Source organism: Nestor notabilis, unplaced genomic scaffold, assembly GCF_000696875.1.
Source record: "Nestor notabilis isolate BGI_N333 unplaced genomic scaffold, ASM69687v1 scaffold11383, whole genome shotgun sequence".
NCBI classification, from domain to species: domain Eukaryota; kingdom Metazoa; phylum Chordata; class Aves; order Psittaciformes; family Psittacidae; genus Nestor; species Nestor notabilis.
This window is the reverse complement of record NW_009921505.1, coordinates 1-52,188: the sequence shown is the minus strand read 5'-3', so window position 1 is coordinate 52,188 and position 52,188 is coordinate 1. Positions and strand designations below refer to the sequence as shown.

Genomic DNA, 52,188 nt, shown 5'->3' with positions numbered 1-52,188 from the left:
ATGGTATCAGTCTTTCCCAGGTGCTGCTGCAGTGCGTGGTGAGACAACGGAATGCTGGATTTGGTCCCAGCTTCCCTCAGCATTCAGTGCTCCTGTGGTAGGATGTGGTCAGGAGCTTCAACAGTCATTTTCTCTATGCAGGAAATGCTGAGCAGTTGAAACCAAAATTTTGTTTGAAAAAAATAGTGCTTTTTGTGAAAAACTGTGCATTAGAGGTCAAAATGAGTAGACAATAAATCCAATGTCAGCCTTTCCACAAATTAAGTGTTCTGACCAGTGGACTATTTGCTAGCTCTTTTAGTGTCATTTTTACTGTCAGCATATGAAGGATTTCTTTTCCTCTGTGGAAAAGAGAATAAAATTCGTAATCTCAAAAAGTGTGGCAGACTGTGAAAACCCTTTTCAGTGCAGTTTCATTTGAGTTTAAGAAATCTAGTTTCTCTCCACTACCCACAACTGTCAGATAATTTCATCCTAGTCCGTGACACACTGAAGAGATGAACAGAATGAAAAAGGAAAGAAGAATGTTTTTTGTCTGATTTTTTGATTAAATAACTACTTATATCGTGTGTGCTAAGTACAGATGTTGCAAAACCAGAAGAAAAATAAAATTAATTCAACAGGGGCATAAAACCAGTGAGTTGCTATCTGCTGCCGTCTGCCCCTCATGCTTCAGCCACCAAATAGAGGCAGCTGGGCATGCAGAAGGAGCTGGCCGAATTGGTTTCTACTTCTCATCCCAGAGCAGAACCAGTGTTACACCTGCTGTGGCTTTCCCACGGTGACCCCTCCATCCCTCCTGAGCAGGGCACGTGGTGCTCAGCTTCCCTGGCTCACACGCTCTTTTCTTCTCCTGACAAAGGCTGTCTGGGAGCTGGGGCATCGCGGTGGGGTTTAATCCTCTTTGCCACAGCCGTGGTGGCTCCCGGACTGTGTTTCTCTGAAACATGTGATGGGGCGTCCAGCTGTGTGCCCCATGAAAATGCCCCGATCTTCAGTGGTTTTAATGAGGAATCCCTTGAGCCTGTGAAGAACTGGTATTTCCTGGCTCATAATGTGGCTCCATCAACCTCCATCCTTGGCAAATCGCACCCAGCGCATGCCACTTACCTTCCCCCTGCCTGCTGTGGAGCTGTGAAATACCCTCTCACAGGCGCTGGGCCGGGGGGAGAAGGCTTTCAAAGTAAAGGGATGGTAAGGGCAGGCAGGCAGCTTTGCTGCAAGGAAGAAAGCAAGTTCTCCACCACTCAAAGTCATTTCCCAAACTGCACAAACCACAAATGCCTGCTTTACATCCACAGCAAACAGGGGTGCTGCTTCGGCACGGTGCCTGCTGAGGAGGGAGCACGTAGGGATACTTCGCATTGTGTTACCTCTGGAATGCAACACTGAACTATTAAACTTTAATAGCACTAAAGAGGCTGGGGCACGAAACCCTTGATGCGCATTCGTAATGGGCAAAGGGAGAAGCCTTTCAAGCCAGATTTATTTCTGCACCCTCGGATAGCTGCTGAGAAGAGGCAGGTCCGGGTTGCGAGGCTCCACCGCCCTTCCTTCTGCCCTCTAGTGCCAGATAGGAAAATTAAATGTAAAGAAAGAAGAACGCAATTTTCTTCTTGCAGTGCACTAGATAAATAGAAGAGGAGGGAGAAAACATTACTTGTAGCTGCATGCTTTGATACCAGTTAAGGTAAAACATGCCAGAAACAGTAGAGTCACAGGGCCACTGTCAGACAGGGTTTATGGTGCCGTTGGGGAGCTGCTGCGCTGCTGCAGGACAGGACACAGTGGGATTGCTCCTGCTTTTGGGCTGGACCCAAGCTGCCAAAAAGCAATGGAGACTCCAAACAAGGCAGGCACTCACCGCTTCGTGCCACAGGTTGGGACAAGTGTATCTCCATAACTGCCCGAGGATGGGTCCAGTCCCGCCACTTCCTTTAGATTAAAACCCTGACAAAGCTTCGTGCCAAAATATTTACAGCAGGGAAGCGCCTGCTGTTTAACGCTTTGAACCTCATTTAATTCACACTTGTTCTTAATCTCTGTCTCCGAACACCACCTCGTCAGGCTGAGTCAGACCTGTTACCCTGACTGCTCTCTTCCAAAAACGTGGTGGGAAAGGCAGCTGAGCTGGGGGAGCACTCCCAGTGCTGGCATTTGCTTCTGTGTGCTTCCGTACTTGACATCTTTTTGCTCACCAAGGGTGTAAGGGAAAAGCCACACTGCTATAATTCCAGCAGCTTGCGTAAAATAGGAAAGCTGCCACCTGCATATTCAGATGCCAAAAGTATATGAGAACTCCAGGACATTCCAGGTACAAACACCAACAGGAGAAGATGTGAAGGGCACATAAAGGACTGGCTCAGTCTGAGCAACAGGATCCACTGATGCAGCCCAAAGATGATGCTGAGGACCTGGTAAGAGTGCATAGGGCTGGAAATGTGTTGCCCCAAGGTGACCGAAGCCAAGCAAGCCTAATGAGGACTAACATGGCTGAGCAAGCTTGGCCATCAAATGGACAAGGGGCCCTCAGGAGGACAGGCAGCACTCCCCGAGCCACAGAGCAGTGCCATCCTGGCTTTGACTCCCATCAGGCTGTGGTTTTGAAGCTCTAATCTCATTCCGATGCGCGAGGCAACACACCAGATGGGAGTTCTTGATCAACTGCTCATCCCTCCAGAAGGGCACTGCCCTGGGATGTGTGAACTGTTCCTCCTTGCCTCTCTTCCATATCCCAGTAGTTCTCTTCTCCTGCTTTGCTTTTCATCTGGGCCAGATAGGTGAGACCCTGACCCATCCCATCTGGGCCAAGGGCCTGGCTGTCACCGCTGGCTCCTTTGGAGCTGCCATGGACACCAACAACATCCCAAAAATGTTGTATCCCCTCAGTCTTTTCCTATCCTCTCCCTTTTCCTCCTCAGTGCACATCTTGCAGTCACAGAGGAAGCAATTAAGAGTGACCAGAACCAAGGCTTCCCTTGTCTTTGTCGCTCGACAAAACAAGAGCTTTAAGCAACAGCCTCCCCTTGAAAAAACCAAGTTGTCATCATGTACGCTTGGCTTAATTACTCAATTTCAATTTCAAAATGCTTATTCTTGGTTTTGATCTATTTCTCTTGTGTATCCTAATCAGGATGTTTTGAAACCTTGACATGAATTTTTCAGTATGTTACCCTCTCAACTCCAAGCCCTGCAAGGTGACAAGCTGTTCAGTGTCACACAGTGAGAAGGTCATGTTTAATTCTCCTTCTCTTGGCCTGTTCATTTGTTCAGTTAGTTCATCACATCCTCCTACAGACAGGAACTCCTGTCGGCACAGGGCACAGGCAGTGCAAGGTGCCAGGGGAGCTCTGCAGGGAAGTCACTGCCATTTAGGGGTGCCCATGACCCCGCTGAAACCACAATCCACAGGGCTCTGCAGAAGAGGACACTGCAGTGCAGCTACAGCTATGATGTAAGCAGTTGGGTATGATGTTGCTACCAGAGAAAAGATTTCAGGACAAACCCTCAGTTTAGCCAGAGGTCTGCTGAGGTCTTGCTTCCAACATCAAAATAGAGGTTTCAGGAGAACACTCATTTTCTGTCCCTTTTTCTTCTGCTCTCCAGGATTTACAATCTCACCTGCACTCTGTGGGAAGAGACTATGAAATATGGGGTCTTCCTATGGCAGCTGGTTCTGCAGGCTGGTACAGGAGGACGTTTTAGGGAAGTTAGTGATGCCTTTGAATGCTGGCTGCCACAAGCTGTGCTCTAAGCACAGTTCATGTTCATTGTACCTTTTTTCCAGCCACTTGGGAAGCCCCAACCTTCTGTATAGTATCAGGCTGTGGAAATAGTCACAGCAGAATGCCAGGACCTGAACTCACCCAAAACCATGGCACAAGCAAGGTATGGGCAGTGTTTTTCTGAATGTTGTGAAACATAGGGGGAAAAATGGAATAGGCACAGAAAAGGCATCTTGTACAAGCAAGCTTGGGTTGAAAAGCTGAGGAAGAGCATTTCTGACATTCATCTTTGCCTGTCAAAAGAGGTGTCTGAGGTCAAAGCTTACCTTCACTTCAGTTGCTCCTGAATGTAGGAAAGCATTACATGCTTTCTGTGAATAAACAGGGTAGCATCATACAAACTGAGCTTTCTGACATAATTTTATCTTCTTTATAGAAATAGTTCTCAGATGGTTGGACAACTCTCAGGTCACATAAAGAGCAATACACATGGTCACATGTGTGTGCTCCTTACTTGCACCCACCCTTGAGATGTGGTTCGGGTGATGTGCTGCTGCCTTTGCCAGGAATGGCAATGGGCACAAGAGCGCCCTGGATGATACTGAGGGTTGATGATACTGAGGGTTAAGTCATCATCCTGGTCCCAACTCCACCAGTGCTGTGCCAGCTCCATAGGCACGACAACCTGCCCACACTGACCCCAATCCAGCACTGCCTGTTCCCATCCACCATTAACCTGCCCAGCCAAACAAGTGCTGTAGCAGCCGAGAGTAGGTTTCTACTTGAGGCTAATGTCTTTCTCCTCAGCAAGTTGGTATATTTTAATGCCATCTTAGCCTGAAAAGGTGCTAAACTCTCTGACCCATTATAAGTTAAATCCTCAAGACTGGAGAAAAGATGCAGGAGGAACCATACAGGTTATAGATCAAGAGCTAGCAACAACTCCATAGGCAGGGTGATGAGGATCTCAGTAGCAGGTCCCAGTGAGCAGCTGATGGTCTCACTGACAGCACAAACACCACAGCCCAAATCCAGCCTCTTCCCAGCCCAGCCTGCCCCACTCATCACCCATAGACACTAGGGCTGATGCACTGGATCCATCACCGAAGTGCAAGGAAAACAAGGGAGAAAGGGAGACAATGGTGCACATGCTTTTCTTACAGAGATGGCATGTACCTTTTTCTTACAGCAACATTGTTCTCCTGGGTTTTATTTTCTGTTTTGTTCTCTTTCATGTCTTGTGTTTGTGTTTGCAGAAACCATCCTACAGTTGCTATGTGTAAATAAATCACCTATCCAAGTGTTGCCTCCTGCCAGATGTCTCCAAGCCCTGTGTCATGCTCTCTGCTGCTGCACCCCATGATGAGGTGCTTCACTGTGCTGCCAGTTAGAGATACACAGCAGAGACTGCACTGCCAGAGACCATGCTGAAAGCATTGAGTGGCAAGTACAGCCACTCAGTGGCAAGTACAGGGTCCCAGCACGGCCTATGGAGGTAGCCACCTTCCACTGGTACCATCCTTGGTCAGGCCCTGCTTGGGACCTCCTCCTACCTGAACTATCCTGCAGAGCTGGGGCAGGCACACAGCCAAGATGCTCCCTTTATCCAGCACAGTTTTGCAGACCTGTGCCAGGTGCACTGAATTAAACCCACTCTGCAGTTCACGGTGCAGATCTGGGATGAGGCCAAATCTCTGCTTCCCAGCTTGGCACCCAGAGTTGCTGCTTGCCAGGGGTGCCCCAGGCCCTGAAACTGCAGCAGCAGGTGACAGTGCCATGGTTCTTCTATGTCCCCTGCCATGCAGAAACATCCGGTCCCCATAGCCTGGTCCCCGGTGACTCAGATGCTTCGAGGCATCAGAGCGCACCAGCTGCGCAGCGCAGCGCTGACAGACACGCTGGGGAGAGCCGAGGCACAGCCAGAGGCTCCCACCATGAGACACTGTTTATTTTTAGAGTGCCGAAGCAGTGAGGATATGGCAGGAGCCGCTTCCCCTCGTCACTCTGACGCCATCACCCACCACCCACATGCCCACTAAGTGGGTTATCACAACCCATCAGGCTGCCGGGGAGAGGGGAGGAAGACATGAAGGTCACTTCTCTCCCCGTGCCAATAGACAGCAGCATGCATTCAGTGCTGAGGTATCTATTAATGGACTTTGATTTAAAGTGCTGAAGGTGGCTTGTGCAAAATGTCCTCTTCCTGCCCCTCAGAGCTCCAGGACCAACTGTAAGTCACTGTCCTCCCAAATCCGTGAGAAATCCCAGAGCTACAGCAGTTACAGAGGGCTTTCTTCTGTCTCAGCTGATAAACCACTCTCTGCATCCTTGATCTTCCCCTGGCCTGTCATTACCCTTTCCTCTCTACTAGACATTGCTAAAATCACTGTGATCCCAGCTACCATCCCTCTTCTCAGCTGCCTTCTCTGTCATTTTAATTTTCCCACCTGACATAAAATTCACACTTGCCCGAGATGTTTACATGTTCTTTGTGCCACAGTATTTAAAGGGACTCAAGCAATGTTGTTATCCTCATCTAACACAGGCAATCAGCGCAAACTCCCCAACCCCACGGCAGCGAGAGGCAAGCAACATGCTCAACACTGCAGAGACCATCCCAGCCCTTCATGCCTCAGGGTCACATTTTTCCCCCTTCCCTATTTTTCCTTCAGTTAGGGTTCAGTCCCTGATCCACAGACCTGCTCCTCACAGTCCCCATCCTGCATGTCTTTCCAGCAGAGAGTTCCAGGCCATTCTGTTGCACTTTTCTCACACAATTTCCTTCCTCCAGCTTGCTTTTTAAAATCTCTGGCACAAGCCAGGCTCTTGGTGAAGCAGCACATCTCTGCTCTTCATCTGCCTGACCATCTGCTTGAGAGCGTGCGGGGCAGGGGCTGTTTCTGCAGAGATTTGTAGACTGAAGGCCAGAAGGAACCAGCATGATCTAGGTCAGCTGCATAATAAATGCCATAGACAACCAGGCAGCAGCTCCCACAGCAAGTCCCTCGTCTTTGTGCTACGAAAATGTGTAACTTTACAGGGAGAGGACAGCTAAGGTTTACAAATCTTAATGACCAGATTTGTGAAGACTGTGAAGTCTTAGGAGAGCAGCAGTTACTCAGCACATGTGCACAGACAGCTACCATTTTAAGCTATATATATTAATCCCATAAACCATGTTGAAATTCCTAAATGTCTCATTCCAGCAAATAATGACACCCATCTCCTCAGGGAGAGGTACAACATCCAGGGGCTGGTGCTGTGCATAAACCCAAAGCAGTGTAACCAAAACCACCTAATCATGCTAGCCCAAACGCTGTTGGGAGAAGCCCTAACATCACCTGTGGAAGCAGGAGCAAAAGCCACCATGCCCTCCAGCCCATGGCTCACAAGCCCTGCAAGCTCCATGATTAAGGTTACCCCAAAGAGTACTCTGCATCCACTGATCCTGGGCAGCTGTACACCCACAAGCACAGATCTAGCTTTGCTCCCAGCCACCAAAACCTGTCACTTCAGCTCACTTAACCTGGAAACATATCACCATTCCTTAGCCTCAGGTGATGGAAGAACCTGAAAAACCTTAACCTAGATGGAAGTCTGCTGTGCTCTCTTCCCAGCCAAGGAGTACATGACAACACAGGGGTATTTGCCCAGCCCTAGCTCTACTAGTGTCCTGCATATCTCCATTTTAATCCTGCCTTCCAGTGCCACTGCTGGACAGACACAGGGAAGACTAATGCCTCCACAGCCCAGAGCCGTACAGAACCAGTAGACTTGTATTTGGCCCCAGCAATAAGCTAGCTCTTACCAGCTCAAGTCAGAGCTCCCCGCAAGTCTTCTTGAAAGCCCAATTATAGCCTAAATCACTGAAAGTAACATGAGCCTGAAGAGACCTGGAAACTCCCTCTTTGGCATCAGAAACACCTAAACTGAAAGCCAGCAGCACAGGTCTAACCTCTACTCCAGAGCCTGAGGTGGGGTTGGAGAGGGTGATTTAAGCAGCCAGTTGTCTCCCTAAAGGGCAAGAGAAGGTAATAGATGCAAGCTCATTTAAAAAGTGCATGAAAGTGTTAATTATCCTTGCAGTTGTAAATACAGCCTTTTGGTCAAAGAATTGGTGCTTTCTTCTTAAAATATCACTAAAGCTACCCCAGCACAAGCTGAATCTCTTTAACAAATACAGTGTGATACATGGTGTTCAGTTGCATATCTATACACATAAGAACATACTGCACATGAGAACGTACTTCGTCTCTGTGAAGTGCTTTTTATATCACTAAAGACAAATGGCTTCAGCATCTCTCTGGGTAGACACTGACATCTTGCAGATAGTTCACTTGGGCCTCCCACAGAGAAGAACATTGAGAAGCAACACGTAGAGCTCTCCACTGTAAGCCGGTGGGAGAAGGCTGCTGTGCCAGGCTGCTATGCAATTTATGTCCAAGAATGTTCATGTAATTAGACAATCTCTTAAATACTGTAGAATACAAAAAAGGATCCTACAGATCTTTATCTGCAGGTTTCTTGCTTAGTAGAAGACACATTGCCCGTGGTCAAAGAGAATTGACTTCGATAATTTAGTATTTAATACCATATTTTAGTAATTTTAAGAATCAATATACTCTGAAGAGCGTGACAATTTACTAGCTCTGGCAAGTCCGTTTCTCTAAGGACAGACTTAAGTAAAGTAGTGATTGATTGCTGACATAATTGATTAGCAACACTGATGACTATTTCTCTTGAAAGACACTCTCCTAAAAGAATACTGCTTTGCCTCTCCAGACCTCTAGGCTTAGACACACAGTTACCAGACCAGGCAACGTGCACTAACTGACCCTGTGTGTGCTCTATCTCTATCAAACATGAGCTATTTGAGTTAGCTCAGCCCTCTTTCCTCCAGTCCTAGACCAGTGCTGAGAGCAAGAAAAAGCAGAATCATCCAGATTATTTCCTTTGAACAGAGCAGCTGAGCCACATCCAAGTGACTAAGTTCAGATAAATTGAGTCATCAGATGCCCACTTAAAACAAATTAGTTTAGAATGGCTATGCTGCATTTGTCAATGGTTTAATGCACTAGAAGTGTATTTAGAAGACAGGGCTAATTTCCTACTCCTTGAAGAACAACACTGAGAAAGCAACTGCTCCATCTAGCAAAATATTCTCAGAAAGGCATTCGAAGCATTAGTTTACTACAGTATGTCTTCAGCCAACAGTCACTCTTAAGGTTAAAGGGATATGGTCTTTAGTTTTTATAACACATACAGCTGGAATAAGTGCCAAAACACTGGAGACATCATAAATCATGTTGTACAAGTTCTGCGCTGCTTCTCTTTGACTAAATTAGATGAAATAGCGGCTGAAATACAAACTAGCACTACTACCCCATTATTTTCTACAGGCCGGATTTTAAAACTCTAACAGGCAATGATCTTCAATCTCAGCAAAGCATCTCACGTGAGTCAGCTCTGCCATTTATGCCAATGGCAGGGATGGGCTGGTGGGGCAGCAGGTCAGCATGACCAGCCTGTGCAACCTCCCTCCATCACTGGCCACGGAAACTCCTTGCAGCAAAAGGAGCAAAAGCTTTATTCTTCAGGACTGTAATTTTCTTCAGCTTTTCCCTGTCTATCCTTTCCTGTCCCCCTGCTCACGCCTGGCTCAGGCTCCTTCCCTGTGTCCCAAAGGAACAGAGAGAAGAGCCAGGGTGGCTGGCTGAAGGAGGTTTGGGGATGAGGCTGGGAGCAGGATAAGAACAGGACAACACTGGACTAGACTGCTTAGGAAGGTAGTTTCCATTGCAGAAACACAATAAAAGTACCAAATAATCTGTCTGGCATGCAGAGAACAAGTGAGGCAATAGCAGTTTCCTGAAGGTCCTTCTAGAATTTTTTCCCCCTCTTACACTGAGACAGCAATCCATACTTCCAGAAATTTACAGTCTCATATAGCAGACATAGACTACACAGAAAAACCCAAACAAGAAGTACTCTTCAGCTTCAAGAGGTGGTGATTTGGGCTATAAGCAGCCACTGTGACTCACTTCAGACTTTGTCAAGTGCTACATAACCTCTTAAAAGAAGTGGACTTCAGATATTTTCTAAGTCTGTGGTTATGCAAAGGCAAAAGACAACTGGAATTATTCTCCCTTGAGTGGAGAAGTGCTGGCAGGTAGACTGCATCTAAAGTATTGGATCCAGTTTTAGGCCCCTGATAAAAGAAAAGCACTAGCAAACTGGCAACAGCTTGGAGATCTCCAAGGTGGCTGGGGCTGGAGCACACACCCTGGGCAGATGCGCTGTGCCTGGTCACCCTAGAGATGGGATGGCTTTGGGGAAACTTACCTGCAGCCCCCATACCTATGGGGAGCCACCAAGGAAACACAACTGGGCACTGTGCAGAGGGAGGATGAGAGTGAACAGGCAGAAGGGTTCAAGGAAAAGCTCCTTCCCTGTAAGGCCAGTCAAATGTTGGAGCAGATTGCCCAGAGAGGTTGTCTCCAGCCTTGGAGGTTTTCAAGACCCAACTGATCCTCTTATGAGAAAGATGTTCATCAAAAACCTCATGGGATCCCTTCAGACCAGAATTACTGTTTCAACAGTTTTTACCAAGTCTGCATCTAGAAAAAGATTTAACAGCAAATCCAAAACCATGTTATGATTGCAGCCACTTGCAAGAAAAGACTATCAGTTCATGCCACAGAAAGTGTGCTATCTATTTTTACATTAATAAAGAACTGTATCACTTGTCCATTTCATGAATGAAATGGAGTTCACAGATCAGAATGTCCAGCTATAGGTGTCTACCCAAGGTGTGTATATGCATGTCCTCGTATTTCAGTGGAGCCTGAAGAGCTACTCAAGCTGATCAAGATGCAGGGTCAGAATTCAGCAGATCAGGATGCAGATGACCAGCTCTCCAGGCTCCATTGCCTACTGATCCCACCTCCACAGGCCAAGCAGACAATTCAATTTACGTACGTCTGCAAGCTGAGTCTCAACCACCACCTAGTAGTTTATAACTTAATTTCTGTGTATTATATACACACTCCTTGTTCTTTTATGCTGTATTAGCACACAGCAGCCTAGCACAATATGCCATTTACCTGCTTACAAGGCAATTCTAGAGTCATTTCCTTGGGGCTTTTTACCATGCTGAGCTCAGTCTTACTTGGCAGCTGTGGGTAAGGGATGGGAAGACAGTGTGACAAGGAGACCAACAAAACTTCTTATACATCTCAGCGGAGAAGGGTCTTGCACTCATGGCACTCGTCTCCATAGAGCTTGAAAAGCTCCTACGGTCCCCTGGCTAAGCCTGCCATTCTCTTCCTGGTGGAAAGCACATTGTTTCCACTGTGCTCTGCTTGGCTTCTGTTTACTAGACATGACCTTTTATTTATTTTTAAGCCACCAGATCTTACAGAAACTGAATCAAGCCAGAGAACATTTAGATGTGTCTGGAAATGCTGCCAAACACCTGAAGGTGCTCGTGGAGCGCACCACCAGTGCCGCTGAATCACCAGGATTGCCCATATCCTGAAGGCCGACAGACAGATGTGCCCTGACCCAGGACATGTTTGGAGAACCTGGAAGGCACAGGGAGATCCCCAACTGCATGCAAGCATCACATTGCGCTAGCAAGACCCTCTGACTGCTTTATTCAATAGTGATAGTGGCAGGTCCCATCTGCTAGAATACAGGTCCCATAAATCACTAGAATCTTGTGTCAGTCCTTGGCCCTACCTCTCTGGGGTACTACTTTATGTTACCTTTGTTCCTAAAAGGGCAATAATAGCAAATATTGTAAAATGGTCAACAGACGGAATTTGGACTAGTTACATAACTTATCTTCCATTTAAACTTGCAAGTGGAACAGCTACATGGAATTTAGGGAAATGTTAGAAAGTGTTAACATTTTCTGCAGAAATTTAAGGTTTTGTTCAAATTTGGTCATTCAATTTCAATGTTTTTAAACAAGATATCTGATATGTTCTTTGCAAGATTTCACCATCATACACTTGTTGATGGCTTTGAAACAGTTAATGAAATGCATCAAATATGGATTGTTAATTTGCAACATGTAGGATAAAAAAGACAAACCATACTGAAAACTATCTGCTGATAAGCCAGAACAAAGGAACCAAACTTTGTCTCTGGAGAACTAATACGAAGAACTAACACGAAGAACTAACAGTGGCTCTCACTGGGGATTACTCAATGAACAGTATGATCTGAATTTATCTATCAATAACTAAACCAAACCAAGACTATCTCCCTTTCCAGAGAGCAGCTGGGTCACAGAATCCTGGTTGAATTTGGCAGGGACCTCTGGAGGGCTTGCAGTCCAAACCCCTGCTTGGAGCATGTGGGTCAAGGCTGTGTCTGGTGAGAACTGGGAGTATCTCCATGGGTGGAGCCCCTGCAACTTCTCTGGGCAACCAGCACCAGTGTTCAACCACCCTTAGAGGTGAAGGATCACCTCCCTCAACCTGCTGGCAATGCTCCTCCTACTGCTGCCCAGGATGCTGCTGGAGCAAGCAGTGCACTGCTTGCATGACCGGTTAAGTCCTGCTCCACTGTACTTTCCTATCTTCCCATTCTGGAACCACTTGGGGTACCTAGATCCCCTTTTCCATGTCAGAACTAAAACACAGTTTCAATGAGGTTTTTTTATTTTTAAGCCCAATGCTTAAAAATAATGTACCCAATCCAGTGTGGCTGCCTTCAGATTTTCTAGGCTAGAATGAAAGCACACATCATTCTCCAAGATGGTAGCCAGCATGGTCTGCACGGAACAGATAATTCAATCAAAAACCAAAATGCAAAGGTTTATCTGAAGCAGGATTTGCTACCAATGAAGTATTTGATGGCTAGTCCAAGCAGTCAAATCCCCTGAGAGAATCTGTCCAGCTAATTGGTCACTTCAGTGTCTACTGCCTGAATCTACAGGTCTCTCCAGACCTTAACTTCTATATGTTCAAGACAGGCATCTTTCCTCAGTACCACCACCAGTCATACTAGAGAAGATGGAGCTAGCATTTGCCAGTATGTAGGAAGGACACAGATTCCAGCAAACACAGGACTTAAGCACTGGGTATCAAAAAAAAAACCATAAGCCTGGCAACAGCTATAACTATTCAAAGACAGAACACTCTTTGAATTTATTGTATATAGTTTGTGAACCTCGAGCCTAAGAACCAACACGTATCAAGATAAACCTCCTTCGAGTACCAAGATTGCTCTAGTAAATGGGACAAAAAAAGAACCAAAACCCCAGCAAACTGGAATGTTTCAAAATGCTGAGCCTGTTGTATTTCTGAAACCAGGTGTTATTCTGAGGAGCAGAGATCAGCAGCTGCCATCTTCTGCAAGTGACACAGCTCTCAAGAATGAGAGCACTGAATCACTAGGAAGGAGAATATACCAGGTGAGGGAAAATGACTTAAAATCTCACATACCTATTTCTGAAGGGAAACAAGACAGAAATCATACTCCTTGCAGAGGAGTAAGACTGTGTAGGCAAGGCACCACCAAGCCACAGACACCACAGAGCCTATTTAACTGCCCATCTCCAAACCTCTGTTTCCACCACAGAGCACACGTCCTGCCACCCTCCCGCACCAGCCGGAGCCACTGCAACGCACTGAGCTCTTTGCTGCACATTGTAAGCTCAAGCTTAAGCTGAAATCAAAGACGAAAAAGCAGGAGCGATGTAGCATGTGTGCTACAGCCTATGAACTGTACATCCTGGAGGACACCCCCTGCCTTGGAGATGGGACGTGCTGAACCTCACTCACTCACTCACCCTGTGGCTGAGCTGACATCTCAAGCTGCATGCACAGCATACATACGGCTTTGGCTCCAGTTTCAGAAGACATCAGACACATTTCATTAGGTATCAATGATTCCGTCCATGTAGATTTCATAGATCTGTCCAGCTTCGGTATGTTTTACAACTCCAAATTCATCCACTTATCCCTCCTCCCTCAGAGCACCCTTAGTTATGGTAGATTTACTACTCTTGCAGACACCATCAGCATACAGTAAATGGGATGTAAAGCTATCAGACTGCAGGATGCTTTCTGTACCATATGTGCGTAACACAAGCACACAGTAATTTTGCTCTTTAAACTGCAAGAGAGATTAGGGTGCGACTTTATCTTAAGACTCCCTTCCCCCAGCGCATACGTATTTTGCCCTCCATTTTGTGAAACAGTGAACTGCTCCCAAAGCATTTGTGACAAGATATGCACAGGCTTCTCATCACCTATTACCATGCAACGGATTTAAGATTCAGCATTTACAGCTCATACATAAGAATACCCAAGACTAAAGCAAAAACCAGACCCCTTCTCCTCCCTTCTTCTCCCCATTGTGAAAATAAGGCTCGAAATGACCAAGTGCGATGAGCTGAGTGAGCTGTATTCACCTGAGCAAGCAAAGCTACATTTAAGCCAAGTCTTTTTACCTTCCATTCATCATAAGGTAAGTTGTACAGCTACTCAGTTAGCTTCAGCCCATGTAAGACACCATCCCTACCACAGCAGTCTCCTCAGGGCACCGACTGTGCATTCCTGCCCCTTTCGCCATCTTGCCGGCGGTACAGCAGCTCTGACCTATGCCAAAACCCCTCTTTCTCAGTTACTTTCAGGCAGGCCAGGGAGGGTGTCACCCTGAGGGCGCTGACAGGAAGGACATGGCACACCTCAACAGGAGCAAACTTCTACTTGACCAGCTTCAGTTGAACACTGAATTCTATGAAAGACACATCCATGCTGAGAGTGGATGTAACTGAGCTACTGTAACTGGATGGCACATGGGCTCTCCACTGCTACACAGCTTACTCTCTCAGAAGCAGAGATGAAGGGGGCAATGCTACTCACACCTATAAACCAGCAAAATTTGAAATTCAATCACTTCCCTAAGTGGTTGCACTCATAAAAGCCTGGTCATGAAAATCAACATGTTTTAATTTCTAGAGTGTGTTAAAAAAAACCCTTAAAACTGTGTAAAATCTAAGAAGCCTTGAGATCAAAAAGCAATGAGTTACAGCTTCTGTGACAATAAGTAATCTCTGGATACTCAATTGCAATGTAATCTGACCACAAGCTTACAGAAGAAGAAACCTGAAGAATAATACTGCAAAACTTCCCAAGATGGTTATAAAGATCAGCGATTATTAGTACTTTGTGCTTACATCCATGGTTAAACTTGCTCAGATGTAGCTGAATGAGAAACAAACCTAAAAAAGGAAAAAGGTTTTAAAGTATTTCCACAATAAATCTTTTACTTGGAGGGAGGATATCCCAGCAGCTCTTCTTTCCTAGAGGCATGACCAGGATAATCTCCAAAACCAGCCAAAGCCAAAAATAATCCCAGAACATCTCTGGATTCAAGAGCCATGCAACCAAAGCACTAACCCAAACATTAAAACTCATGTTTAAACCCAAGCCAACACCCTCTCTAATAATTTGAGGAATCCACTAATGAAGATTATAACCTCTAGTAAACAGTACATCACACCAGCTTTTTTTGTTTTAAAAAAGTTAACCATAGTTACCTATTAGACATTGGTGCCTTCAGAGTTACAGTGCAGGTGTTCTTGTTGCTGCTACATAGCCTTAGGTGATGGTTACAACAGCTGTGCTGAACAGTAAAGCAAGCAAAGATTTTTGTTTTCCCAAAATTAGAAATATACAATTTCCAAAAATGGGAGCAAAAGACAAAAGGAAGTGAAAAATACTGCTGAAGAAAGGTTTAATTAAAAAAATCAGGAATTCAACAGTGCCTAAATCTTTATTTTTCATAACCTACATATTTTTTCAAATTAGACAGTTTTACATTTTATGACACAAAAGGAAACTTAAATTACTGATAGTTTACATGTAAGCTTGATTCCAGTCTTAATGGAAGAAGAACAAAAACAAAAACCCTCAAGAAGGCTCCCATATTACACTTCTATTTCATGAATTGGCAGCTGTTAGGTCTCCTTAGAAGTCTTCGATTGTCTGCTGCTATTAGTGTAATAGGTTACAAAGCACAGAAAAATCCCTAACTGTAGCTAGCTGGAGGAGATACAGAGATAGGTATGCACCATTACAGTCAGCTGTTGCTCCTGATACGCTGCACCACACTCAGACGAGCGCCTCTCTATGCCAACTGCTCATATCTGTGAAGGATAATGCAGCAACGTTAGGAATATGCCACTGTTCAGAGATTTCTAAGTGGCGAACGACAGCATCATGGTGGGGGATTGATCTGAAACATTAAGTTTTAAAAGCAACCTTTGTTTTTTTGGCTTTTTAATTCCTGGAAGAGGAGTCTCAGATCCCATTTTGACTTGTTTTCAAAACTAAAAGCGTCACCACACAGTCCTACAAGGTAAAATGCCAATTTAATTCCTGTATCCCTGTACCTTGAACTCAGCTACTGCTTCTGGGAGGTTTGTTTTTCATTTTAAAAGCCGCATTTTAATCTCTGTGTATCGTAGCAACAGTCTGCATGCAACTTCACAACTCTACTCCAGAAACTCCATTTTGTCACTGAGTGGAAAAACCCCAAAATCTCAAAGTAAAATGCAGTACGGATAAGTTGTATATTACACAGCTATTTGGTGTGTCACTTTTTTTTTTCCTTTAAAAAAAAAAGCTATAAAAACCACATCAGAAAAAGGTTTAAACTTTCGATGCAACAGACTGTTGCTGGGTAAGCAGTAATTACAGTGTATTGACCTAGCACAAATGGCAGCAGAATACATTATAACAGCACAACACATCCCCCTGGTCTCCATATATCACCGTAGGTACCAGTTGAGTATCATAACTAGCTGTACACAAGTCTCTGTAAGGAACCACTTGTGATTGTTTGCAGCTGGTAAGCCTTTCACTTGCAGCAGACAAACAAAATGAATCATACAGCTGGCCTAAACCATACACAAATCTAGCCACCACTTTCACTGCCACTGGGGAAAGGAGAAGCACGTTAAAAATCCAATGACAGAACTAGCTGAGCAGTTTTGGTGATGTTGTCAGAGTCCTATCCCCTCCCATAGCATTGACGCTTTTTGAACAAGAACAATCAACAGATTCCAGCATGCCCTATTTTGACCAATTCTGGATTCAATTCTGGATACAACAGGCTGGATTTAAAAGGTCAACTAGTTATCAATTGATACTTGTAATAGGAAATTTATCAGGAGTCAACTTCTATAGTTACTTTACAGTTCTATGAATCATACATTACGGAAAGCACTGATACTCTTGAAAGCAGACAAGTAGGCTTCAGTGTACATTTTTGTAGCAGTCTATAGTTTTTTCCCAATTAAATCTGATTTTATTAATGACAAAAAAAATTACATTTTGACTGCTGAAATTCTCTATTTACATTGCAGAACACTTCTGAATTGATTAAATCGCTTGTTTCTAGAGGGACTTAGGAAAACATTTGAGGGCTTTCAGATAAGACTTTCGTTCCATTTCCCTTTTGCAGTGAAGAGGCAGAGTCAGTTCAGCACACCAGAATAAAATAAGAAAAAGAAAAAACAACAAATTAAAGTAATATTCAAACCACAACATTTAGTTTATCTACATCCAGCTCAACAGCAACATTTATAATATCAATAATTTTTATCAGATTTTTTCTTTAGGGTACCTTTTTATATGTTCTGATTATTTACAACTGTACAAGCAAAGCACACACTTCCAAGTGCACATATTTAATACAGTATTGACTATTTGCATTTACAGGTTTTTCAACAATCTGAAAAAGATCAACTGTTTAAGATCTTTAAGGTATATTACAAAAACTGCTGCTAGTTCCTGTACTACAGTATGTTTACCCAGTAAGACCAGTGACAATAGATACATACTGTAACTGAGTAATTCTGTATTCCACTCACGCTAACCCTCCACGGGGTCAGACCTCATTAACTCTAAGCTGTCTTGTACAAAAGTTAAGGCAAAGTCATTTTCAAGTTTAAATAAAATTCAAGTCTTTAAATATTGGATGGAAATAATTCTTTAAAAAAATCAGTTGTTTAAATAAACACTTTTGTGGAATAAACTGTACTGTCATAGTCAGCAGGAATGAGTTTTGTCTGAACTTCCTGCAGTTTAAACACTCAAAGAAAAACTTTAGGCATTTTAAAACAAAAATAATTTATATTCAACTTTATTAGAAACTTGCTAATTTAGTGCATCCTTGTCCTTCAGAAAGCGCATCACTTCTAAAGTAAATAAGTGTGAGAAACCTCATCCCAGAGGTAAATATCAGGGATCTCTTCCTCCACCACACAAAACAAACACCATTATCTCACTTCTTGAAAAATTTACATCCGTATGCCAATGCTTGTAGTTACAGGAAGATGCCAACACAAGGCTGACTAAGATATGAACTCTTTCAAAGAGCACTTGGGGCAGAGTTTAAAAAAAAAAAAGCCTACGCAGAGCACAGGGGTAACCAGAATATACAGCGCTGACTCAGTTAACTCCCTTACAAGCACAGGGAAGCTAAGGTTATCACAAGAAGGCTACAGGGCTTTCTCCTGATAACATCCACTAACAGGCTTCACCCACCGTAGAAGCTCACAGACTTAATTCTTTCTATTCACAATGTGCTTTGTATTTGCAAATTATAACATCAGTTTTTCTCTGGAGTGAGAAGATGGTTACTTGCTTGCAGTAAGTCACAAAAGGAAATATTTTAGAAAGACTGCTATGGTGCTCTGTAGGATTCATTTTGTGTGTGCAAAACATCCAAAAAAAGAGTCAATTCTTAAAAATGCTAGAAACAACTACTCATTGAACCTCAAAGTGCAAGTTCATTTGCTGACACTTAGTACAGCAGCCTAATAAAAAAAATCTTCAAGGTCACATACTAGTTTGTAAAATGTGTCTACTTCCTTGCACTCTACACACACTAGCTGCCGTTATCAGTCGTTTGGACACTTTAGATATGTACTTGCAGACCAGTTTATTAAAAATATTGCAGCAGCACATTTCTGCTTAACAGTTTAGAAAAAACTCACTATACAGAGCTTGCACTCACACAGCCACAGAGAGGCTTAATAAAAAGTTGATTTTCGTAAAGACAAATATTTTACATCTTGAAAGAAAATAATCACACTAAGCTTCACCTCCAATTAAGCACCAACCTAAATGTAAGGTTCAGAACAACTATCCAGAACTATCCAGAAAAATAGAATGTTTGTTCAAGAGGGGAAAAAGTATTTCACAGAAAAATAACCTGCAGGCATTGTTATATGCCTAGTATCACTGCAAGCTCCTAACCAGCAACTCATTCTCAGGTATCTTAGTGGGAACATGGGTTTAATTTGTGGGAAGCAGACCTCTTTTCAAATCCCCCCCAGGTGTTAGTTTCACTGAGGAGATTTTGGAGGGGTGCTCTGTTCTTTGTTTAAACGTTTGCCAACGGCTGGAGGGGACGATCTGCGTCCTGACTGTCTCCTCTGGTCTTTGGGTTGTCCAGGATGTGACTTTGCAGGAGGAGGTTCTCTGTTTTTCTCTATTGTTTCTGTGGGCTTTCTTTCTTCTTTCCCACATGCTACAGTGTTTGGCTTCTGTTCTTTCTGGGGTTGCAATGTAGGAGGATCCTTGGTTGTTCTCTGGCAAATTTCTGCATAACTAGGTTTTCGAAGTTCCTGTGAAATCAACAGCAAACAGGATAACAGAGTTAAACAAAGTATCCTGAGACAATGTAGTTTACTTTCACGAACAAAAAATATAGTCTTTGTCCCCAAAGACTGCTGCACTAAAATATGCAGACGAAGGCTGAAGTATAATGTTTACAGAAGCTGTACAGACAATAAGGTTCAAGGTAAAATGCAAAACAGTATGCCAGAAAAATGGGATACGGTGATAAGGCAAAGTATTTCTGATTCAAGCAAACTCTGAAACAGCTAAAAGATGATGAATACTCTGGTTGAAATATTAACATATGTATTCATACTTCTACCTCATACCAACAAGAAGAGAATTCTGGTAAAGACCTATGATTCACCAAGTTATCTTGAACACTTTTGCACTGTTAATTACATAACTGTACCATGCAAATAATCATGAGGCCACCAACACTCAAATTTAAGAATGCTGGGGTCACATGATTAAGCAACACTGGGTAGCAATGGAAGCAATTTTCAGTTAAATGCATCAAACTGGATCATTAAGAGAAAGTGAAGTAATAAGATCACTTACTATGGCAGCCCCATTGACTTGTACCGATTTACATGCAGTACTGAGTGTGGAAGAAGAAAGCCTTTCTGTACTCTGTGTCTCTTTCTGCGGTTTATCCACAACCTTGGAGTCCCTGTAAGCATCCAGTGGGAAGCAAGGCTCATGAAAAGTGAAGCTTCAGGATAGATGAATTATCTAATAATGGGTCTAAAACTTAGTATCCAAGTACGACTATAAGAAGTTACAGCTATAATTTGCCTAGCCCATTATGACTAGCTTACATTTAAAAACGCTACCAAATATTAAGAGATATTCCTGTGGAACTAGACACTACCTGTAATTTGTGACATTCTGATACCATTTGGTTATTCAATTATCTTGCTTTCATTACTCAAACACCTCAATTTTATTTGCAGGTTCCAGATAAAGTCTTACTGAAAACTTTAGTATATGGACAACGGTACTGCCCACAGGATTGTGGGTTTGCTCTTCGTACTTCACAGCTGTCTAAATACAAGGCAGTAAGGTATTCATTAAATACTTGCAGAGACTAAAACACAACTCTAAACTTTTGTCTGCTGAATTACTATTATGACTGAATCACTGTTCAGAAACTAAGTTTTATTGCCTTTACTACAAAATACAATAAAATATTATTTCATTCATTAAGATTTTAATAACTATGTACAGTGTTCTACCTAGCCTTCTGATGAAAGAAAATGCAAATGTGATTCAGAATAATTATAGCTGTCTAATTAAGTGCTTACTCAGAAGACTGGGGTGGCGAAGGAGACCTTTCAAACGTCCTGGGCAATGTAGAAGAAACTGGCAACACTGGCTCTCGAGGAATTCCCGACGGAATAGTGTTTGTACTTGCATCAACGTTAATGTTCTGAAGGAGTTAAAAAATAAAGGCAGAAAAGGGCAATCATAGTTTCCAATTAATATGGTTTGCCTGAAAATTAACACTATCAGGGAACAGTTTACAAGTTGATTTATAAAGGTAAATTAACTATAGGGAGATACATACAGAAGGATCCAACATATGTATTGCAACAAGTAAGTTTTCTCCTTTACAGTTATTTAGAAACACAGACAAATGAATCACACACTGTGGCTCCTTCCCAAGTTCAAAGCTTGGTTCCCTTTGGGACATACCTGGGTGACAAAATCACTTCTTTCACCCTGGGAATTTTGCACCTGCTGGTGACAAAGCAGGCTTTGTGCCTGGTCACATAACCACAGTTAGCCTATTAAGACAAGTCTCCTAGATTTATGCACTGTCTTCTTCAAAGCTCTAATTCTGCATCATCCCCATAGCTGGTGCTAAAACCCCTAAACTTAAAAAAGTTTTACAAACTGGGATATGACCATCATTTTAAAGTCCCTTTCTTATGCTATAATATGATTTGCTACCAAGCAAAAGAGGCTTTTTCCACAGCCCTGAAAAGATTCTGCTAGTGCCAAGTGATACCGCACTTCCAGATAAAGGCCAAATAGGTTCAAAAAACGCACACATGAATTTAAACGGCTGCAAAATGAGAAAGAAGATTTTTGCCTCTTGAAAAACATATTTCTGATATTTATAACCATTTTGTTTGTTTTAAAAATGTATTACTTCTGACCTGTCTGACTCCAGAACCAGAACAGATTCTGGTAAGCAGAAGGGAGAGCAACGGAAGACAACACAAGCACAGGAGGAAGATAGCCACCAGCCACCCCTTTCCACCAGCCCAGCCACCATTCAAAGGTCATAAAACATGATACTCCCGAGGTCACTGTTACAAGGGAAAATGGTATTTGATGACATTGTTTAAAATCAGGCGTCACAGATTACTGCAGTACATCTAAGACTAGTTTTACTCAAAGTAAAAGTAAAGCCATAAAAAATGGATTTTAGAAACAAAAGAACAGCTTCTGTGGTTTCACTCTAATAGTGCGTAGAAAGGCTTGTAATTGCAAATTGCTGAGTACTCTAGCCCAAGCCCATAAAAACTTGTAGGTACATGGTTAAGTATGAATAGCTTCAAGTCAAGCAGATATACAAGTGCTGTTCCTAGGCACAAAACACTCAGCCCCTGATCTGACAGTGCTGCAGTTTCCCAGTTGGAAAATGTGGCATGATACCTGCCATTCCCCAGAGCTACATCTAGAAGAGCACCACAAAGCAAAGCTGCTCAGGGAACAGTGTTGGAAATTAGACAACTTAAATTCACTTAAGTTTCTGTACACTGGACTTGCCCATCTCTAACTCAAGAGCAGCACTGTGTAACTACTTCAGCGCTTTGCAACCCTACACTGAGTGACATGAAAAAATTTTGATTTCAAGGTGAGAAGCAGCCTGTGTCCATGAGCAAGATTCTAGTATTAACTCAAACACCTTTGTAAAAGAACACAATCGCTCTTTGGAGCCAGTTTGCTGTTATCTTATTCCTTATTAACACAAACAAGGAAAGACGGTGCAACCCCCTTCTTCCAAACAATGGTACAGACTAACTCATACAAGCCAGAAAAAGATACTGGGAAATCAAAGGAAGCTTTTTAATGTGACAGTGGATTGCTATACCACAAAAACCTCAGTGCCTGACTGACTGCTTCTACAGAGGAGAAGTGCAAGTTCTTTACAATCACAGTGCAAAGCAAGTGCTAGATTTGTAATGGGAGGAGCAATGGGTTTTCAGCTGCGGTATCACTACCAAGAACTGGAATTATACTTAAAACCTGAAATAGGATAGTCAGAAAACACTTCAGAAATAACAGAGGTAAAATACTTAAAAATAGACCTCAGCCAAGAACAGGCTATAACCTGGAGTATTGGCTGACAGTACTCCAGATTAAACACTGCTCTTACCATGGCACTGTCCTGCACATTACCCCCCCCCTAAATGCAACTCTGGAATGTAGCTGTCCCTACTATCACTTACAAGAGACAGAATATATGGCTTGTCTGTGCAATCACTGCTTTGGGTGCAGGCTGCTCTGCTGCTTCCTCTTTCCTTTACCAACAAATACTCTCCCTACCCAGCTCTGATACACGGGCACCAAAGAAAACACTTCTGCAACAGACTAGTTGTAGAGATGAGACCCGAGAGAGATTTTGGTGTTTCAACAGGTGGCTTAGCACTGCTATATCCAGGGGTTATGTTCTTCAGTTGTGGTACACTTAGAAAAACACAAGTTAAACTAGAGCTAGCAAAAAAAGCCAATACTGACTTCCATAGCCTAAACTGTTCCATAGCACACAGGGTTATACAAGTCTTGCTGTAGGAGAACACACCATCACTCACAGATGGCATGGTAGAGACAGTTCTAAGAATGAAATCCATGAACAGCTACTGAACATTAATTTTCAACTGTATCTCTACTACATCTAGAAAGCAGTGGTTGCCAACTCATTCTGGTATATTTTTATATTTCCAAGCAGTAAGACAACGCTGGGATCCAGCTGGTTTTGGGAACAGTTCTTGTTCCAGCTATCATACCTAGTGTACTTAAGATTTTGTAGGCAGCTTCTTTATATTTCAGTGCTTAAAAGTTTGTCGCTTTCAAGTGTTTTATATAGAACTCAGAGACTGAATTTCAAACAGGAGGAAAATTTATCACATACTTTTCACCTGAGTCTATCAAAAAGCCTAAGGTAATTACGAACAGCAAAGAGCGTATTTTCTAATCTCTGCTATTAATATCTACTTACACTGGTGCTCATATTCCACACCATTTCAAAGAGAATACCCACCAACTTTTCAGATATAAGTGAAGACGGCAGTGGCACATCATTTGACAGCTGTTTTTAAAAGCACTTATGACCCATGTAAACCCACAAGTTTTTCTACGTATAAGCCACCAAATCAAAAAACAAGAAGTACGCAACGTTGTTTTTTCCCCAACAAAAGTGAACACTGGCTACTCACTCTTTCTTTTGTCGTTCCTATTACCACATTGGACAGTCTGTTTTCAAAAAGGTCTTCGGTCTTTAAATTGCCAGCAGCCCCAGGCAATGGAGGAAAGCTAGATAAACCCAATTCAAAGCTAGGAGATGGAGGTTTTGGGGGTGGTGGAGACTGTGTTTGGCCTCTCTGGAATAGAAATAACGTGTTGAGGTTACTGCACTGGATGACAGGAAAGACAGACGTGGGACTCTGAACTGTGTTTTGCATTTGATTTATTTCTGTGAAGCTCTAGAGAGGCCTCCCTCATCCCACCTCCCAAGAAAACCACACAGTACCAAGGAACAGAAGCTTTCATTTTCCACTGCTGCCCTTAAAATATTGAACTCTGAATACATAAGCATACTTAATTTCATATGCATAAGCTTTAATGATACTGGTATAGTAAGAAAAAGTCTTCTTGCTAACCCTTCCTTCAGGATAGATCTTAACACTGACACAGAAAGGGAAACGGACTGGTTTAGATACAATGATATAGCAGAAATACAAAGCCCATTTACGTGCAGTTGGTAACATCCTGAATGAAGGACAAGAGTCAAGAATCTTGACCACGTTCAGGTATATTAAGAAATGGGGGACAGCATGCCATGCATGTAATGTAGACAACAGCATTTTTCCTCTTTTTAATTTATATGGTCAACTTTGTAAAAATGCAAAGATAAGTGTCAGAACTACTTCTGAAACACGGAGATTTTTTCTTAATTAAATCTAAGAAGAAAAACAATGTCCCAGGTAGAAAACAAAAACATCAATAGGCTAAATGCAATTATTTTGCACTACAGACAGCAGTTCTGGAGTTAACAGTACCACAGTTAAAGATCACTTGTGAGGAGCACTTTTAAGGATTTGTAAAGCTGAATTCTATTTACACTGAAAAGTAAAATTCCTTTTGTAATATGCTATAAGTGAATTTACCAATTAACTTCATCTGTATCATGTAAACAAAGTAACTCATGACTATGCTCAGGCCTGTGCTGAAGTGATCTCTGCTGCAGAATACCAAATGCAAAGCAGTCTGAGACAATTCCTAATTTGAAAAGGGAAATACAGGCATACAGCAAGATGGTCTGAATATGAAAAGAATGCTTCTGGACAGAAAGCTGTTTATTACTTAACTTTTTTCCCCTCTTCCTCATGAAGAGCAATACCTACAAGACTACCCTTGAGGTCTCTTCACAAACTCTAGTTTATGTTGTAAGAAGTATGTGTCAAGAAGGAAGTAAGGAAAGAATAGAGACAAGAACAACTGCAACTCCTAGGACTGCTACTCACCCGGCGTTACGCCCCTGAAGAGTGCTAAAGCAATGGAGGCTGCAAACCTCCAAAACCAGAAGTCAGGTGACCTGTCAAAGGGTCTGAGAGAGACTACACTTATGCAGCTCAAACTGCAAGAGGAACAACCTTTTTGGTTTTGTGGGGCTTTGTTTTGACTTTTTTTAGTTAGTTTTTTTCTTTTTTCTGTCCCTGAATCATTCTTCAAATCGCAGCATTTAGTTTTCTTAAAGAGGACTAAAGTCCTTCAACAGATAATGCTTTTGTATGTTTTAAGTTATATGGATGAGTCCTGAAAAACCCAACATAAAGAGACAAGTACCATTAACCCCTTAAATTAGTGAGACGTGGGAGGACTTCAGTCAGTTTTGAGCTGCCAACTGCATAAAATTTCTCAAGTCAACTTGCATGACAAGTTGAGTAATTGGCTTATGTCTATAGCCAAAAAAGAAAAAAATTAAAGTCATCACTCCATTTGAATACAACTGGTCGTAGTTCAGGCCTAGGTACACTATCTAATCACACAAGAAATAGGATTGTGGATTCAATTATTTCCACATTCTAGAGAGGTCAAATGTTAATCTTTCAGATTACACTTCTTCCCAACAGCTCTCACCTCTGTTCAAGTTGCACTACTGGATAGTACAGGCTAAAGATTCATGGGTCAGAAGAGACTAAAAGGAACCTCGCTGCACAGGCTGCAATTAAAGCCTGGTGCTGAGAGAGGGGAACTGTGGGTCTGCAAAGAACTCAGGTCTAGCAGTTCTATATTCAAAATTAAAATAATCTGTATAGTCAGCTGAGTCAGAAGAGCCTCTCTAGTCAGTAAGAGGGTCCAAGGTAATTCTTTCACTCCAGCCACTGACATGCCTAACCTGTATACTTCCTTGTTCTTTCAAAGACAGAAAAAAATGTTGATAGGAAAACATCAAGCTAAAAGTTCAAGTAGCTTTGAAAGAGCAAAAGAAAGAAGTATTGAGAATCCTACATGTAATCTGTGAAACCTACTGGTAAGTCTGACAAGAACTAAAAGCAACTAAAGGGAAGGAACCACTTGTCATCTTATGCTTTCCAAACCTTAAAGCTCCTTTATCCAAGACCTGTCAGCCTACTCAACAGCAGGAGCCACAGATTCACAATGCAGCGATTCCAGACCTTTTTGAAAGTGTTATGGCTTTTGCAGTGGGGTCATTTTAATTTGAATTAGCAATTTTAATATGAATAAAAGAAATAATATGGTTCAACTTCATAAACATGCCATGCGTGGGAAAAAAATAATTGCAGAGAAGTGTCTGGTTTTCTCAAACCAAACTTTAAGTCCTACCGGAAAATTACATTTTGCTTTTCTTCTACACAACATCTAGTCCAGCCTTTTCAAGTATTACAGAATCAAGTACCAAGGCTATTTAGGTATTCACCTTGAATTCAAAACTGTAATCTTAGTATAACCTGGTACTCGGAAAGGCATTTAAGAAACAGAACTGACCGCTAAACTAACATTCTAGCTACATGACACATGGATCTATAACATGTTCAACATCTACACGAATGATAAGTATCAAGTGTTTTGAACTTCAGCTTAGCGGTATAGCTCGCCCTAAACGTGAACAGTGGCATGCTGACAAAGTAACACCTAAATGGAAATTTTTTGCTACTTTTTTTTTTTTTTTAAAGAGTAACTTTAACTTTTCCTCTGACTTCTGCATTAATGGACAATCTTCTCTAATACCCAAATGCAGTAAACTGATGTGACTTTAATGAGCTGCTGTCTTCAATCAACTGTGACATACAATTGCTTGTGCAGTGACTTACCTCACCTGCTACCCCACATAATATCCATACTATTGACTTGTTAACCTATTTTTAAGATAGATGAAAACGATCATGAACACTCACTGTAAACTTGTCCTCCCTTTTCTTTCGGTAGCCATATGAGTTTTTCCTGGGGAAAGAAAGCGGTTATTAGAACCTTGCCTATAAATGAATCTAAAGCGGCTGGTGAAAATGGGAGAAGTTAATTCAAATTGCTATTTCATCCGTCTTCACTCTAGACAGGTTATTAAAAAAATGTTTTGGGGAAAATTTTCCAGCAAGCTGTCATTAAAATGAACGTGTGGATCTTAATACAAGTCAGCGTAAGAATACAATGGTTACAAATAATGCCTTTGTTAAAAACATCTCAGTGCCGATTACATATAAGCTTTAGACAAAACCCTTCAATAGGCAAAGTAAAGGGTTTTCTTGTGGTTGGGTTGGGGTTTTCGTGAGGTTTTTTTTTATACCTATGTAACTTTTGAAATACAGATAATCACTTTCAATTGAGATAAAGCCCGTCCAGCAGCATTTTTAAATCTGCAATGCATTCTAACTCTGTTGCAATATATCTTCTAAGTTTGATTTTCACTGTTATTAATATATTCAATAACATAACTTCAGAATATAAATGTAAATTCTGGCTATTCCTGTACATTTTTGTAGTCTGTAGTTTGAAGAAACTTGTTTCCTAGGTTCTTAATCATACTTTCATCCATCAGTTATAACACAATTTGGTAAATTAGATTATAGAAAAGTATTGTAATCCTTGCACAAAATCCCCACTTAATTTTGTAATGATGCAATACAAGTTTAATATAGATCATCTGCAAAAGACTCAAGTTACCTTCCAATTTAGTAAGTCACTGAATATAATTTACTTGGAGACACAAACGCAGCCATCGTTCAAAGCTGCACAGTACTTTTATAAAGCACTTACTAGAACTGTACTGTATTGAAAAAATCCAAGATAAGCCTGCTAAATTCTAGCATTAATATAGGTGCTGCCAATATTCAGCTCCCTCAGTATGGGTTTTTATGTTTCTTTGTTTGCGTTTTTTTTTTTAGGTTGGGTTTTTGTTGGGGGGTGGGAGGGAGGTGTTGTATTGTGAGGGTTTTTTTAGGTGTTTGTGGTTTTGTTTTAAACTGCGTAACAATAGCCTTCTTAATGGCATATAATCTTTTTTCCTTCCTCTATACCAATCCATCATCTCTGTTGTAAATGTCTAATTTGGGCAAAATGCTGATCTTGAAACTGAAAAAATTAACACTGAGCACTGCTAGCACAATCTACACTGCTGAACAACGGAAAGGGCAGAACAGCTTCATTAAAGTTAAATAATATGCAAGATCTTTCTTACAACATATGAAGAAAGGACAGAGAATTGGATCTTACAGCTGTAAACTGTTCATTGGTTGCCCTTAATGATTTTCATTTGGTATGAAAGTCCACTCTGCATTTGTTCTATATTTAGCACTTTCTCTGAAGTAGTTTCCAAGATTTTAGTTTTGAGGTGAGACAGTCTCCGTTTAAAATACTAATGAGAACAGTACTAGTACCATACCTCTTCACTAGAAGCAGCAGTTTAGAAGCAGCAGCACCAGTTGTTCAGAGGACAACAAGAGAGTACGCTCACCTTCCTCTACCTAATCCAGGAGACGAGTCAACACTGGTCTGTTCCATCCGTCCAGTTCCCACTTCCCTCTTGGTATAACTCGTAGTAGCATTCTGCATCCGTGTCCTGTTTTGTCCCGGCTGCCGCGTCTGTGGACTCCTGACGCCATTGATTAAACGATCAGCAGAAAAGTCGAATATTGTAGGACTGCCTAGAAGCCCAGGTCCCCTCTCTGCACTGGGTATTGTATGTCGTATATGAGACTTGCTAGGATTCCTACAAATTCAAAAGTCATTTCAACATACGTACTATGAGATCTTCTGAGGACTAAGTCCATACACAGAATTCAGAAGAAGTAAGATCTTTAGTCCTTCATTGCATATTTCATTTATAAGAATGATAAATATTCATTTTAACAGGTCATGTGAATTACCCAAATTAACCTTTTCACTGTCTGTTTTCAACTATGGCTTTACTAAAAACTACTGGAAATCGAAAACACTGTACAAATAATCCTGCTGATCACATGCCATTATTCAGAATATTTCATCTGAATACCCTAAATCATGGAACAGACAAGTTCTCAGCTTTCAGACAGTCCACTTATATTTAGAAACAATACATCCACTAACAAGAGCAGCAGCATCTGTCCTATGGCCTCACTTTTGCACTAAGTCCAATTTCACAGGTATTTTCAGGTGTTACTAAAATAAGCAGATTAAATCCCCACATGCCAGATAATATAATCATGTGTGTATTATTAAAAAAAATAGTTGAACTTGCCTGTTCCTGGGAGGATATTGTCTGAGTGTAGTCAATGGAGAAGCAGCAGGCTTGAAGGTTGGAGATGTGAACCCATTGATGAATCCAGCATTTGGAAATGGTGTTACCTAAAGAATATATTGCATGCTTATATTTATAAACAAACTAAGTACTGTTTTTTGTTATCCACATATTTTATGACATTCTCTGCAGGGCAGTGCTTAAAAGACTGGCTCAAACAGCCAGAGAATGTGTCCAGTGCCTTGTAACCAACTATCAAAATGCCGATTTTTGAAAAAACAGCCACTGCATATATTGAAGTTCTGAAAATTTGTTAAAAGGATTGAAAAACATTGAGCCAAAATTCATGGCTGTAAGTAGTACAATGCTCCTCCTATTTCACACCATACTATGCATGACTTCAGAGTACAGAGATCCTGCTTTGTCAGAGAGTCTCTAACCTACAAAGCCTGTAATTACAATTTATATGTGAATCCCTCCCTAAATCCAAAAATCATTGGTTTAGTTCCTCATTCTACTTATCTTCCACGTGACACCTAATAAAGCCTAGAGAGTAAGTGGATGTTAAGTGGACATCTGATTCTTTTCACATCTTGCCAACTTATTTGAAGTGTGAATTACTGCCTTGTTGCACAAAGAAGCAACATTAACAAAAGATTCCGAGAGGTAGGTGCATATGAATGTCTTGTATTAACAAAGTATCTCAAAGTTTGAAACATGTTCATAGTACATGATTCTCCAACCTCACTAACACACTTTTCTCCAGTTTAATGTACAAACGAGTTTCATTTAGAAAACGTTCTTATGAGCAAGAGCAAATGCTTGCTTGGCCTCTCCCTGAAAATAACTAAAATGCAGAACAGTAAGACTTTTGTGTAGCACTCTTTTTATACTTATAAAATCATGAGAAACAGCTGGGATTAAGACTGTTTCCTATAAAGGTATCTTTAAGCTTGTCCAACCTTTCTTTCAAAAGGTAAAGTAAATCACTAACCAATGGAAAATAAAATTTAACACCAAAGCTGTCAGGCTAAGCTACTGACAGCCTAACCTAGCAAAAACGCTACCTCAGGCTCAAAAAAAATGGCCATTAGGAGTTTAATAAAGCTATTTTAGGAACAAAGTTTCATCAAAATACTGCTTTGAAGTGCTTTCTGCTTTAACAGTTAAGAACTTGAACACTAAAATTCAAAGCTAGTGAGCAACTACTGAACCTAATGAGAAGACATTGAACATACTAAAGGAAAACAAATAGGACAAACTAGATCTTTCCTCAAATACTATTAAAGACTTGATGAAGAAGTAGGTAGTTATAGAATTTTGATGACATGTGTTGCTACATTCTAGTTTCAGAACTAAAACTGTATGACCACGTTACTGGGTGTTATTTAATCTCAAATTAGAGATGAAACACAGAACAGTTAGCGTTTAAGTCAAAGCAGAACACGAAAGTAACTTCTATCTTTGCACACAAGTATACATACAAAGTGCAACTCTGTCTCATAAGAATTATTCCTGTGTCATTGTTCATCATGGTCCCTGTTCTCTCAAGTAGTTTCTATTCAAACATAGCTCTTCCTATAAAAGGTTCAAGCAGCATCCTATTACATTAATGTACACAAAATGCAGCTAACCAATGACAATAAGCTGCAAAACAGTGTGAGACAAAGCTTTGCTAGTTAGTTTTCTGGTTTTACTAAGAAAGGCATGAGACCTTTAATGCTGGCAAACTTGTAATGTCTTCCCCTAAGGGCCAGGACTAGTAAGCTTTCTGGAATACAAAAAGTTCAACGATGATGTAAGGCAGATACATGCTAAGCTGTGCTTGAACCTGTAGCCAATTAATCTACATCAGTGCCACCCAAATACTTTACTAACCCATAGCAAGATTGTGCAATAGTCAGTCTTGTTTATCCTAAGGAAGAATCACATTCATCGCTGCTTAATAAGGTTGCTTTCTCCTGGAATAACATTGCTCACTACACAACCTTGTCTCCCCCACATTCTTCATTCCCTTTAAAAGCCTTCCTCTGCAAAGGCTCTGGCTACCTTCTGTGTGTGTGTGTGAAGTGTTTAACACACCAACTTTTTAATTAGCTTGCTGTTCAGTACACAGGAAGTTTGTTCAAGGACACTTTAATCCTCTGCCAAAAAAAAACCTCTAAAAAGCTTCTAATTTTGAGTGTTGCTACCCTAGTTCTTTAGCCCTGAGGAAAGAGGCATTTTCAGAGGGGAAAAAGAGGTTCCACACAGGACAACTTTAGACTCCCAGTCATTACAGAAAACTATATTCATGAGAGTTTTGTAGGGTAACAAAGGCTGACTAAAAAAGGGGCCAAGGCAATTCCAACGGGACTATCACAGAGGAGAACACAGAAGCAGCACTGCAGGATGCAGCTGACGTCCCATTAGAGTGTATAAGGACCTACTGCTAGTAAGGCTCTAAACTTACCTGATCTCTAAGGCGTACCAATAGTCCCTTTAAAAAATGTTTCTAAAATTAAGCAAAAATGATTTTTTTTTTAATTGCCAAAAAAAGATATTACTTTTGCACAGAAAATGTTTTGCTTAAAGGACATGCCAAATAGGGTAACTCAACATGTTAACCTAGAACCTATTTTCCTCCTGGAAGATCAAAATACTAAGTTATGCTTATTCATCAGATACTGTTAAGTTTATACAGCACATACAGGAATTGCTTTTCCTGGTATTCATGTACATATTCTGAAGATCTAATTTCTGAAGAGGCTTTTAACCTTTACTAAAAGTAGTCTGTAGTGAAGATTTCTTTTGCTAATGGTTAATTAATAAGCTTTACTAAAGAACTGCCTCAAAACCTAAAAGGTTAAATAAAAAATTAAAAAAAAAAATAAATCAAATGCAGTCCAAGACCAGATATGATTTTCAAATCCTTCAATCTTGTACACCATAAGAACTTTGAAGAACTGTTTTTCAAGAAGAATCAGTATCTTCAACTCCTCTATTCCGGATGCATTCATTTCCTACACCTCAAGACTTCAGAACTAAATAAGAAAATAGAAAACTTTAAAAAGAATGCAACTGTTTCATAATCAAGAGACTTACCAATGAAGGGTCAAGGTAGCTGTGGGTGGCTGACCAGGCCTGTGGACCAATTAAGCTGTACAATGGAAACTGCTGATGGGGACTGTATACTGGAGGTAAGTAAAAGGATGTTGTGTAACGCTGCTGCGTGTAGAGGTTCATATCCAGAGGTCTATATCCATTCTTTGGCAAAAAAGTGTTTATAGCTATTGCCTTTGCTTTTATCCTTGCCTGCAAAGGAGATTGGATTAATTATTACAGCAGCCTTTCAAATTAAATCAGGATAGTTCAAACTAGCATCTCTCAAGCTTTTACTGGACACTTTGTCAGTCACTGCTTTCTCCTTCAAGAAAGGCAGGAACAGCTGAATGCTTCCCTGCTGGCCTAATGCGGGGACAGATACACTGCTGCCAGAGAGGAGAAAAAGTAGTAAAATGGTACGTGCTACATTTTAAAACCCATCGTCTGGTCAAATGGCTGCTGAGATCAGACCACAAATTTGTATTAGAAAACACAGGGAGCCTCCCACCTCCAAACCAGAACATATACACACATGCACCTCAAAAAAATCATAAAGCTCTATTTACCTTAATCGGTTTTCCTTGGAAAGTTTTCACTTCTTCTCTAAGATATCTGTAAGCCTTTAAAAAAATTATAAAGTTTGTCAAGTATAATTTAAACAAAGGAAACTTAAGTTTTGACAGGCTAATCCTGACAATAATTCTTGAAGTGCTTGCCAATGTTAAAACTATAGAAACCTGTAATATGTAATCTGTATTCAGCAAGATTTAAGTTACCGCTGCAGAAGTGCTTCAGTAGCAGCAAAACAAGGTCTTAATTCTTATCTTTGAAACATTTCAATCTGTCATCCAAAATACCAATGTCCTTAGTACAAAAAATTATAGCTTTGGCCAGGAAGCCAGGATACGCAAACAAGATAAAACTCTTACAGGGTATTTAATAGTACTGATAAGTGGATATTAGCTAAGGGGAAGCATTACTGGATTTAGAGGTTTAGGTATTTTTTTCTTTAAATTGTTACATGGTTATAATACACTTCACATCTTGTCAATCCACCCTCATCCCACCCTTGCCTACTCTTGTATTTTAAACTGCTTCAAAAAAAATAGCGTTACCTGCTGTGCATCGGCTTCTGATTCAAATGTAATAAACCAATTGTCATTGTAGGCAAACTCACAGTTAATAAACCTAGGCAAATTATCTCCTTTGAAAAGTGCTTCAACCTCCTAAGAAAAGTGGTTTTGATAAGAAGGGAGAGAAAGGGATGGGAGGGAAAAAAAAAAAATTAATAGACAGAAGAAAACATCAACTTAAAAGTACAGAACTCCGGAACTCCAGTAAGAAAAATAAAAAGCTTTCAGGCTTACAAAACAGAACTGAGAACACTTCAGAACACCTGCAGTAAGTAGTGTTAGTTCTCTCCAATCTCCCCACTAACTAGAAGAAATTCAAACAAGTGTTGTCTAAGGCTATGCTGCAAGTAGAAGTAGCCTGCTCCTTTAAATCAGAGGAGAGAATCTATTTTGGCCACAGAAAAACACTTGAATTGGGCATCAACTGCCAATAAATGTCTATTTCTCCCTTGTCCCCAAAACCACTGAGCCACATGAAAACCTGTGCACGCTGCATGGGGTAGAAGAACCACCCTCTTCCCCAGAAACATGGAAATACATTTTAACTCAAGTGTCTACAGATTAATATATATGAAACAGTGCTTACATTATCTCAAAAACAATCAGCTAGGTTCCACAGAAAAAAACCCAACACATCTTGGACTTATTTGTTTTAATCCATTTGCATACTATTTTTGTCACAGAGTTGAGGTGAGTAGCATCAAAAAGCAATGCAATTAGAGAAGCCTTAGAGTAAACACTTCCAGTGTAGCATGGTCAGGCTTTATTTAAGCAGAAACTTATCCCATTAAATCTGGTCAGTTAAGCCTAGATTTTCCAGTCTGGCAAAGTTATACTCATAACATATAAAATACTTCACTTCAGACCACCTCTTCTGAAAATAAAGACTGCTCCGAATTTTGCTGTTGTTAAGCATTTAAGAGCACCCAGTGCTAACATGTCCAACCTGACAAAGTGACGACAAAAGAAAACCATTGTTTTCTAGTCTTTCCATTAGACGTCGTCCCGGCTACATCAGAGTTGCACTGAGTACCTTTCAAAGAATCAATTTGCCTACTCTCATACTCTCATTCCACAAGCCAGTGGAGATCCTTAGTGACTTCCTGACAACTCTCTCCTCAGTGTTACAGAAATATTTGCAAAGCTTTAAGTACTCTACCCTAACAAGCTCCAAGGTGCAACAGTGGCATTTTCCATTCTAAGACTTATCCTCCCTTCATCTTCATTTGCCATTTATCCAAGGAGCTGTGCACTAAGAGCATATGGATAAGTCAGAGTCCAAGAAAATTAAGTTATCTCTACCTAGGACAGCATTCAGTTTTTCAGACCTCTTCAGAGCTACAAGGTTTTACCATGGCTTTCCTATAAGCAACAAGCTTCTATCAAATACGTTTATTATCAACACACATGCAATAAATTAGCATTTAGAAATGGTGTTAGAAACTAACTAACAACGTATTAAGAAAATGTGATATGCTTATTGAAATCTGGAAGAAATCTAACTTCCAAATCCTAAGGGTAAAGCATTCTTTACTAAAGAATTAAATACTTACTTCAATAGGGGTAGATTCAGGTACTTCACGTAAAATCACAATACAACGATTCTGATTTGGCCTAACTTTTTCTCCCTTCTCATCCACTTGGACTAAAGGCAATGCTAAAGAGAGAAAAGACAAAAATGTATTTTAGCAATCAGCAACTATAGGTTTGCACACTGAGAGACTCTTCCTTCACTGTTGGTGGGTCTGTGTTTGCATCAACATGGGTTTTTTGTTCCCAAGACTTGAGACCCATCGGTGCTGGTAAGGACAGAGGTGAAGAAAGTCTTGACAACCTCTGCCTTTTCAGCATTGATGGTGACTGACTCACCTCTCCTGTTCAACAGCTGGCCAACGTTTTCCTATGTTTCTGCTTGTTGTTTAAATATCTGAAGAACCCTTTCTTGTAGTTTTTGACATTTCTGGCCAATTTCAATGAGCTTGTGCTTTCCTAACTGCACAATTGCACACCATGGCAATGCCCTTACCTTGTAGCTCTCAACAGGTATTTGTCCACTTTTCCATCTCTGGTATGCTTCTGTTTTGGTTTTGAGCTGACTCAAAGTTCACAGTTAAGCCAAGAGAGTCTCTCACTCCACCAAGTTCCCCTGCGTTTAAAGGGGATGAGCTGTTTCTGTGCTTCCATCAGAGAGCTCTTGAAAAACTCCTAGTACTTGCTAGCTCCTTTATCCTCTGTGGAAGCTTCCCATGGAATCTCTCCCAACTGAGGTCTGAGCAAGCCAGAGTTTGTTCTTCTAACATCTAAAAAAACCTTTGTCTTAGTCCTAACCTTCAGTGTGCTCAGCCAGATCCCCACAATGTTATGATCGCTGCGGCCAATGCTATCACTGAGATATTACGAAGCAGGTTTTCTTGGTTTGTGAGTAGCAAGTGCAGCAGGGCCTCAATCCTGACTGGCACATCTAACATTTGTATGAGGAGGCAGTCCTCTGCTCACTCCAAGGACTGATGCATGACATGTGAGCTGCTGTATTGTTCTTCCAACAAATGTCTGGGTATTTGAAGTCACCCATAAGAACCAGGTTCTGTTGAACCAAAGCCCGCTTAAGTGACCCAAATAATGCTTCACTGGACTTATCTCAGTTTGGAGGTTAGTCGCAGATTCCTACTCTAAGATCTCCTTTGGATACAACCCCTCTGATCTTGACCTAGAGACATTCGGTAGGGCTTCCACAATTGCCATAGCTGACTTCTAAACATTCAAGATTCTCCTTAACATAGAGCACAACTCCTTCCTTCTGTTCTTCCCTGCCTTGTCTTTATGAAACAGCCTACAGCCACCCATTGCAATCCTCCAGTGATGTGGGTTGTGCCACCACATCCCACAATTTAAACTCACATCATCCTCATTTACACAGTTCATTACTCAATACCTCAAATGTGAAGTAGCTTTGATAAAACTGCAGTCCTGCAATTGTGATGGTATAAACTGAAAGGTGCTTGCTCTACTTAATACTTTACAGAAAAAGGGAAGCATTTTATTACAATACACTAAAAAAGAAAGAGAGACTGAAAATCCAGATTAACAGTCCTACAGCAATAACCAAAATGCTTTCTAGCATCAAGGGATTGATTTTTACTTACATCTCAGCACTTCAACAATCAAATCCATATCAGTACTGAGTTTCTTGACATGATCAAGGTTTGCTACTGTCATTATTGGCACATACTGATCACTGTCCATCTGTGATATAAGATACATGTCACTGGCAAGATTTTCTCTGTTGAGAGAAAAAAAGGGAAGTCACAGATGTAACTTTTGCCAACGAACTTGAAACAAAACCTCACATAGAAGGCAGATTCCTACACTGAATTTTGTATTCAGCATTTTCACCAACTCCCCGGTCTACCTATATAGTTCACTTCCCAGAAAACATGAAAATGTCTTTATTTTTCCTTCATACATCTTCCTGTTCAGGCAGCACATTAGCCCCACGAGCACATAATATTGTTAAGCTTATTACTTTAAATGACCACTGACTAACTGGCTGTGCAGGAGTATACAGATTAGAAATTGTTCTAAGTTATTAAGGCATCTGTTTAGGATGCTTTTATCAAGACACAAGCACTGAGAATAATTATGTACAAGTAAACTACTTTGATGATGTTGCATCAGTCTATACTGGAATGTGTATGATTCAGAGCCATTTATTGTTTTTGTGGGTTTTGGTGGTTTGTTTGTTGTCATTTTGTTGCTGTTTTTTTTTTTAATTGATCCTTAACTTACAATATAAAGGGATCTATAGATGCACATACAAAAATCCTGCTTTTTGTATCAATGCAAATTCTAATATTATTAGCTTAAAAGCTTAACAAATGTCTTAAGTTTGATGCAGTTTTAATTTGCATCAAAAAACATTAGTAGCAGTCATAAAAATTCACCTGATCTGTAACTGTTTATAAATAACCTCACTTTAAAACAATGTATTTGCTAGTTTAGGTTTTAAGGCCAGAAGTTTCATGTAGGATTTAAGAGCTATATCATACAGTACTCTGGAATTTGCGTGTTAATTCCCCCAAATTCTCATCCTTTCCGCTCAGTTTTTAAGTGACAACTGAGAAACTATAAACATACATCCCAAGTTAGGTATTGATCTTGTTAGTTATCCTCCAGTTTGCTACATTTAGGTGAATACATACCTAGATAAACAGAATTCCAATGTTTTTTTCAGTAATTCTCGTAAATCTTCCTGACCTTCTGGCTGCAACTGTTCATTTCCACCTAATAATTAAAATACTTAAATTTAGTGCTGCTTTGTTACACATTATGTATTTTAATCAAGACATCATATCTATTAGTGGTTGTATAACCAACAACAAGCTTTCAAATTCCATAAGTGTTCACTGTGTATTAGTTTACCACCCACTAAAATTGCACAGGAATACTTTTCATTTAAGGCATTACAGAAAAACCATGCTTGACTTCACTTGTAAGCTTTTGCTCTCCAAATACATAAAAATCTGAAGCAGCTTTAGAAAAGCAGCTACAAACATCTCAAAGTAAATACTGAGCTAATTATATCTGTCTTCCAGTCTTAGGAAATTAACCTCTTTCTAGCTGACTAAACCCTAACTAATACATCTGACCAATACAGCATGTGAGTGATGTTACGGAGAACTTCGCATTTCTGGCCTCACTCTAAATTCCCAACATGCTAACTCAGAAGAAGGAGTTTCAAAACCATTACTATTAAATATCTGCATATATAGAATCATAGAACAGTTAGGGTTGGAAAGGACCTTAAGATCATATAGTCCAACCCCTCTGCCATGGGCAGGGACACCTCCCACTAGACCATGTCGTCCAAGGCTCTGTCCAACCTGGCCTTGAACACTGCCAGGGATGGAGCATTTACCACTTCTCTGGCCAACCTGTTCCAGTCCCTCACCACCCTCACAGTATAGAGCCTCTTCCTTGTACCTAACCTGAACTTCCCCTGTTTAAGTTTAAACCCATTTCCCCTTGTCTTATCACTACAGTCCTTGATGAGAAGTCCCTTCCCAGCACCCTTAAAGGCCCCCTTCAGATGCTGGAAGGCTGCTGGAAGGTCTCCACGCAGCCTTCTCTTCTCCAGGCTGAACAGCCCCAACTTTTTCAGCCTGTCTTCATCTGGGAGGTGCTCCAGCCCTCTTATCCTCATGGCCCTCCTCTGGACTTGCTCCAACAGCTCCATGTCCTTTTTATGTTGAGGACACCAGAACTGTACACAATACTCCAAGGGAGGTCTCACAAGAGCAGAGTAGAGGGGCAGGATCACCTCTTATGACCTGCTGGTCATGTTCCTTTTGATGCAGCCCAGGATACAGTTGGCTTTCTGGGCTGTGAGTGCACACTGAAGCTAGCTCATATCCAATCACTTAACTACAGATGTATGATCAATTAATCTCTTGGTTAAGAAGGAATAATTATTTTTTTCTTATACCTGGAAGTTTCAAAATCATCACGTGGAAAAAACTAATTTCATGTCCATTTTAGTTTAGACCCAATACACTACAGTAAATTGAGAGTAAGCTAATTCTGTCAGTGGGAGAACTGTTTGAAGATCAGAAGTTTAGTGTGGCTTTTACAGATTTATAAAACATTTAGTAACATGTTACATAAATGCAAGTTAGGTTTGGGGCTTTTTTGGGTTGTTTTTTTTTTTTGTTTTGTTATTTCACACCAACTGTTACACTCTATACCCTTCCCTTCTTCAGTAACTTTTATCCTTTTCTTCAGTTCTCCTTAGCCTTTCTTCTTCCTATAGCAACTTCTAATTTTCTCCCATCGTTTTGTCCTTCCTGGGTTCTATTCTGATGTAGATAATGCAAACACCTGAGAAGTACACATATCATGTACTAACCATTATTTCCCTTCCCCATCTCCTCTTTCTTTCTTGCCTAAAACCTAGCAAAGATTCATAGTTATATGAATTTATATTGGTATAAACTACAGCTACCAACAGTTGCACTGAAGAAAAATAATGGAAATTAATTAAAACAGAATGCAAAGAATTTAGACTAAATTATTGCTTATTCTACCATTCTAAGTACAATACTGATCTTTCAACACATTAACATTACTGCTTGAGACACAAATGATACATGAATTTCACCTCAGTTCCTGACCCAACTAGAAGCATGCAACTTGAATGTACATGTCTACCCCAGGGACCTGCATTCAGAATAACATTTCAGAAAACAATACTCAGTTATATCCAGAACTTGTAATCAATTCTGTGCTGAGGCCTATACTCAAACAGGAGACTGGTTTCCAAATATGTCTAAGCCTGAGAGCAAGAGACAATTTTCTGCAGTTCGTTTGCACAGCAACAACTAAAGTGGTATAGCTTTTTTTGGTGGGTTTTCTGTGTATTTTTAGGTTGTTTGTTTGTTTGAATGGATGCTCACTGTTCAAATCAACATTAGCTTTTTTAAAACCAAGTCCAAGCAGATGTTAGCTTTCTCTTACCTGTCTGGGTGGCTTCATGCATAGACTCATACTCAGAATGATCGAGAGCCAAAGGGTTCATATCTGTCTGGTCTGACACTGAAACAACTGGTGATGGCTCCTGCAGCTCTGTCAGCACTGCATTCTGATGCTTTTTGTCACCATCACCACTGGCATCCAGTTCTGCAGCAGAGATGACACACACGCTCAGAAAGCATTCCTTCTAATCACAGTATCATCATAGTTAAAACTAAGTCTGAGTTTCACCCTTTGCTTGAGCAACAGCTAGAAACTTTTATTCATACCTTCTTTACAAGAGTCTGGAGGTTGGTCAGGTATTTCTTCCCACGTTTTGCTCACACTACCATCAGTGGCACCACTCGCTTCCAAGTGTAACATATGATTTCCCCACACCTTTGCATTGGGGTTTAACTCAGAAACCTTGGTTGACTCCTACAGAAAGAAATTTCTTTGATTATGCACTTTGTGGATGCACAGCACACACATCTGTGTATACACCTGTACAGTTTCAAGCAACAGTATCAAATGTGCTACTCAAGATTGTATTGTCACGTTTTTTTCCACATCTGAATATATTAACAGAATTGCAATCCCATAATCATTTTGGGTACAAACACAATTTAATTATGCAGCACAGAATTCAATTCCGTGGTAAAGAACCACCAGAAAAGGACAGCCAAGGAAACTACAACAAGCGTTTCATTCTTTGCCTTTGACAGACCAACTCAATCTGTACTTGCCCTAGACTTCTGGTAGTTCTCTGACATACATGTTAACACGATGTTTACTATATTATCATGGTATCTGTTTCTGTGAAATAACATAAAATAATTAGGAAAATGTAAGAGCACAGGATTTGGGTTGTTGGTTTTTTGTTTTTCTTCTGGACTTATATAAGCATGTAAGCATTATGAAAAACTGGAAGCAATGAGATGTGTGTGACAACTTCTGTCATGACTTCAAGAGGGAAAACCAGCATTAACAAAAATTTAGGTAAGTTTTCCCCTAGGCAGGACAAATAGAATCAATTACCAGATCCAGTTAAGTCATCTTAGGCCAGTCTCCTTTAACCTGGATTGGAAATGGACACATTTAATGGTCATATATAACCATTATATAAATGGTTATATTTGTCCTTCAGAGAGATTGCTCTCTGCCGTGCCAAGATCTACAATACTTTTTTTGATAGTAACATGAGACACTTTTCTCTTGTTTTGCTAATGTTTGAGCAAAGCACATTAAGTTATTCCATACCCAGAGTATCTTTTTTAATATGATTATTACACCTAGAAAGAGTATTACTCATAAGAACACATATTAAAATTTGCTTTGTGAATTTAAGGATGCTAGGAACATTACAGAGTTTAAGGCTGGCACTCAAAAACTCCACAAAGCTTTATTTTGAAACACATGCACTCAAATACTCACTATCATAGTGCACAGAAAACACATCCAGAAGGTAAAATATTTAAAGACTATCAAATTAAATACATCTACTGGAATGATAGAGAAAAGACTTATAAAAAGATGGAAGTGTTCAAACACTACGACTTTAACATTTCTTCCTGTATGAAGGTAAAGAACACTATTAACAGTTTGTAGAAAATCTCCCTTCCATATACTGAAGTTTTAATCTCAAGTTCAACTAGAATTGAGAATCTGCAATCAAAATACTTTGCCCAATGTTTAAACTTTCACACAAGGTAAACAGAACCAAAAAGAAAAAAAAAGTATCAATATTCAGCAACTTTTTAAGACACTACATTCTCTATAGAATTCGTTTTGCTAAAGAGAGAGCAGTCAGCTTCAGGACAAAACAACATGTTATATTTAACTATAATGAAACCACAATTTGTCTTGACTTATGCAAATTCATAGTTTCAGCTTTAAGCTAAACATCAAATTAATTCTGCAGAATACTTACAAATTCATCTTTATCTTGCCTTCCCCAAGTAGCAACATTTTCTGGTGCTAGCAGCTGATATGGGTATCTTCCTACTGCATATGAAGCTCCTCTTAAGTCTTCAGGTTCATTCTGGAAGCTTTCACTAACTATACACAGTCTGTCATTCTTCATGGTATTGTTAGAAATTGCATTATCGCATAAAAAGCCCATCAGATATTCACCATTACCAGCAATAAGGGTGTCAGAAAATAACTGATTTGTCCAGTCAGCATTGCCAGTCTGAAGACTGATGAAATGTGACCATATTTCAACGTGGGGATTTTGTCTGGCCAGTTCATAGCAGTGCTCTTGGTCACTTGGTGTATCTTCCATCAGATCTAATACACACAGCTCATTGCCTCGCTGAAATGTTGAGGCACCAGGTGAGGCCCTATGTATTTCATAGGAAGGAGTAGCAGCGTATTTGTCTACCTGCTCTGGGTCAACAAAAACTCCAAACTCTTTGTTTGAGAAAATCTTGTGATCTGACTGCATCTGTTCCCAACCTGCAGTCAAGTCATTGATTTGAGTATTTAATATGTAACTGGTGCTTTTCAGTTCAGTAGTCTTGGATTCTAACTGCTTTAAATTCCCCGTGGTAAAAGCTTCTAGATTCCCAGTTGACGTACTAAAACCAGCGAGGTTCTCCTCCTTTGAGTGGATGCTGACACAGTGTTCTACTTCACCATGCCGCAGATTACACTCACTTACATCACACACACTGTTTTCATGAGTCTCTGATTCTACTTCAGTAAAAGGCCCAACAGGAACTTGGGTGTTCCCAACCTCTGGCTCTGGAGTGGCACAGTGACATAACTCAGGCTCTTCTACTGGTTTATCACACACATGACAACATGCATCTTGACACAATGAAGGTAAACTATTATGGGCTTTATGTAAGAGATTCACAGCATCTTCTTGATTTTTAGTGTCTATCAAGTTTACACTCTTGTACCTACAGCTGTCCAAAGCCGAAGGTACAGCGGAGTTAGAATAAGTATTCTGATCGTGAGTTAAGCCTTTATTGCAATTTAAGATGGTTTTATCACGATCACTAATATTAGCATCCAAATTCTGTTTTACATTTTCAGCCTTGTTACCAACTATCTCATTCAGGTGAGCTTCAAATTTTATCTGTTTTATAGATTCTACTACATCCCCAGCTATTTCGCCTAAATCAGTCCCTGCATTCCACTGATTCTCCACTGTGTGGAAAGAATATGTATCCTGTTGCTCATCTTGTCTACAGTTCATGTCAGTTTTAATCATACCCTCATGTTCCACAGACACAGAGGAGAAGCTGGTTTTGCTATCTGAATTTGAATATTTGCATAGTTTATTCCCTGGTGGCTCTTGTGAAATCTGAGATTCTAGGCTGTTTTCCTTTAGGAACATTTCATCTGTGCCTGTGTTATGTAGCTCACAAGATGTCAAACTGCCATCACTTACCCATGATGGAGCTCCGCTCAAGCTACTAGCTTCCTCAAGCACGTTACCTTTTAGCTCAGCGATACTCACAAAAACATCTTCCTCCATGCCACTATGGTTTGCAGCTTCTACTGATGTCTTGCTTTCAGTGCAACCCTTAATTTGAGTTTGAAAATCAGAACTTTCTTCCAGGTTTTCATGTATTTCAATCATATTCAAAGCTTCACAGCTATGCAAAACTGTACCTGTGCATTTCTCTTTATCTTTCAAGTATTCTTCCAAAACACTGTGATGTTCATGAGAGTCAGATGCAAGCACCTGGCCATGACCAGATGTTCTTTGAAATGTTCTCTTTTCCACATTCACTTCACTTTCTGGCTTTAGGAAGTAGCCTTCTTCAGCAAGCTTTTCTACATGTTGACTCACCAAAAAAGAGTCATTGTCCGTTTCATGTAACTCCAATGATAATTTAAAGTTACCCCTCATGTTATCTGCCACCTGTTTAGTATTTATTTCCCTTACAACACTTGAGGAATGCCTACTTAAACCAAATGGTAGTATGTCAGAACCATGACTTTCCTCATTTTTTCCTGAATTACATACTCCAGTGTTTAATGATACACTGGAATCACCATGTTTTGCATTTTCTGAATTAGGGCTGCATCGGTCCTCTTCGGCAGCATTCACAAATTTTACAGAATCACAAGTGCTGTGGAGTGATTCATTCCAACTGACAGCATGACCTCTTGTATACAACTCCTGTTGATTCTCAGGGATGACTTCATCAAATACTTTCACTCTTAAGCCATCTTTTACTGTACTGTCAGTATTTAACCCATGCACCTGACTCCTGTTAGCCAATAAGTTATCATAAGAAGATCGGATGTCTGTGCTACGATATTCCTTTGCTTCCTTTTCCTGTATGCTTGACCTATCCAATCTTTTATACTCAAACAGTTCTTTCTGTGAATTAAACTTTGGTTCCACTTGTGTCGACTGCTGCACTGGAAATTCTTCCCCAGTGTCTAGAGGTTGTGCCATGCTGCACATTCCTTCATCAGTAACAGCTGAGTTATCTATGTCTGCTGCAGTCTCTCCATGCACAGTAGCTGGCACCTCTTCAGCCCCTTTCAGATCTTCAGCATCTACAACACAAATACTGTAAAACTCCCTATCTTTTGTATTTTGTCTGTTGTCTACATCAAGATAGGAAAATGTTGGAGACATCTCTCTATATGAAGTTGAAACTTTTTGTAAGCTGTCACTCTTGCAGTCTTTAACTGTTGTTTCATTCTGCCCTGAATAGTCACATGGAACTGCATAATCCCCCTGAAAATTCCTATTTAAGGAAATTTCACTCTGTAAACCTTTGTCTATGATGCCTGGTACATGCAAAGTAGAAATATGATCAAACAAGCAATGCTCTTCTGCAGCTACATTTCCATTATTAATATTACTATTAATATTTTCTATATAGTTCAGATGCTGACCTTTAGCACTGTCACTTTTTTTAGATGCTCTTTTTTGAACTACCCTATCCTTTTTTTCTTCAGTTTTCTGTAGATTTGCATATGTACCAGAGACCTTCAGGAGGTGACTAAAGGAATTAAAGAAGCTAAAAGGTCTGTCATACGTTCTCCTAGAGCTCTCACAAGGAGTATTCTCCATGCTTTTGTATGACGGATATTTCGCTTTTCTATCCCAGAACCCAAATGTAGAATTTGACGCTGCGCAATCATCACTACGAACATGTTCAATGCCGACTACTGCAGCTGCCCCGTTAGCCGTCCTTCCCCCTGTCTGCAGATCTTGGCTTCCCACAGTTCTTAAAATTGAAGATAAAGTTTTACTTATCCTTGACTTTGGTGCTTCCTCTTCCACGGATTTTTGTAACAAGCTGGTTTTCTCCTCATTTGTGCTGTTACTCAATTCTTTACTGAAGCAGCAACCCATGTTTAAAAAGTGGTGTCAAAGGCGTGTTCTCATTGCAAATCACCTTCCTCTATACACTAAACTAACTTTCTACTGCTACTGAGGAGACAAGCCAACACCCAGCTGCCAAAAATAGCGCTTTAGAACCATGCCGAGGTTCATATGTCATTGCCACTCAAAGTCCAAATCCCAGTTGCTGAGCAATGTTTTGGTATTTCATCATATGCACTGTAATATTCAAGCCAAATAATTCTAATGAGATTACAGTCTGTTTACAACTATTACCAAGTCTTAAGAACTTCCATTGTTTAATTTCCTGAAAAGTTTCCTTCATCCAAATCATTAGAATATTTAAATGAGATCTTTCACAATGTCCGTGTGTGCCAAAAACCTGCTCACCTTCATATTTAATACAACTCCCACTTTCTATACAAGGATAAATGCATTCTGGCTTCACAAGTTTAAATCCAATTTGAGGACTAAACTGGTGTAAGCTATTAGATCAAACACATTGTAGATCATTTTCTCCTTCCCCTCCCTTCCCCCAGAGCTGAACCTACACCAAGATTACTTCTTTAGGAAAAGCAGGCTAAAGATAGATAAGGCCTCATGTACTCCATTGAACAGTCATTGTACGTTATCAGAAGATAATTCTGTTCCAAGCTTTTTCTTTTTTTTTTTTTCTTTTTTAATTTGTTATCTGCATGGAGGGGGGGGGGGGGGGGGAAGAAAAAGGAATACATAATCCCTGAGGGGCCTTAAAATCATCCAACCATCTCATGTTACTGTGGCAGGATTAATTATACCTAACCTTCAAAAAAATTGTGTACTCACAGAAAAACTCAGATGCATTTAAAAGGTACTTTTAGTTTGACTAAATGCTTCTTTTTCCAAAAGTCTGCTCCCAGAGTAACTTCTCTCTGTTGTATATGAAAGACTTCTTTCTGACCTTAGAACAGTTAGAACACGTTTATACACATGTATTTACACATTGGAAGAAATCTACTACTGTAAGTCCCTTTACTTGCTAAAAAAATTAGTTCTGTTTCTTCAAAAATAAAAACCCAATAAAAAAAATAAAAATACCCAGCAATCTTTTCTGCTCTAAACAGTTGTTCTTATTTGCCTTTACATATCCTTACATCACTCAGACCTCCTCCCAAACCCATCGTTACTATTTGAAATTTGGACCCTATCCCTCCAGAGATCTTGCAGACTGTACCACTATAGAACAACACTATTCTGTCACTTAAAATACTGGAAACATTGAATAGAGTAAGAAAAGATAGACCCTTCAATTCCATTTCAAATGTTCTTTCAGCTCTACATTGAACTCAGTGTTATTTTTCACTTGGTTGTGTACCTTATGGCAAGTTTAATCAAGAAGCACTTGAACTAGTTTTAGCCTGGCACCTTGCCTTCTTTGTGTTCATACAGCAGTACATAGGAGTACTAAGGCTAATTAAAGTAGTTGCCTTTCAACTAACTAGTAAGAGATCTATTTTAATTTCTACTGCAAACTATACTTGCAGCATAAAGGCTGCCTAACATAGAGATCCATTTTCTAATATCCCACTACTGCTACTTTTTGTTTTGATTGTCATTATGGCTTGCTTTACAGCTGCCTTCATGGCCAAGTCACATAGCCTACATAAGGCTTAAGACATGATTTAGTTTTATCTGTGTTGTCTGTATGGTCACCATCACACTGCAAGATTTCTCCTTTGTTTCCAAAATTCCATGAAAATAACAAACCAACCCACCCAAACACCTTTCCAAAGAAGCCTACAGTCACTTCTTCCTTTCAATCTCCTTTGCTTACTTTACATCTGACAGAAAATCCACTACTGTCAACATAGAAATAAATTACACATCACTTCCTCTTTTAGTCATTCATATCTAGTCAGTAAACTAAGTTCAGACCTGTTTAGACTAATGAACCAAAAGAGAAGCAAAGCTTTTTTGCCTGTTGTCACCTGAAGATCAAGAAAAACCCGATGCTGCACTGAACCACAGTAAGCAGAACCAGGCTAGATTAAAATCAGCTAAAAGAGAATAAATATATATATACACACATACACATATAAAAGCTCTCGCTTTACCAAGCTGTTTACAATGTAATGATAATAGCTTGAAAGTACAAGCAGTACTGAGCATGCGCAGAAGCACTCTGGAAATTCAAATGTGTCATTTCCGTCTTCACTGCAGACACTATGAAGTGCTCCTGCAACAACACATAGTAGAGCTCACATTTAGCAGCGTAACAGACGAAAAGTGAATCTCTTCTTTATACAGCATGAAATGCTCTTCTCTGAATCTTTTGTAAAGTATTCAGGTATTTGAGTCATTTCTTACCCTACTTCTCTTTATAATACTCTGTTTAACAAAAAAGTGCAAATCTGTAATATAGCTGCCGATGTAGCTTTTTCTCCACAAATATTCTGCTCATAGGACAAATGAACCACACAAAAAAAAAAGTGATTTAGATTCTTAAAACACAGATTACCCTATATTTAAATAACATATTAAATGCTATAGGCAGACTCAGATTTGCATATGTGAAAGAAACACAGTGGCTAACTTTCAGGGGAAATCTATTCACCACTAATCCTCTGAACATATAAAAAGATTGCTGAATAGGCCAGGGAATACATCCTCTCCTCAGCAAGTCTGCTTTGAAATTGCAAAGTAAGGGAAGAGGAAGACTACCCTGCCCAGCCAGCTTATCCAATATGTGAAGCCTCAAAGTGCCTTCAGATACATTGTTCTTAAGGATAGGAAGTCTGATGCATCATTGCTGCCATCTGCTGCATTTTTTTTTAATTCTCCCATGGGACAAAGTTATTCAGCATGCTTGAATCCAGACTGAAAACAATGCCAAGCCACTCCTCTCTTTAGCCTCCCCTGGAACCAAGAACAGGGAAAGGGGGAAGGAGTTACTTAGAATAGCTTTTTTTGAAGAAATGCCACAAGCAAACAATTGAACTGATTTTAATGCCAGCATAAAGTCACAACAATATTTACAAAGTTTACAACTACTCAGAAAACTTTCATCAGGTAAACAAATAGCAAGATTTTTTCCATCCGTGATTTAACCATTACTAGCTACGTGCTTTCTGGAGAGAAACTAGGTGCCTTTAAGAGACAGACCAGGCCAAAGTACACCTTTCTAGCGCCTTAATAAGCACTTCTCGTATCAACTAATGGGGAGAAAATGGGTGAAGCAGTTCAGGCAAGCAGAAGCTTCTTCCAGTTTTCCCATACCCTTATCCTGATGTGCAAAGGCATATTTTGTACTTGTTCTTTTAGTTTTATCTAAAGGTTCCAGGGACATCTTCTATTTTTAAGCACCTATGCTGCCCATTAAGTCACATTTCTCAATGGTGTTTATTGTGGGATCACCATAAAAAGGGCGTGGGTTTAACAAATTTAAGCAGAAAATGCCACTGTTGTTATGCTACATCACCTGAGGTTGGTTGCTTAACTCCCAAGACTCATTAAAATCCTTCTGCTAAGCGAAGCACCACCACCTGACTTGAAAAGCACTTCAACAGAACTTGTGCTCTGCCACTTCAGAGCCCAGCTCAGCTGAGGGGTGGGTTTACTTATTTTGGCATTTTGTTTTCTTTCTTTCCTTTATACATATATATTTTTGGCTTTGCTGGATTTTCTTATCTACTCCAAGCCTAAATAGGTTTCTCTCTCCATGAAACTGCTCTGAAGCAGCACTTTCATAACCTGAACAATCTTTCCTAATAAGTACTTTAGTCCTATGTGCTGCACACACCTAGGCAGAAGGCAAGAAGTCAGCATGCTTATAAACAGAAGTATACCTACCCATCTACTTTCATTTCTGCATGTGTCTATTCCTTGTCAAGGAATAAGTCTTACAGAACTAAGTTTTAAAACACAGTCTAGCTTTAAAGTTACAACAGCACAAGCCAAAACTAGCCCTTACAACCTTCTGACATCTAACTTCATTTATTCTTTTTCTACAATAAGGTCATGCAATTGTACTTAGTCCTGACAAAACAGTGATATTCCTGAACTCCTAGGCCACACCTCATGTTATGTCCACCTTCAGTTAAGGCAAAAGAGAAGAGCAGCATCACAAAAGACTTCACAATGTCACTACTGCAGGTTTTTGTGAACAGCTGGTTGGATTAACTTTCCCTCTAATATATCAAGGTTAAATGGATTGTTAAGAGTTTAAATACACATTTTACACATTAAAGCAATTAAACATTAGAAGTCATCTACAGGTGCAGAACTATTCAGCATTTTTCTTACAGTCTAAACCTACAGTAATGTGACAGAAAGAGTGAACACTGAGCAGTATTGATCCTTCATGACACACCATACATGTTCAGTTTAAGGTCTAATCCTCCCACCTCCTGTTTAAATCTATTTTTGATCTCCTGAATTATTAGATGTCACCTACTTGTTATACAAACTGCTACTTAACTATTAATTGGCACATACTATATTTAATATTGTGTATTGTCAAATGATCTGAGTATAGCTACATTGAATTTTCACTTGATCCTGTATTACACTAGTCAAGTTGATTTCCTCAGTCCCTTCTACAAGGCATTGCAAAAGGACTTTTGAATAACATAACCTAACAGTTCTAACCTTGAGACATCCTTCCATATTATGTTCTATGAAAAACATTTTAGGAAATACAATTAAGTTCTCCACCACGGAATTTAGGTCCTGGCCCCTTCCTCAGAGAGTCGCCTCAAATTTCTAGCAGCATAATGCTACTGATCAAAAAGGAAAGAGAGAATTGAGTCAAAAGGGAGTGAAACATTCTTAAACACTGACTTCCCTGGGTCTAGCCTGACCAGGACTCTCTCAGAAAGAGTAAGTGTCAATCAGGATACAAGAAAAAAACCAATAAAAATTCCAGTGATAGGTATGACAAAGTGACCTGAAGCGACAAAGCCCACCTCTAGCTTAAAAAGCCGGAAATACCAGTGTGTTTCATTCCCAAATTTATCAACGCGAAGAATTTGCTAATATCCTTGAGATTATCTACCTCCAATTTGCAAGTATAAGCTACTATTAACAAGAAATTTATGAGGATCCTCAATAGACTAGCATGCAAACTACTGAAATTCTGCTGTTAAATACTCGTAAAATCAGCCACATTCAAGTGGAGCTGTTGTTGGAAATGAACCATACTAGGCTTGTGATCAATCTACAATTAGGCATTAAATAGCATATAACTTCATAGGTACTTTAAGGCAGAAGAAATTACTTTGCCTCCCTCACCATGAGGTTAAGCCTTTGAAAACTGCTAGTAAACAAGTGACCACAGTATCACTAACATACAAAAACCTGGAAAGCAATTTCTGTGGCTTTCCATCACAGCATCAAAACTTTTAATTCACTCACTACTATCTGTTCAACATTACAAACAGTAGAATGTATGTTAGGGTTTGTTCCTGCCAAAGAAAACTGACTGACTAAAGACACAGATAGGAAAATCTAATTATTTTTGATTTTTTAATAGTGTTAATGTTTTAAGATGTAACAAATAATACTTTATATAATCTTCATAATTAAGATTAGCATACAAAGAATTATTTTCCCAGGATCTACAGGGGTGTATTAACATTTCCAGTAGAAATTCTACAACTTTCTTCCTGAACTGCCACAAAAGCACTCAGAATAGGTATCACCAGATCCCAGTAGAACAGCATAGCCAAAAGAACCAGGGAATGTAATTCAGGAATTTTTTTCAGCCTATAAAAAACCCACACTCCTAGAAACCTGACTAGATACCATGGCAATATAACCCCATATCAAATACACACAGAAGCAGGGATCACCACAAACATCCATCTATTCCTTTATGCAGTCTAGTCCTCTGAGCTCAAAATAATGAAAACACACAAGAAAGAGCAGATGATTTTCAGTTAGCCTGAAGCATGTGCTTGCTAAATGCAATCGAGTCAGGACTTCAGAAGTTTCTCATTCCTATCATGTTTTGGGAAAGGTGAAAGTGTCTTAATGATCTTAGTTTGCTAACTTCTTCCTATAGTCCATGAAGTTTTTCTCAAACTATAGACTTGTACCCAAAACTTGCAAGTGAAGACATGAAGCATTGGCAAAATACATTCATGCAAGTATGCCATTATGGAAGGGACCATCTTGAAAACACCACTTTTAACAGAGTATATTGGTAATGATTCTCATACAACAGAACGACCTTTTGATGCTGTGCATACAAGTGTATGATAATGGTGTCAATGAAAAAAAAAAAAAGCTTAATAAGCTACAGGTCTCCTCTACTTGGAATAAAATATTCAGCAAAGGAAAAGCTTTAATCTCAAAAGAATGAGTTATTTGAAATGCACCATTATAGCACTCTGGATACATTCCAAGATACCTAAATTGACATTAGTCTTCTCTACTAAAGAAAAGAGCAGATGAGTTTTCTGAAATTGAAAGAAGTGGTTACTCTCTTTCTCCAAGTAAAAGAACAGAGATTAAGATTTAGATCCAAGTTTACATGTAGTTTTATGAAAATTTTAGGATGCCGAATTGGAAGAAACAGCCACGGCAAGACCCATCAAACCACCTTTAATGCTAATGCACTTGTTGAAAGGGCACTGACTTTTGAAGCAGATCTGCAAATCTCTTATTCAAGCTTAGACACTGGTTTCTTGACAGTAATGCCCTCAGCACCAGGGGAGGGGAGAAAGGAAATCACAAAGCTATGGCATAAAAGCAGGTTCAATTTTTTCCTTTACTGTGAAATAGACAAAATTCACATGTGAGAAGGTACAACAGAGCAGAAGAGAAC

The 52,188-nt window shown here is 40.2% G+C and overlaps 1 protein-coding gene across 1 annotated transcript; it reads right to left on the bottom strand.

Moving 5' to 3' along the window:
- Window positions 1-18,983: 18,983 nt before the first annotated feature.
- LARP4B (La ribonucleoprotein domain family, member 4B) lies at window positions 18,984-44,669 on the bottom strand. The gene is made up of 16 exons (XM_010011193.1): window positions 41,994-44,669; window positions 40,354-40,501; window positions 40,070-40,231; window positions 37,759-37,840; window positions 36,703-36,839; window positions 35,113-35,216; window positions 33,542-33,652; window positions 32,993-33,046; window positions 32,427-32,636; window positions 29,343-29,449; window positions 28,581-28,835; window positions 27,028-27,073; window positions 23,824-23,988; window positions 20,680-20,804; window positions 19,934-20,045; window positions 18,984-19,380 (listed from the first exon to the last, which is right to left on the bottom strand). Exons 1-16 carry the CDS (start codon window positions 44,667-44,669, stop codon window positions 19,099-19,101), a joined length of 4,776 nt encoding a protein of 1,591 aa, XP_010009495.1. The 3' UTR covers window positions 18,984-19,098.
- Between the last annotated feature and the right edge of the window lie 7,519 nt (window positions 44,670-52,188).

Bases quoted from the DNA above. Each gene is read 5' to 3' on its own strand.
- LARP4B (XM_010011193.1), bottom strand. From the start codon at position 44,669: ATGTCTCCAACATTTTCCTATCTTGATGTAGACAACAGACAAAATACA. The intron at 40,232-40,353 runs GTATGAATAAAA...TCTCTGCTGCAG, and splicing joins TCCAGACTCTTGTAAAGAAG to AACTGGATGCCAGTGGTGAT. The intron at 37,841-40,069 runs GTAAGAGAAAGC...TTTAATTATTAG, and splicing joins GCATGAAGCCACCCAGACAG to GTGGAAATGAACAGTTGCAG.